Source organism: Paramisgurnus dabryanus, chromosome 4, assembly GCF_030506205.2.
Source record: "Paramisgurnus dabryanus chromosome 4, PD_genome_1.1, whole genome shotgun sequence".
Lineage (NCBI taxonomy): Eukaryota > Metazoa > Chordata > Actinopteri > Cypriniformes > Cobitidae > Paramisgurnus > Paramisgurnus dabryanus.
The window spans coordinates 23,074,530-23,146,618 of NC_133340.1; the positions used below are offsets into that span (position 1 = coordinate 23,074,530).

Below are 72,089 nucleotides of genomic sequence, written 5' to 3' on the forward strand. Positions count from 1 at the left end.
CATTTTTCTCCTTCAGCGCGAACATCTCGCCCCCGATCCATGCCCCGTGTCTTCCCCTGCCGCTTTCCGGATCTAAAAGAGCTGAGTTTCCTAGGGCAAATTTCCTTTAAAAGAGCAGAAGCGCATTGTTATAATGTCGCTTCGGCATTGTGGCTCCTGCAGAGCTCCTTTGCCAATGGAGTAGATCCACTCTGAGTGCATCACCTGCCTGGGTTCCACCCACGCTGAGACAGCGGTCATCGAGGCAGACTGTACCACTGCGAGCGTTTCCCTCTCGCTGTGCTGCAGGCTCATGTAACAGCCTTTAGAGGCACCCCTTCCTGTGCTCCCCCGCCTAAAAAGCAGTGGAGCCGTGAACCTGAAAGATGTCAAGCTCACGCCGGCTTAGCAGCTCCATCTCCTTGCGTCAAACTTTTACATTCACCCACGAGGACTTGTGGTCTTGTCCGGCAAATTTGACAACATGGTGGAGCTCACAGTGTCCGCCTCCGAGCTTGAGGAGGCGGCAGCTTTGTTCAGGCTCCGGCTCATTAGTAGCGGAGCCCGAGCCTGAACACAGCCAGCTCATCAGAGACAAGCTCCGTTCTTCCCGGAGGTCCATCAGGAGCTCACGCGTTCATGGCGTGCCCCGCATTCCACCCGTTCCCTCTGTCACCCATGTGTCGTGACTGGGATGGCACGGACGAACGCGGCTATTCAAAATTACCGCCACTCTAAGAATCTGTGGCTGGCCACCTATGCCCGTCATCGGCCAGTGGCTGGAGATCCAGGCTGAACCATCCTTCGAAGCCCTGCCGTCTTACATCCTCACTGGCAACCAAGTCTTACGCCGCCGACGGCCACACCGCTTCTGCCCTCCATACGATGGCAGTGCTTCCTAGGTGTTGCATGAATGGAAGTCACGTGACATGGTTTCCTGTTCACTACTCCCTGGCCGGCAATAAAACAATTTGAAAAACATAAGATTTTAATTCTCCATAACCAAAAAAAAAAACACAACAAGAAAAACAAAACAAACTATAAACTCCAAATATAAACTGTAAATACCCCCCCAAAAAACAAACTTTACCTTTTCACAAAAAGAACAAATTTCCTCCTCCATGCACACACACACACGGCTCGTCGTCCATAATCACATCGACGCTCGCCTTAAAACTTCACGTTTCGAAATCCATCCCCGGTATGTCAGGCTGGATTCTAAACCTAATTCAAAACGGTTACTCACTTCAATTTGCTCGCAGACTACCCAGGTTTCATGGCGTTCTCCAGACCATGGTCTCAGACGATAGCATACAGATCCTCAGAGACGAGGTGCGCTCTTTACTAGTAAAGGATGCTATAGAGACGGTCCCAGCAGCGCAAAGCGAGTCAGGCATTATTTTCTCGTTCCAAAGAAAGACGGCAGCCTCAGACAGATATTACACCTACGCATTTTGAACCGCGCTCTCGTCAGACGGCCTTTTCAAAATGTTAACAACCAAACGAATTATGGCATTAATTCAGCCATGCGACTGGTTTATATCAGTGGATCTAAAAGACGCTTATTTTCATATCCCAATAGCCCCTCGCCACAGACCGCTCCTGAGATTCGCTTTAGACGGGACAGCATACCAATACAAAGTTCTCCCCTTCGGATTATCTTTGGCACCACGCACATTTACCAAATCAATATAAAATGTTCCTTTCCAGACTTGTGAGGTAAATAGCCGTGTAATAAGCAGTATAACGCACAGGCAGCAGGTTGTTATGTAATGTAGAGGCATTCCTACTCCGCTTCGCGTCGGGTCCTGAACACACTGTCAGGGCTTATTTCCCGATAACTACCGGCTGCCTCTACATTATCCCGCTTATTACACGGCTACTTGTCACATAAGAAAAAAACCGGACATGAATATGAATTTGAAACATTTTATTGGCATATTTGTTTTAAATTAACATTTTTATCCTTCCGCGAAACTTTGCACAGATGCATAAAATCATCTACCTTATTAAGATTCTCTGCTTCATACTTGTCTGTCTCCATTTTTTCTCTTTTAGCCAGTCTTTGAGAAGTTTTAATGCCCATTCTGTATTTTTTTGTGTGTTGGCTTTGTAGCTGTCATGCTCTATTTTGTCAAGTTCAGTCTCAGTAAGCTGTCTGTGTCTTGTCGTGGTTGTCCAGTGTTTGTCACAAGATGGCGCCAAACAGTAATCTTTATTGATCTTTATTGGCGCGGAGCGATTTTACTCGTACAAGTAGTTCCGGCTATGCGTTATTACTTTGGAGCGGTTATTATTTGAAAAGAACGAACCTGCAAATGTCTCAACTGACCAATCAGAATCAAGCATTCCAGAGAGCCGTGTAATAACGCTAAATAAGGGTTTTATATATTATATGCATTTTATTCTATCTAGTTATTCTATTTGACATTATTTTTCTTAATATTATTGAAATCTTATGTTGCTGCTGTATTGTCTTTAAATGCTGATTTGAGGCTTCGATGGACTAGATTGCAAAGTTTTTATTAAAATCATGATGTTGTTGTAAAACAGTAAATGTCCACTCTCTGTTTTTGATATAATAACACCTCCTAAATCTGCTTCTTGTCAGACAAAGTTAGTCAGAGCATTGACAATGCAACTAAGATTATTCAATAAAGCATCTTTATTTTATTCAACATCACTTCATCTCCTGTCTGCTGTTTTTCTCTTCATCTATGTGTCTACCTCATGGTTGGTTTGAAGTATTAACTCTCACAACAGAGCTGATATTTGAGCACAGATTTAGTGATTTCCTGACATGACATGGAAACTATGTCTGAACTATGGGGAAAAAAATCTCCATATATTCAATTCTTCTCCTGGGGTGTGTTTCCCAAAACCATAGTTGCTAACCCCATTGCCGACCAACTATGTTGCTAACAGGTTAGTTTTCCTAAGTTTGCCACATAACCATACCAGAAAAAGCTAGACTTCATTCAACAATGTTAAGTTGTTGAAAATTAAAAACTCATTAAAGGGATTGTTCAACCAAAAATTACAATTCTGTCATCATTTTCCCACTTTTATCTTGTTACAAACCTGTATACATTTCTTTGTTCTGATGAACGCAAATGAAGATATTTTCAGGAATGTTTGAAACCAAACCATAGTTTTCTTTTTTCCATAATTAATGGGGCTCATGAAGAAATTATTTAGAAGAAATTTTGATACGAAGGTTTTTGTTGAATCACGATTTGTTCGTGAAAACATCCGTACGCACATATCACACACAAATTTGTGCATAGGCATGCTTAGTGAATGAGACCCAAACAGCCTCTTGTGCAGTCAAACCAATGAAAGCTAAGATAGACTCCTGACCTTCTAGACTGTCTGTGACAGACTTCAAACTTGCCCAGATTGACAAGGCATCTCGTCGGCAGACATCCCAACCTGATAAAAATATATACAGTACATTTTACAAACTTACCACAGATGATCTGGCAAAGACTTATAAAACAGCATCTTCCCAAATGGCTCATGTTAGCTATCAGGGCATTTGATGAAGTTCTTAAAAAGAAAAACATATTTCATTAGTATAGAAACGTAAATCTAATGTTTTGGTTGGAAATACAAAAAACTGTGGCCCAAGTACAACTTTTAAAGAAATGAAGAATGTTTTCATTTTTTTTCATGGGACACTTTTACCTTATTACTATTTAAGGGGTACAGATATGGGCATCTGGAAAGACACATGACTTCACCTCTGTGTATTTTATCACACTTCTTCAAATTGCCCAATGATCTGCCTACAATATAAAACACATAATAAGTAGGAAAAGAGCTTCACAAAAAGAAATGGTCAATTATTGGTTTCCATTACAACATGGTACCTTGGTGGTGCATTACAATGGTGGGTGGTAGCTTTAATTATGTAACTCATGGACATTACCTCAAACATGATTATTAAAGCCATAATACATAAAGATAGGAAGAAAGAAATGCTGTTATGTACACAACCACAAAGACCCATTTTGTCTGTCAATATAAAGCCTCTTTAAAACTTGCATCAACGTCCACTCTGAAGAAATATGAATTAACTTCAGGCTCCTTCTATTGAAAATAAAGGGTTTGAAACACGTACATACTGACATACAGAATAAATTAAGTGCTGTGCTGAACAATAACCATTGTATCCTAACTTTTTTAATGACAATGATAAACCAGTACTGAGAAACAAGTGTTTTTAAAACTTAGAACAACACAAAGCCACTCTCACTTCTCAACTGTAAAGTTTCTTTTGTTTCTTTTTTTACAGTCTATGGATAAAAACTGTAACATTCCAGACTGACTTGTATGAATGAAACAAATAAAAGGCTTGATGTTATTTTATTATTAATCGTATTCTTAAAATGTATATTTGAAATGTTATATTTTAGACATTGTGATGGAAAGCCCTCGCACACATGGGTACCGCCACCCTATGGCCTAAGTAAAGCAATGAACCGGGGGATATGAATTTAAGTGGGTAAATAATATATCAGTTTTAAAGATTAAAATTACTTTAATATAACTGATCCAAATAATTACAAGGCACCATAATATAACTGATTGCTTATGTTAGATTTTCCTTAATTTGGCAGCTCAGTCTTTTGCAGCTGGCCAAAGGATTAGAATGCATCTCATACGTAAAATAAGAAAACAGGACCAAATGCTTATGGGGAAAAAAGATTTAATGAAGGTTCTTATGTAGCATAGTTACATAGACTGTTTTGAACGTTTGCGCTTGATTTGCGGGAATCACGGAAGTTAAAAATCTAAACTTTGAGGGATTTTCGCATCACTAACCAATTAGGACCATGTTCTAGTAGTGACGTGATTACAGGAAGCGAGCAGAGGCAGAAATACAAGGCAAAAATGTTTGGAAAAAAGGGAGTGGAGAGGTCGGACAATCTGGTAAGTTTACTCAATTTGTGCTTTAGTTTTAAGAAAAATCCTAATAACTGAATAGACGGAATAGCTGTTTCTCAATATTACCTTTTTTTGAGTAAAAAATAAAAATCTGCATTAAAAAATGAATGACTTCCAGCCACTTTTACACTCTAGCCGGTGTCGGTGTGGACGCACAGTAATAGGGTTAACGGTGCATTTACACCACCACTGGAGAGAGCATCAAAGTGGCCGGAAGTCTTTCATTTTCAATGAGAGCCAGCGGCAAGCAATGGAGAGCGTCGAGGAGAGTTCAAATCAATTTAACTTTATGGTGATGAGCTATGATGCTTTTTTGACTCTCTTGCCAACGGTGGTGTGAATGTACAGTTAGATAAACCGCTAGTGTTAGTGCTGGGTTTGTCTCATACATCTTGAAAAGTGAAGCCACCTGCTATCTGGTTGTTGGCAGGCTGCAGTGCAAGTCCAGTGCAACCGGACTCGGCTCTAAATAAAAAAATATTCACACTTCCAATACAATTTTCCGAAAGATGGTTTTGGTCCTTTGAGGTAGTTAATATCATGCGGATACATGTTAAATTTTTTATTTTGTGATCAATTTCATTTTTGCTAGTAATTTGATGCTATAGAAATGGGGTGTGTTGTTATGATTGGCGTAAAACCATGCTGATAATCAATACCAAAAAACGTGGTTATTACACTTTTACCACAATAAAACCATGGTTTTTCGTAAGAGAAGACTGCACCTCGGTAAAGACACATGGAGTGGTGAGGTAAGGAAAAGCCTCCTAAACAAAAAACTGTACAACAGTAACACTAAAGTTTATTCGCTACTGGTATCGGTACTCGATCGACGGCCCGCCCGACTGTTTAAGTTGATTTTCAATAAAGCAGTGTTGATTTTTTCGCTCCTGGGTCCTGAGTAACTGGTGATGCTCAGGAAGCTACTTGTGTTGTTTAGTTGTGCTAAATTAACCCCCCCAAAAAATGTTTTACAGATACAAAACTGGTTTGTTTCTCCCTGCTAAAAAAACAACAGAAACCAGAAATTCTATTGGTTTTAATGGGAATTTTATTGGCTGTATTGGAAACCATTAGGAATTTCTGTATTATTGTTTTTTTCAGCAGGGTCATTAAACCCACAGCTAGATCACAACACCTGAAATATAACTTATATTGAAAGATTTGCGTGGATTATAATAGCATGTGTATCCTCTTCAAAAAAATATTAAAAACTGGATTATGTGCAATCGAAAATTTCTTTTTGTGTCCACATTTTTAGAGGCTCACCCATTATACCCCTTATGAAAATGAATAATGGTTTTATTGGTAAAAGTGTAGTAACCATGTTTTTGATGCAGTGATTACTAAATCACTGAAAATGACCCAGCAGATGTTCACTTAATGACTTAATTATATCTTCATTATCTCATTAACTTTAACACTTAACTTTTTTTATAACACCTAACTAGGTGTGGATTATAAAGCAGTGTTAGTTTAAGACTGGGTATTTTGCTATGTACACTGAAAAAAATATTTTAGTGGATTTACTTTAAAAAAGCTAGTACACTTTTTCCACTTACAAACAAATCAACCGTGATGGGAGTCATGAATGAGTTTAGTACTATGTTGATATCCATCATGCATTACAGGATGAAGCGTTATTTTGATGATTGTCACCATTGTTGAGATTCACCCATTGGTTCTTAGTGTCTTTATGTGTTTCATTAAGCCAGTAGTTGAAAACATCTGTGTATTTAGTTTTTTTTGTAAGAACGTGATTGCTACAACAGCTTTAATATCTAATTGTGACACTACAGGTCAGGGGTCTCATTTATAAAACTGCATAGAATCCATACTAAAAGTATGCCAAGCGTATGGCAAAACATATTCAGATTTATAAAACTATGGGTACGCACACCAGCAAGCAATGTTCCTTTCATAAATCACATACCACCTGCAAGTGTGCTTACATATGCATCATATGCTGCCCTTTACACGCCCATGATTAACCATAAATAGTCAATGCAAATCACCTCATGAATGCTGCCTGCATATTAATAAAGCTGGCATTCAATTGTTCTTTCATAAGCTAAATGCTCCTGGCCAAACACAAGTCATTGTCGTAATCCTCCAGCATTGCAATCATGCAGCATTTAAATATGTTTACAGCAAAATTATTGTACACCTTGCAAAATCACAGAATAAATGAGAAGTATCACTAAAATAAAATAGATGTGTTTTCTGCTGCTTTTGTGCATGTGTCTGATATATGTGTCTGATACAGTAGATTGGTCTACTCTGTAATTTCATAGCAACACTAATACAGTAGAGTTTTCTTTGCAAATGTTTTTATCAAACCATTATGACAGCCTTTTAACCTTTATAGAGTCAATGACCCAAATAAAGCAAACATTGATCACCACAATGGTTGTTTTCATAAAATAATTGTGGGTGTAAAAGTGACGTTTACTGCTATCTGGGTTACAAATGAAGGGTAAGTAAACTTTGCTTAAAATTCCAATATACATTTATTTCCAAACAATTGTCTTAGGAAGAAAATATGATGCAAGGGCAAAGCTTTTTATCTAAAAACAGAAAGGCGACAGTAGTGGTAAGATCTGTTAACCTGCATTATAAATAAATAATTAAAATTAAATAAATTGATTTAATATTACATATTTTATGGAAATGTGCTTTACTCGTTTTAGTTGCATTACATAAATGGTCAAAGAGTCCAACTAAAACAAACACTGATCACCATAATTGTGACTTTAAATGACACAAAACAACCTAGTAAGTGAATTGTATTTTCTATAGCAATATTTTTACAGAATCTTCTGAAATAGAGTTTTGAAGTCTGAAAAGACTTTAAGACATTATGATGATTTTAGTGTAGTTTGTTTTGTTTTATGGTACAGAATTTGTACCTTTTGCCTATTCTTTAAATTTAGGGCAGGCAAGGATAGTCGAATCTGCAACTATTTCCCCAAGTATACCAATCACATTACCTTAAGTAAAGTAATACTCTAAGATTAGATCATACTCACTTATAATTGTCAGAAGACTTTCCCGTGGTTGATTATTTGAGCAAAGTTCACGAAAGCAGAAGACTTCTTGTCTTTTATAAAATTTAATAATACAATTTAGTTGTTTGTGATTACAAGTTTTGCTGATTTAAAAAGAAAATAAATAAAAAATCCAAATTAGATAAAAAGTAATAAAACAAAAATACAGAGTCTAAAAAATACTAAGTCTAGAGCACACAAGATTTCAGGCTGTCAGATAACGGAGATGCTGGCAGCGGTGTCCAGATCTGAATAAGTTCTGCAGCAGCATCAATTTATAGGGACGGTCTCAAGGCCAAATTCCAGGAATCATATTCAAGGCCTCATGGCCTTTGATCCTTACATTTACTGGGAAATTCCCCAATCATCTTATATATGCGATGAAGTCTCTTTGTTGTTCTTCTCCGAGCTCTTCTGCGTTTTCTCCAATGAAGACAGGTCTTTAAATCATGCTTTAAACCATAATATATCCCTTATGCTTTGTTCTATCTAATACATGTATCATAATAAACTAGTAAATACAAAACCATATATTTGTCATTTTGTTGGAAATTTAAGAGCTGTCATGCATATATTCCCAACTCGGTGATTATAATACTTTGCATTAAAGCAACACTTGACGTATAAAATAATAAAAATATTAACATGACAAAAGGAGTATAAAATAACAAACCATAGTTTTCTATTGCTCCAAAGAATTACATATAAAATTAGGTGTATTATTCGGCTTATAAAACTTGGATAATTTGCTAAATCTTACCCAATAGTTTCAGTATGTTTTTTCTGATGATTCTGAAAACTTTCAGAATGAGCAAATCTCTCTCCTCAGATCGGGCAGACGTACGGTTTCTCTCCAGTATGAACTCTCTCATGGACTTTTAAGTGAACTTCCTGAGTAAAAGTCTTCTCACATTGAGAACATTTGTAAGGTTTATCACCTGTATGAGTTCTCTGGTGTCTCACTAAATGTGAACGTTGACTAAAACTCCTTCCACAGACATTACATTTGTAAGGTTTCTCTCCGGTGTGAATTCTTTCATGGGCTTTTAAGGAAGCTGAATGAGCAAATGTTTTCTCACACTGAGAGCATTTGTAAGGTTTTTCACCTGTATGAATTCTCTGGTGTCTCACTAAATGTTCATGTAGACTGAAACTCTTCCCACAGACATTACTGTGATGAGGTTTCTCTCCAGTGTGAATTCTCTCATGGACTCTAATAGAAATTAAATCAGAGAAGCTCTTTCCACAGATCGGGCAGACGTAAGGTTTCTCTCCAGTGTGAACTCTCTCATGGGCTTTTAAGTGACCTGCATGAGCAACCGTCTTCTCACACTGAAAGCATTTGTAAGGTTTTTCACCTGTATGAGTTCTCTGGTGTATCACTAAACTGTCATGTCGATTAAAACTCTTCCCACAAACACTACAGTGATGAGGTTTCTCTCCAGTGTGAATTCTCTCGTGGGCTTTTAAGTGACCTGCATCAGCAAACGTCTTCTCACACTGAAAGCATTTGTAAGGTTTTTCACCTGTATGAGTTCTCTGGTGTCTCACTAAACTGTCATGTCGATTAAAACTCATCCCACAAACACTACAGTGATGAGGTTTCTCTCCAGTGTGAATTCTCTCGTGGGCTTTTAAGTGACCTGCATCAGCAAACGTCTTCTCACACTGAAAGCATTTGTAAGGTTTTTCACCTGTATGAGTTCTCTGGTGTCTCACTAAACTGTCATGTCGATTAAAACTCTTCCCACAAACATTACAGTGATGAGGTTTCTCTCCAGTGTGAATTCTCTCATGGACTATCAGATGAGATTTATGACTGAAACGTTTATCACAGTGTGAACATTGAAAGGGTTTTTGTTCAGTGTGTAGTGTTTTGTGTGACTTGCACTGATACGGTCTCTCATTAGTGTGTTTCTTCAGATAATGTTCATGTTCTGTGTGTTTTCTCTTATGGCTCTCTAAATATCTCAATGTCTCTCCACCGCTGATGCAGGAAAGAGTCGAGGACGTTATTTCTCCATCCAAACACAATTCACTCTTTACATCTGAAAGAAACATGAAACAAATAAATTGACTTTTATTTATATAAAGTAGGATGAATTGAGATTCTGTATCTTTTCTATATTCACTCAGAGAGAGAAGACAGCTGTCAGTGTTGGTATTATAGCTGCTTGGGTAATTATATATTGATTAAATCAAATTGTTTCGTCTTTTACTGAATTTATACTTAAAACCACATTTTCCTTATAATAGTTTACTATGGAAAAGGGTTTACATAAAATTAACTTGTTGTGTTTCTATTCAGGGCTCATAAGATGACTTGATGAGCGTGCTTTACTTCGGTTAGTGGTTAACTGGTCAACATGAGCATCCCTACTTTAGTGTTGGTTTTGACACACTGCTGGTGGTACCCATATGAACACAGAGCCGGTGTTAATTTAATATCAGGGATTTTACTGTGTATAGCTCTGGCAATTTGGGGAAATTAGTTTTGCGATATTACAAACCTCCTGTCAACTATTGTGCACACCCCTACAATAAAGTTTTATTTTATATTAAAAAAACAAATAAAACAAATTGCTTTACACCCAAATCCCTAATAAAAAAAGCCACAAATCTCAACTAGTTTTAAAAAATAGATAGTGGTTTTTACAAAACAAATGCCACTTGGTGTCATTGTTTGCTGCATACTCTTGTGAAAAAAAATATATTATTGCATAACCATTAACACAAAGTTTTAGAAATTTGAAAAATACATTCTTGGAGCTTTCCATTGTTATGATTATTTTAGGTTTACAGTATGCTATTAAAAATAGTAAAAATGTAACAATTTTGGGGAGACATACATTTACCTGACAGAAAAAAATTATGACCATCATCATTGTCTTCATATTCATCTTCTGTTGGTTCAGTTTTTATTTCTGTAGGTTCAGTTTTGATCTTCATCATGAGGTTCCTGAAGTCGATGAGTTTGACTGAACACATCTTGAGTTTGGTCTGCAGGATCTGCTGCTGTTCTCCAGCGTTACAGACAGAATCCAGAGACTCTGTGGAGGTTTGATCAGTAGATTCCTCATCCTGTAAGCCCTGATCAGTTCCTGATTTACAGCACATCACATCCATCTCTTCATCAACACTAAAATACACAGAGACAAGACTCTGTTTACACTCAATAAAACACTCAAGAGAGAAAAAAACTGAGGATACACAAACACATCACACGCGAGCTCTTTCTTTCTTTCTTTCTTTCTTTAGTGGGTTTATCGGCGGACTAAAGAGCTGCAGAGCGCCTCCTGCTGTACTGGAGAGAGAAGACGCTCAACACTTCATTCATCTCTCATTCATTACCACACCATGAAGAAACATCAACTTTGTTGTGTAATGACTGTCACAATTCTGATTTTTACCAGTGTCAAGGAATACAGTCTCCACCTGCAATAGCGATTGGAGATTTACACATATATGCATAAGGAGGAAAGAAGAAGTTGATAAACTCAACAAGTGCTGAAGTAACAAAATAAAGACAAAACATCAAACTTTTAAAAGTATAATGATAGGACATTGTAAAGAAAATAATTATTAAAGAATGGGAACATCAGTGTGATTTAAAATGCTATGAAAAGTTTTCCCTCCACATCAAGCAATGAATAACCAGTCTTAATAAAACAATGTTACATTTGCTAAAAGAGGAAAATTAGTTTAGTAAAGGTCAAAGGACGAATGTCTAACTTAAGGAAACGTTAATCACAATAATGGTGACTTCAAATGAACCCATAACAAACACAAACTTAAGATTTAATTTGATACATTCTGTGATTACATCACGTCAGAAGGAAGATTTGTCTACTAAATCACGTGTGTGGATGCTGGAATAGTTGAGCACTTTTATTTTGTTCTGATAACTGTTTAAGTTAAACTTATCATCCCGGTTTAGAAAATAACGCTGCAAGTTATAATTTTTGTTTTTTTAACAGAGATGATGATAGAGAGGCAAACGTGAAAGATAGCAGCTTTTGGAGTCATACACCCACCAATGTTCATTTAATACTGGGGATTTCACTGCAACACTGCTTCAGTGTTAAATTTTAACACCAGTCTTTTTGCACACCCATCTGGGTGTGTATTATATATACACCAAGCAGTGTTGATTTACCACCGGGGATTTTGCTGTGTAGAGAAGACGACAACTGGGTCATTGTTCAATTGTGGTGGCAAATGAGAGGCAGAATTTTTTTAAATGCTTCTTTGTTTTCTTTTAATAAAATGTATTGTTTTGCATTTAAAATTATTTTAAATTGCTATATCAATTAAAACTGAAGCTTAATAACATTTTGTGGTGTTACCAATATTTGAAGTAAAAAGACACTTAGTAACACCACAGACACTAACACCACAGACAAATTAGCCTAAATCCAGTCTTCTAAAGTTTCCTAAAATGGAGGCTGCCATCATGATGATTTCAAGATCAGAGGACATTTAGGAAATATTAATGTATGTATTTATCAAAATAAAAATAAAATAAAATCTGCAAGTTATAAACATAACATCACAGACACACAAACACTTATAAAGTGTGACAGATGAAATTGTCAGAAATTTAGATAACTTTAAGAAAATTATTAAAAAAGAATGCACTCACCATGCACCCCTCAGATTAACCAGCACCTGCACTGACCAATGAAGTAGTACAAATATATTTCCTCCTTTACTTAAAAGGGCAACATCCATTGTCATAACACCACAGACATGAATTTGAACTACTTGTTTTCTTAAATATATAACATTATTTTAATAAAATTGTAGAAATAAAATCTATATTCACAATATAACCACTTCATTTGTGTAAAAATGTAATATTGTTGCAATTATAATCCATAATATCTCTCCATAATAGGTGTGGCAGGAACTTCAATGTTGCCAGAGTCCGTCTCAGTGTTTGATGGTTTCTATCACTCAGTTTTACTTTTACCCATTGTTTTCTTTCACTGATGAAGTCTTTTTTCATGAAGTTTTCATGACTAATGAAGTTTACATGCTAATGGTATGTGCTTCACATGTACATTTATTAATGAAAGTGTGAAACATGTGTCACTAAACGATACTGTTACGCATCCTCACGCTTTTTCTTCTTCTTCCTTTATTTCTTTACGCCATTCCAGCATCTACGGCTATATTCATGGGGAACCAGTTAATCCATACACAAGTTTTTTTCAGACAAGTTGATCCATACACTGGTTGGGGGAGTGACAATTTGGCATGTCCAATTTGCCTAACTGGGAGGAGGAAACCGGAGTACCTGGAGTAAACCCACACTGACACTGGGAGAACATGCAAACTCCACACAGAAAGGCCACCTGCCCTAGCCGGGGCTTGATCCAGGGACCTTCTTGCTGTCAGGCAACAGTACTGAGCCACTGTGCCGCCCCCTCACACTTTTGGGTATATGTAAGTGGGTATACCTGTCCACAGCTCAAATTTACTTGTAGTGAATAATTCAGAGTAATGCAGAATAAATCCAAACATAACAATTTTTTAGACAGTTAAGCAACATGATAATTCAAAAATCATTTCAACTAATATAACCCATTCATCAATCTTAAGAAATGTCAACGATACCAAATAATTCAAAGTCTAATTCAAACAATATAATGCATTGATCAATCATACAAAACACTGAATAATACAAAAGGAGAGAGTAAACGACAAATTAATTCAACATTCAATTCAAGCAATATAACACACTGATCAATCACACAAAAAACATTAATTGTAAAAATGTTACCTGGCGATGAGAACTAAATATTAGCTTTTTTGGGACCACAAATAACCGAGGTCAATGTAAAGTCATTCATAGAAATAAATTGTTTTTGTTCTAGTACATTATCTAATCAAATATTCACATTGAATATACACAACCAGTGTGTCAAGACAAACACTACAATGATTTCAGTGTACTTTGTTCTTTAGTGTGTTTCTTCTGATGATGCTGAAAACTTCCATAGTAAGAATCTCTCTCCACAAATCGAGCAGACATAAAGGTTCTCTCCTGTTTGAACTCTCTCATGGGCTTTTAATTACTTGACTGAGTAAATGTATGAGTTCTCTGGTGTCTCACTAAACTGTCATGTCGACTGAAACTCTTCCCACAAACACTTCAGTGATGAGGTTTCTCTCCAGTGTGAACTCTCTCATGGACTTTTAAGTGACCTGCCTGAGTAAAAGTCTTTCCACACTGAGAGCAGACGTAAGGTTTCTCTCCTGTATGAACTCGCTGGTGCTTTAAAACGTTAGCATGTTGCCTAAAACCCCTCCCACAGACATTACATTTGTAAGGTTTCTCTCCAGTGTGAATTCTCTCATGGGCTTTTAAGGAACCTGACTGAGCAAAAGTCTTCTCACACTGAGAACATTTGTAAGGTCTTTCACGTGTATGAGTTCTGTGGTGTGACACTAAACTGTCACGTCGACTGAAACTCATCCCACAAACACTACAGTGATGAGGTTTTTCTCCAGTATGAACTCTCTGATGGACTTTAATAGAACTTAAATCAGAGAAGCTCTTTCCACAATGAGAGCATTTGTAAGGTTTTTCACCTGTATGAGTTCTCTGGTGTTTCACTAAACTGACACGTTGACTGAAACTCTTCCCACAAACATTACAGTGATGAGGTTTCTCTCCAGTGTGAACTCTCTTATGAACATTTAAATGAGATGAATTCGAAAATCTCTTCCCACATTGAAAGCAGACGTAAGGTTTCTCTCCAGTGTGAATTCTCTCGTGGATTATCAGCTGAGATTTATGACTGAAACGTTTATCACAGTGTGAACATTGAAAGGGTTTTTGTTCAGTGTGTAGTGTTTTGTGTGACTTGCACTGATACGGTCTCTCATTAGTGTGTTTCTTCAGATGATGTTGATGTTCTGTGTGTTTTCTCTCATGGCTCTCTAAATATCTCAATGTCTCTCCATCGCGGATGCAGGAAAGAGTCGAGGACGTTATTTCTCTATCCAAACACAATTCACTCTTTACATCTGAAAGAAACATGAAACACATAAATTGACTTGTATTTACATAAAGTAGGATGAATTGAGATTCTGTATCTTTTCTATATTTACACACACACTGTAAAAAATACTCTGCTGCCTTAAAATTTTTTGTTGAATTAACTGGGATTTACAAGTCATTTCAACTTACTATTATTTATCTTGACTAGAGATAAGTTGTTATAACTACAGGTGAGTTGTTATAACTTATAATTTTAAGTTGACTTTTCTCAACTATATTTTATAAGTTGTGACAACTCATCTCTGTTGACAGCACTTGTAAATCTGAGTAGATTTAACAAAATTTTTTAAAGCAACACCAAATAGTTTTTGCTCTGTGCTCCCCCTACAGGTTAGAATCGTAATTATCAATTACCCACTGTCTTAAATACTGAGGCATAGCTGGCTCTGATTGGATTGTAGGTCTGCCGTAAAGCAAGTTTTTGTAGTATTCACTCAGACTACAGGACCGCTCTTTAGTGCGGTTTTGGCCGATAGAGGGCTGCAAAGCGAATATGAAAGTGCTGTTCACCCTGTTTAGAGTAGATGAACGACTGAAACTGTTTTGGAAGCGTTATTTTAAGGTAAAAAAAACTCTTTGGTGTTGCTTTAATGCAGCAAAGTATTTTTTACAGTGAGAAGACAGCTGTTATTGTTGGTATTATAGCTGCATGGGTAATTACATATTGATTAAATCAAATAGTTTTGTCTTGAATTTATACTTAAAACCACATTTTCCTTATAATAGTTTACTATGGAAAAAGATTAACATAAAATTTAGCTTGTTGTGTTTCTATTTAGGGCTCATAAGATGACTTGATGAGTGTGCTTTACTTCGGTTAGTGGTTAACCGGTCAATATGAGCATCCCTACTTCAGTGTTAGTTTAACTATTAACACAAAGTTTTAGAAATTTGAAAAATGCATTCTTGGAGCCTTCCATTGTTATGATTATTTTAGGTTTACAGTATGCTATTAGTGTTAGAAATATGTATTAACAACTTGATCTCATCTGTGGGCCCCTTACATTTGACAAAATTCTAACTCCGTCATTTTCTTTTTCAAAAAGGTGATGAATTTAAACTACACACTTAGAGCAACATAAACAGTTTGTGTGGGCCCGCAACAGTTGGTGTTAAAAAATAGTAAAAATGCAACAATTGTGGAGACATAAATTTACCTGACAGAAAAAAATCATGACCATCATTGTGATTGTCTTCATATTCATCAGATGTGGGTTCAGTTTTTATTTCTGTGGGTTCAGTTTTGATCTTCATCATGAGGTTCTTGCAGTCCATGAGATTGACTGAACACATATTGAGTTTGGTCTGCAGGATCTGCTGCTGTTCTCCAGCGTTACAGACAGAATCCAGAGACTCTGTGGAGGTTTGATCAGTAGATTCCTCATCCTGTAAGCCCTGATCAGTTCCTGATTTACAGCACTTAGCATCCATCATCAACACTAAAATACACAGAGACAAGACTCTGTTTACTCTCAATAAAACACTCAAGAGAGAAAAACACTGAGGATACACAAACACATCACACGCGAGCTCTTTCTTTCTTTCTTTCTTTAGTGGGTTTATCGGCGGACTAAAGAGCTGCAGAGCGCCTCCTGCTGTACTGGAGAGAGAACCCTGCTGAAAAACAATACAATTCTTTACGAAAACTCTAAGGTTCCAATTGAAATACATAAGGAATACAAATAGTTAAATAAAGGTGATTTGCAAACTTATTATTTTGCAAAGTAGTTTATCAGGGTTAGCCAAAATATTTTGACCCCATAGAAAAGTAGGGCCTTTAAATAATTTCACAAACATACCTTACAAAAACATTACCGGTGCATCTTGACACAAAACAATGACACAGATATATTTTAAGATGTCAGTTCAAGGTGTTTTGGGCTAAGACGCAGCTTTAGGTCTGAGAACTGTGCACATTAATTTTTTTATCATTCAATACCTTTGCTAATGCTGTGTTAGTAGGCAAGGCAAGTTTATTTGTATAGCACATTTCATACACAGATGTCATTCAAAGTGCTTTACGTAGAAATTATACAGTACAGTAATAAACTGTTGTTCTAAATCATGTGATGTAGAAATACCATTGAATGTAGCTGGGAAATGTAGCTACCAATAGTTTATTGTGATTGAACATGTTTTTTTAAAGATATAATTTAGAAGTAATTTTCTATCCTGATTTTGACTCTCGGAGCTTACCTAAGCACAATCTGGGTTAAACACAAACATCTGTAAATCATTTGCCCTGATAAACTGTGGCTTAAAGAGGAAAACAAAGAAGAAATGTCTTTGTCCCGAACTTTAAAGAGTGCACAAACTAAAAAATAAGATTGAGAGTTTAGAAATGTTACCTGGCGATGAAAACTACACACAGCGATCGTAGCTGGTCTCCACACCACAGACAAAATAAAAAACGATCCAGCCCCAGACACCAGATCATGTCAGAAAATATAAGTTTACTTTGTTAAAGCATCTGTCAGATATAAGGCGGATCAATCGTTGCTAGAGGAGAGCATAAACAGAGTCGTGAGACGGAGGTTTTAGATGATAAAATAGAACAGAGTTTTATTGATGGACAGCTTAGTTTCAGTTGCATATGCCTCAATGTTCAAACCTCGTCCACCCCAGGAATACAGCATGCACGGTTATATCCAAAATTGCTCAGCTGCATCATCCCTTAGACCTTGGGCTTCCATAAACATTCTCTTTATCTATCTCTGTTTACACACAGACAGAACAGCTCTGAAACTTCCCAAATGTGCAACTGAACCACCAAGAGACATATAAAATATAGAAACACAATGAATTAATGAATGAAATAATAAAATATAGAAATATAATAATGAATGAATAAAAACAATAATGAATAAATGAATTAATAAACAATACTGTAATAATAAAAATAATAATAATGAAATTGATAATGATAAAATAATATTAATCAAATACAATAATTAAATGGATAATAACTAATGATTATAAAATGACTATGATGATTATGTAAATAAATGATTAAACATAAAAAACACAATAATAAAAAGATTCTGCATGTGAGGATCTAAGGTGGGATCCTTCAACATGATATAACACTTAGATCTCATTGGTCGATTTGTTTATTTGTCAGGCGAAAGAGGGAAAATAAAAAAAAAATTACACAGTGGTAAAAGACTTCGATTTTTTGCGTCGCAAATAACCGAGCTCAAAGTAATTTATAGAAATCAATTGCTTTTGTTTTAGCATGTTATCGCGTCAAACATTCTCACAGCAAATACATGACCATAGTGTAAAGACACTTTGATGATTTCAAAGTAGTTTGTTATTTGGTATGTTTCTTCTGATGATGCTGAAGATTTCCAGAATAAGCAAATCTCTCTCCACAGATCGAGCAGACATAAGGTTTCTCACCAGTGTGAACTCTCTGATGTAACACTAAATTGACACGTTGATTAAAACTCTTCCCACAGACACTACAGTGTTGAGGTTTCTCTCCAGTGTGAAGTCTCTCATGAACTCTAAAATAAGATGGATTAGAGAAGCTCTTACCACAATGAAAGCAGACGTAAGGTTTCTCTCCAGTGTGAAGTCTCTGATGGGCTTTTAAGTTATATGACTGAGTAAAAGTCTTCTCACAGTAAGAGCATTTGTAAGGTTTTTCACCTGTATGAGTTCTCTGGTGTGAAACTAAATTATTTAGTTGATTAAAACTCTTCCCACAAACACTACAGTGATGAGGTTTCTCTCCAGTATGAACTCTCTGGTGAGCTTTTAAGTTACTTGCCTGAGCAAACGTCTTCTCACATTGAGAGCATTTGTAAGGTTTTTCACCTGTATGAGTTCTCTGGTGTGAAACTAAATTATTAAGTTGATAAAAACTCATCCCACAAACATTACAGTGATGAGGTTTCTCTCCAGTGTGAATTCTCTCATGGCGTTTCATATGAGATTTATGACGGAAACGTTTATCACAGTGTGAACATTGATAAGGTTTCTCTTCAGAGTGAATTTTCTGGTGTGATTTCAATTGACCTGATTTCCTGAAGGTTTTTCCACATTCACTGCACTGATATGGTTTCTTCAGATGTTGCTTCTGTTTTGTGTGTTGTCTCTCTAAATGTCTCTGTGAGCTCAATGTCTCTCCACCGTTGATGCAGAAATCTTTTTGTGCAGTCAGTCGCTCTTCTGATGTTGAGGACATTACTTCTCCTTCCAAACACGATTCACTCCTTACATCTGAAAGAAACATGAAACAATTAAATTCACTTTTTAAAGATAAAGTGAGATTCTGTATCATTTTCTATATTCACACAGAAACAAAGGACAACTGTCAGCGCTGTTTACTGAGTTTATACTTAAAACCACATTTTCCTTATAATAGTTTACTATGGAAAAGGCTTAACATAAAATTTAGCTTGTTGTGTTTCTAGTCACACAGCAAAATCAACTCTGCTGGGTGTACATATTGTCCCAATCATACAGAGTTAAAAAGTAACACTGAAGTTGAGTTAAAAGCTGCAATCAGTAATATTATTCTCTCTATCACCATCTGTTTTTGAAACCTAAAATTGCATTTTACATCTTACTAGTAGGGGCGGTTTCCAGGACAGGGGTTAGACTAGTCCTAGACTAAAATTAATGTAAGAGCTGTCCAAACAAACTTACAATGACATATCTTAAAATACATCAGTGCTCTTTGTTTTGCCTCAAAATGAACACCAGTAATGTGTTTAGTAAGACATGTTTGTTAAAACTAGTTATATTTTCTAATTAAACTAAGGCCTAGTCTTGGCTTAAGCTAATCCCTGTCCAGGAAGCTACCCTGTAGAATATTTTTTTAAACTTAGGTTTAGATAGTTTTGTTTCATTTAAAGTCACCATTACTGTGATCAGTGTTTGTTTTAGTTGGGCTTGAGCGTTAGCATGTCACTTTGTTCTAGTTGCTGTAATTTAGTGTGTTTAAGACATGTTTGTTATGGCTAAGAAAAGACAATCGTGTAGATCAATGGTGATGGTAATACGTAGGCTAATGTCAAAAATAATCAAAAAATCTGATTTATTAATTTAGTGTTTTCTCAATCAACAGAAGCATTAATTTCTGTTAATCATGTGATACTACAGTATAATGTCCAGAACTCATAACATTTTTATCATTCTAAAGGATTTAAAAAATATAACCGCTTTACAAATTGTACACACAATCATCAAGAATTGGAGTATGAATCGCAACAATGGTGACAAAGAAAATGGTAAAAATGTTCATTATTTATTCATGCTGCAGTCCTGGATGAGATTTGTAATTTGTTAATACCCAGCATGTATTGCAGCATGAAGCTATTCATTTTATTGTCACTTGTGATTCATACCCTGATTCTTGATGTTTGTGTGTCTACACTATTCAGTGGTTCATTTTAAGTGTCAGTGTTTCAAAATTGTTTGGAATGACAAATTGCTATGATAAAGCTGGATCACATACTATAATATCACATAATGACACTTCCAGTGATTGGGCAGTGGGCAAACATAATACATCAAATTTCTAGATAATTATATTCAGACTTCATGTTTTAGCCACCACTATAAAACTTGTATATTATTTGCTATAACAAACATGTTTTAAACACACTATGTTATAGCAGTCAGATAAAACCTAAGAGTCAAGTCCAACTAAAACAAACACTGGTCACAATAATTGTGACTTTACCATAAAAAATTTAAGTTAAACCACTTCAACTTGATTTTATAAGTTAGGTCAACTTTCACAACCCAAAACTTTTAATAAGTTTTGAGAAATTGAGAAAGTTGTTTTAAAGGGCCATATTGCATGAAAGTGCTAGCATTGTCACTTTGTAGGTGTGAGCAAAAATTAGGTCATTGAAATTTGGTTCTCCTTATGATGTTATAAGGAGATCTTATTATAATAATACCCCCCCCCCTAATCTGCACTGCCATTTAGTGCAGATAGAGAGAAAGAAATATAAAAAATAATTGACAGCACAATTGAGTTTAAATTGCATCAAACCACCATCATTGTGATCAGCGCATTTGCATTTTAGGACACACCCAAAACGACACACTTTTGCTCACACCTACAACGCTAAAGGGTGATTTATAGTCGTGCGTAAGTATGGCGTAGGCTATCCGTAGCCTGTGCGTAGCTCTGCGTAGCCTGACGTGCACCTCGCAAAAATTTTAACAGCGCGTCAGTTCTACGCGGACCGCAAGCGCTGTGATTGGTCCACCAGAACCCCTCCCGTCAGGTAAAACAAACTGCGTCATAGCTATTTCCGTTTGCGACGGTGAAAACAAAGATGAGCCAAGTTGAGGAGTGATTTAACTCAAACTGCAACAAAAGTCGCTGTTTATTTACTTCCATCATTGCTGGTCTTCTCAAATCATACACAACAAGTTGCGGTTTCTTCTTCATTTGTGGGTTAACTTGCCAAGTTTCTTCTTCTCTGACGGTCGCCCTGCTACTGTGGTTACACGCGTGGATACTGCCTACAAGCGGTTTGCGCGTGTGTTTGCACGTCGACGCGGAGGACAACGCAAAAGTATAAATGAAAACCGACGCGGAACCTACCGTAGGACCTACGCACGACTATAACGAGCCCTTAACATTTTCATGCCATGGGCCCTTTAACTTCATGCTGCACTTTTTGCAGGGTGTATGGTTGTGATTTACAAAGTTTGTAGAATGTATTTTTGGGCCAACCCATATAATCACTGTGTCTTATTTGGGCACCCGTGAAAAAACGTTCTGGCTATGTCCCTAGATATTAAGTGTTATAAATATGTATTAACAACTTGGTCTCTGTGGGTCTGTGACATTTTACAAAATTCTCACTCCGTTTTTCTCTAAAAGGTGATTAATATATGTAAACTACACTCATAGAGTTACATAAACAATGTTTGTGGGCCTGCAACAGTTGATTTAAAAATACAACAATAATTGAGGAGACATACCTGACAGAACAAAATCATGACCATCACTGTGTTTGTCTTCATATTCATCAGATGTGGGTTCAGTTTTTATTTCTGTAGGTTCAGTTTTTATCTTCATCATGAGGTTCCTGAAGTCGATGAGTTTGACTGAACACATCTTGAGTTTGGTCTGCAGGATCTGCTGCTGTTCTTCAGCGTTACAGACAGAATCCAGAGATTCTGTGGAGGTTTGATCAATAGATTCCTCATCCTGTAAGCCCTGATCAGTTCCTGATTTACAGCACATCACATCCATCTCATCATCAACACTAAAATACACAGAGACAAGACTCTGTTTACACTCAATAAAACACTCAAGAGAGAAAAACACTGAGGATACACAAACACATCACACGCGAGCTCTTTCTTTCTTTCTTTCTTTAGTGGCTTTATCGGCGGACTAAAGAGCTGCAGAGCGCCTCCTGCTGTACTGGAGAGAGAAGACGCTCAACACTTCTTATTCATTTCACAAGAAGGGACTGTTGGATGCCACCCGGGGAAGAGATGACAAAAACTTTGAGTTTACAGAATAAAACCTGCTCCTGACTAGGTTAAGTTCACCGAGTAAGTTACTTTGGAAACAGATTCTGAGTATAAGTTACCTCTCCATCAGCATTATGAAAGCCATTACCACAACATGAAGAAATCAACCTCCTTGTGTAATGAATGAGAGATGAATGAAGTGTTGAGCGTCTTCTCTCTCCAGTACAGCAGGAGGCGCTCTGCAGTTCTTTAGTCCGCCAATAAACCCACTAAAGAAAGAAAGAGCGAGCTCGCGTGTGATGTGTTTGTGTATCCTCAGTGTTTTTCTCTCTTGAGTGTTTTATTGAGTGGAAACAGAGTCTTGTCTCTGTTTATTTTAGTGTTGTTGATGATGGATGTGATGTGCTGTAAATCAGTGGGAACTGATCTGTCCATGCTGGATATTGATGATTTCATCACAGAAATCTCTCAGCTGAAGAAAGAGGTGGCGTTACTGGAGACAAAGCTGAGGTTAAGAGGAGATGAAGGACTGAAGAGAGAGGTTTGTACAGCTTAAACATCCTTTACCTGAATCAGACAACATCAAATCATTTCTAATCTTACTCTGTGTGTGTTTGTTGTTAATCTTCCAAACAGGACTCCGAGCTCAGTCTGACTTTACTCTGTTATACTGAGTCAAAGCCCACAGACGCTCAGGACACTACAGTGTGTGACAGTAATCAGGGCTTACAGGATGAGGAATCTACTGATCAAACCTCCACAGAGTCTCTGAATTCTGTCTGTAACGCTGGAGAACAGCAGCAGATCCTGCAGACCAAACTCAAGATGTGTTCAGTCAAACTCATCGACTTCAGGAACCTCATGATAAAGATTAAAACTGAACCTACAGAAATAAAAACTGAACCAACAGAAGATGAATATGAAGACAATCACAATGATGGTCATGATTTTTTTCTGTCAGGTAAATTTATGTCTCCACAATTGTTGCATTTTTACTATTTTTTAACACCAACTGTTGCGGGCCCACACAAACTGTTTATGTAGCTCTAAGTGTGTAGTTTAAATTCATCACCTTTTTGAAAAAGAAAATGACGGAGTTAGAATTTTGTCAAATGTAAGGGGCCCACAGATGAGATCAAGTTGTTAATACACAATTATAACACTAATAGCATACTGTAAACCTAAAATAATCATAACAATGGAAAGCTCCAAGAATGTATTTTTCAAATTTCTAAAACTTTGTGTTAATAGTTATGCAATAATATATTTTATTTTCACAAGAATATGCAGCAAACAATGACACCAAGTGGCATTTGTTTCGGAAAAAACACTAAAAGTGTGACACACATCTATTTTTTAAAACTAGTTGAGATTTGTGGCTTTTTTATTAGGGATTTGGGTGTGAAGCAATTTTTTTTTTTTTTTTTTTTTATATAAAATAAAACTTTATTGTAGGGGAGTGCACAATAATTGACAGGAGGTTTGTAATATCGCAAAACTAATTTCCCCAAATTGCCAGAGCTATACACAGTAAAATCCCTGATATTAAATTAACACCGGCTCTGTGTTCATATGGGTATCACCAGCAGGGTGTCAAAACCAACACTGAAGTAGGGATGGTCATATTGACCAGTTAACCACTAACCGAAGTAAAGCACGCTCATCAAGTCATCTTATGAGCCCTGAATAGAAACACAACAAGCTAAATTTTATGTTAACACTTTTCCATAGTAAACTACTATAAGGAAAAGTTTTAAGTATAAATTCAGTAAAAGACAAAACAATTTGATTTAATCAATATGTAATTACCCATGCAGCTATAATGCCAACAATGACAGCTGTCTTCTCTCTCTGTGTGAATATAGAAAAGATACTGAATCTCAATTCATCCTACTTTATATAAATAAAAGTCATTTTATGTGTTTCATGTTTCTTTCAGATGTAAAGAGTGAATTGTGTTTGGATGGAGAAATAACGTCCTCGACTCTTTCCTGCATCAGCGGTGGAAAGACGTTGAGATATTTAGAGAGCCATGAGAGAAAACACACAGAACATGAACATCATCTGAAGAAACACACTAATGAGAGACCGTATCAGTGCAAGTCACACAAAACACTACACACTGAACAAAAACCCTTTCAATGTTCACACTGTGATAAAAGTTTCAGTTATAAATCTCATCTGATAGTCCACGAGAGAATTCACACTGGAGAGAAACCTCATCACTGTAATGTTTGTGGGAAGAGTTTTAATCGACATGAGAGTTTAGTGAGACACCAGAGAACTCATACAGGTGAAAAACCTTACAAATGCTTTCAGTGTGAGAAGACGTTTGCTCATTCAAGTAACTTAAAAGCCCATGAGAGAGTTCACACTGGAGAGAAACCTTACGTCTGCTGGATCTGTGGAAAGAGCTTCTTTGATTTAAGTTCTATTAGAGTCCATGAGAGACTTCACACTAGAGAGAAACCTCATAACTGTAATGTCTGTGGGAAGAGTTTCAGTCAACGTGTCCGTTTAGTGAGACATCAGAGAACTCATACAGGTGAAAAACCTTACAAATGCTCTCATTGTGGAAAGAGCTTCTCTGATTTAAGTTCTATTAGAGTTCATGAGAGAGTTCACACTGGAGAGAAACCTCATCACTGTAGTGTTTGTGGGATGAGTTTCAGTCGACGTGACAGTTTAGTGTCACACCAGAGAATTCATACAGGTGAAAAACCTTACAAATGCTCTCAGTGTGAGAAGACGTTTACTCAGGCAGGTCACTTAAAAGCCCATGAAAGAGTTCACACTGGAGAGAAACCTTACGTCTGCTCGATCTGTGGAAAGAGCTTCTTTGATTTAAGTTCTATTAGAGTCCATGAGAGAGTTCACACAGGAGAGAAACCGTACGTCTGCCCGATCTGTGGAGAGAGATTTGCTCATTCTGGAAGTTTTCAGAATCATCAGAAAAAACATACTGAAACTTTTGGGTAAGATGCAAATTATCCAAGCTTTATAAGCCAAATAATACACCTAATTTTATATGTAATTCTTAGGAGCAATAGAAACCTATGCTTTGTTATTTTATACTCCTTTTGTTATGTTAAACTATTTTTATAATTTTATACGCCAAGTGTTGCTTTAATGCAAAGTATTATAATCACCGAGTTGGGAATATATGTGTGACAGCTCTTAAATTGCATGTTTAACAAAATGACAAATATATGATGCATACTATTTACAGGACCACGAGAAAACGGCAACATCGCAACCTGACCATACGTGTCAACCCGTTTGACTAAGGCTGGAGGCCCCACTGTCGTCGTTAATGCAGGTTCAGTGGCAAACGGGTTTGTATGGCATACTATTCACAAGACACACGAAACGCCAAAAATCGCAATCCGACCATACGTGCCAACCCGTTTGACTAAGGCCAGGCCCCACTATGGTCGTTAATGCAGGTTCAGTGGCAAACGGTTGCAAACTGCTTAATGCAATTCATTTTGAAGTGTTCATGCAGATAAGGTTTTTATTTATTTATTTGGTTGGTCTGTGTTATGACCGTGAGTGCTTTGTTCCGTAAAAATAACTATTGCGAGTTAAGTACCTTTACTAGACAAATTATGCAAATGCTTTGTTGAAGAGAAAAGTTTTAAGTCTAGATTTAAAATTATCAACTGTGTCTGATTCTCGGACAACGGTTGGTAAATCATTCCAGAGCTTAGGGGCTAAGTAGGAAAAGGATCTTCCACTTTTAGACACTTTTGGTAGTCTAGGGATAATCAATAGACCAGAATTTTGTAGTGTGCGTGATGGATTGTATTCTGATAGTAATACTCTAAGATATGAGGGTGCTAAGCCATTTAAAGCTTTGTAGGTGATTAGTGATATTTTAAATTGTATGCGATATTTAACTGGTAGCCAGTGTAAAGATGCCAGAATTGGGCTTATGTGGTCATACTTCTTAGATCGAGTAAGTACCCTTGCAGAAGCGTTTTGAACTAGCTGAAGCTTGTTTACCTGATTTGCATGGCATCCCCCGAGTAGCAAGTTACAATAGTCTATTCTAGAGGTCATAAAAGCATGAATAAGCTTCTCTGCGTCAGATGTAGACAGTATATGGCGTATTTTTGAGATATTTCTAAGATGGAAGAATGCTGTCGAACATCACACCTAAGTTCCTAACCGTGGAAGATGGCACCACAGTGCAGCCATCTATGTGCAACTTGTAATCTGACATATTATGTTTGTAGCGATTTGGTTCAATAATAAGTATCTCTGTCTTATTAGAGTTGAGCTTAAGAAAGTTATGTGCCATCCAGTCACTAACATCGCTAATGCAGTGTTAGCTTAGAAAAGGGTGTGTTTCGCTGGGATGTGAGGAGATGTAAAGCTGGGTATCATCCGCATAGCAGTGAAAACTTATGTTTCCTGATAATGTCTCCTAGGGGTAACATATATAACGAGAACAGGATAGGACCTAAAACTGATCCCTGCGGTACACTGTATTTAACCAGGGAGTGATATGACTCTTCCTCATTTACATAAACAAAGTGATAGCGATTGGTTAGATATGACCTAAACCAGGCTAGCGCCTGACCACTGATACCAACATAGTTTTCTAGTCTACTGAGTAAGATTGTGTGATCTATTGTGTCAAAGGCTGCACTAAGGTCTAGTAATATAAGGATTGAGATTTCACCACGATCGGATGTTAGGAGAAGGTCATTTGTAACTCTAAGCAGCGCTGTCTCTGTGCTATGGTGGGGCCAGAATCCTGATTGGAACTTTTCATATGTAGTATTATTTGTTAAGAATGTGCGTAATTGGCTTGCCACTACCTTTTCTAATATTTTCTAAAGAAAAGGGAGATTTGAGGTTAGTCTAAAGTTATTAAGCTCTCCCTGATCAAGCTGTGGTTTTTTAATCAGCGGTTTAATAACTGCTAGTTTGAAAGCTGTTGGAACGTATCCTATTTCAAAATCAATTCTCCATATGTTTACATGACCTTTTCTGCAGCTCTCTATATAGGTCATAACCGAAATTGCACGAGCCAACTCAATAACCATTTCTCAATATACCTGTGTCATAACTTTACTTTTTTTTCCAAGTTTGATGAATGTGTTTGTGGTTGTTTTGTGTCTGCAGGATGGACTTCTTTTTCCCGGAGGAGTGTCAAACCGTGATTTCCTCAAGTTACTTTGCTGACTGCGCCTAAAATATTCAGCACCATATGATATGTAACAGTCCTGTCATTTTACGTGTTACTGTAGTTGACTTAATGCTATGATAGCAATGCACATTTGGCAGAATATTAATAAAACATTATTAATGAAAAAGTCCTTCAGATGTCATTGCTTTTATTAATTTTTATTAATTAAAATACATTTTTTTAAATCTTGTTTCATTACAAGTATGCACACAAGTGTGCCATGTAGGCTATGGCTTTTAACAGTTTATACATTTTTTTTTCTGAATAAACAATGTTTGCATTGTAAATGTTTCAATCCTTTGTCCTCCTGCCTACAACCTTAATGTTTCATAGTCACTACATAATATAGCAGATTAAAAAGATCCTTTGTTACTTTGGGAGACAAAGAGCACGTACAAATGTTATGACTTTTATAAAGCCGTTTGTATGTTTGCGGAAAGGCTTTGCATTTGTCCCTTTACAGTCAGCAATACAAGACCACTATAGGTGTAGTAAGATATTATGCAATATCAATATATGGCACTTGTAATACACTTTCTGGACAGGGATTAGTTTAAGACCGGACTAGTTTAAATAGTCAATATAACAAATTTTAACAAACATGCCTTACTAAAATCATTAGTTGTGTGCATTTTGAGGCAAAACAAAGGGCACAAACATATATTTTAAGATATGTCAGTGCAAGTTGTTTTCAGTTTGGACAGCTCTTACATTTATTTTAGTCTAGGACTAGTCTAATCCCTGTCGGGAAACCACCCCTTTGTATACTACTATTAAACCTAAAAAGAAAACGTAGTTTGTGTGTGTCTTAAGAATTTTGATTTCTTTGATATTATAAGTGAATCAATACCTATAGAAGAACTGACTTCATTTAAGTTCAATTAAGTTAAAAACTTAAAATAAGTTTTATAAATTTACATTTTCTCAATTTAAAAGAAAATGTTAAGGTGAAAAAACGTAACATTTTTAACCGTGATGATGTTTAGACTTTTCATACTAACCAACACCATAGAATTGCACTAGCTAAAAAAAAAAACAAGCTAAGAACAAGAGTCAATTCCAGCTAAAACATACACTGATCACCATAATGGTGACTTTAACAACATCTACCTAAGGCTCTGTTTACACGTACATGGTTATTTTTAAAAACTGAGAGATTTACCTTCGTTTGTGCCCCTCGTTTACACGCAAACGGAGAACTCGCCTCTGAAACCGATTGTTTCTAAGAACTCCGGCCAGATTGGAGATCTTGAAAATCTTCGGTTGCACGGTTGCATGTAAAGTGAGACAAACGGATGTTTAAAGTGACACTATGTAATTTTTCAACCTTCATAATAAATTTTCAAGACCGTTGTGATAGGACTTTAAATAGGTTGAATGACATGTCTACCATAGCCTGACGGGGTCTGTATCACTTTTACTCGTATTTTAAAACTTAGGGTTTCTGGTAGTAACCAGAGCACAAAAAAAACTACAAAAATCGACTGCTTTACGGCATACGTCACTTCCTCCACACAATTTGTTTTTAACGTGAATTTTGCTGGAAGCTACTTAAGGAGTGTAGAGAGCAGTTTCTATTATGTGACTCTGTGGCTCAGTCTTTAGAGCCACAGACCTATGACACGGGCGACCCGGGTTCGATTCCCCTTTAAGGCAATTTTTTATATAAACTGTTGATTCATACATAAATGCGATGTTCTTTATAAATTACGGCGATTATATTGCATATAGTTCCCTGTATTCAGATGCTGTGTTCACGTATTTACCTTTCTTTTACTGTGTCTATGATATATTTACATTACAATCCAGGATGCTATAGCACTCAAACTTGCTCACAGTGTAAAACCAAACCCTATTCATTCACCAATCAGATCCGAGCATTTCTCTCTTCTCTCTTCCTCATTTGCTGCGTTCCGCTGTCACTCGCGTGACGTATTACAAAGCGGCAGACCTAAACGCATCGGTTTACTTGGATTTGGAGCGATTTTCACACAAAAAAGAGGAATAACGAGCGCCATTGCGGAAAATCCTGATGGCGAGGGGGAGAGAGAGAGGATGCAACAATATTTGTTTGGAAAAAGGCAAGGAAATACGTCTGGTCGTTTCTGAATTGGAAGGCTGCAGCCTCCGGAGGTCAAATATGCAGGCTGCACACGTCATCAAGCCTGGTTTATTAAGGTAAACTGAGCATTACATTCGCAAGTCATAAGCATACTGCAACAATTTACGATTAACTAAGTATAATAGTCAACTTTGTAATTGTTAATATTGTGAAATAAGACAGTCTTGATGACGTATACAGCTTAGAAATACGACATCCGGAGGCTGCAACCTTCAGATTGAGAAATGGCTTCTGCCACGACGAGTTCCTCATCAGAAGGTTGTAACATGACTGCGTTTCTCCCTGTTGTCTCAAAATGTTGATCGTTTAGCATTTTAAAGGTTTAGTTTTTAGTTTAGTTTTAAGGTTGGCCAGTTCCTTTCCTTTGCGACAGTGCTGCGGCGCTTGTGGGCTCTAGGGGCGCTAGAAGTGAAAAATACGTGTCTAGCACCCCCTAGTGGCCAAAAAGTTTCATGGTGTCCCTTTAAGCAGGCAACGTAACAGAGTATGCGCCAGAGCTCGCACCTACGTCAAAAGTGCGACCCATGTTTACATGTGACTGCTACTCTGAACGCTTCCAAGATCACATTTATGTTCGTGCAAACTCGTTTCGTGTGTTTGTATTTGCAAATACAGCTGCTCCATTATGTCGAGAAGCAGAGACGAGTGCTCTGAGGTCAGCAATTTTACGCGTGTTTGACTTCATGCGGCGCTGCAACGGATGATGTCAAAGTACCGCGAGAGCGATTCGAAATTAGACCTCTACGTATGATTCCTCAACTCGCTCTCGCGGTACTTTGACGTCATCGATCACCTACTGCAACAACTCCTCCCTCCAACATGAAGAACCAGTTCGCGTCACCACCAGCGCAGCCGGTGATTGGCTTACGTGGGCTTGAGCTTCTCTTGACGGCATATATGCACGGGTACGTGTAAATAAACACTTTTCTGAAAACTGACATGTGTGCACGATATTATTTTTGAAACCGGAGAGGTTGAAATGTCCGTTTATGAAAATAACCGCCCACGTGTAAACATAGCCTAAGTTGAAGCAACCCTAAAGAGTTTTTGCTCTTTGCTCCCCCTACAGGTTGGAAGCGAATTGTCCATTACCACTGTCGTAAATAATTTAGCCTACTGCAGCAAAGCTGGCTCTGATTGGATTGTAGGTCTGCCGTAAAGCAAGTTTTTGTAGTTTTCACTCAAACTACAGGACCGCGACCCGACGGTTGAAAACTTCTTTAGTGCGGTTTTGGCCGTTAGAGCGCTGCATGGCGAATGTGAAGGTGCTGTTCACCCTGTTTCGAGTGGATGAATGACTGAAACTTTTTTGGAAACGTTATTTTAAGGTAAAAAAAAACTCTTTAGTGTTGCTTTAAGAAAATAACTCAGGGGTGTGATTCTTCCGGATAAATCCGGAATTCCGGCTTTTCCGACCTGAAAATGAGGCTTTCGTGAATCATGCAAATCCAATTTTTTTGTGTGTATGTGGGGGGGGGGGGGTTGCAAGGCACCGTTATAAATGACCTCATATCACTCCGCAAGTAGTTTATTTATTTGTCACGATCGAAAGCAGAGCTCACCAAAAAGCTTGCAGTCGGATCACCGGCGTGTGGTGTTGGCTGCGAATTAAAAAAAAATCATGCGTTCGCCTACAAATAGAATGAGAGAAACACATCTTTCACTCTCAACCAAACTAACAAACTAGCCAATCATAGGTAGAATGGGGAGGGGTCTGTGATGTGTGGCTGAGATCCAGCTGCAGATGCCGCGCGGCTGCGGAAAAGTCACAACAAGTTGTCAGCAGGATGAAGATTAAGTAAATGAAGCCTAGCCTAGGTAAGACGACCTTATATATATAAAGGACTTAAATCAGTGGCGCTGGGCTTGGATAGAAGGAATAGGCAGAGACAAACAGCAAAATTAAGAGAACCTGCCAGGTGTTTGCTGCTTTGACAAAACTGTCCGTTTCAAATCAAGCTATGCCAGTAATGTAAATATCAGATTTCTCGTCGAGGTGAAATGCTGTCTCGCAATATCAATATAAAGTTGCGTTTGTGTCAAAACGTTTGCTTGCATTATTATTCTGTAATCACTTACGTTAACGCACGCATATACATGAATCAGATCCAACGTCATCCTGACGAACACACGCCTGTATTTGCTCCTCTTAATGGTTTGTGAATCTTGCGTTTACAGAATAATATAATGACAAACAAACACATTCATGGATCTGGTTTGCCCGTGTGCGTGCGTCTGTGTGTGTGAAACGCGTAGCTCAACTGTGCCAAAAGAACTATGCAAAAGACAAATGCACTTGACTGCCTTTCCAGAAAGTCACAACATTTGAATAACTTTAGTGTTACAGTATCCACTTTAAATTCAGCGTGTTGTAATCAATAATTAATCTGTATTAAATGCCCCCACTAATTATTCTATAAACATTAAACATGTTTTGACCAATGACAAATCTCATTTATCAAGTTGTGTATGTGGCTTGTGTGCCTTATTATTATTACCATATGCAACCAAAGATTTTACTAAAAGGGCACACATTTATTTACAAAAACATAAAAATCCTCATAGATCTAGTTACTTATTTTTACTCTTAAAATGCACCACACTGATATATTTACCTTTAAATGCACAAAGTGACTGATTTTGTTCAGTCTGAAACAGTGGCAAGGCTACATAATGGTCAGGGTGGCACTTGCCCACGCAGATGACGATTTGGCCACTCAGATCAATCAATTTTGAGCTCAAATTATATTTCAACTGTATTTCATTTTATAGTGTGTGTGTGTGTGTGTGTGTGTGTGTGTGCGTGTGTGTGTGTGTGTGTGTGCGTGTGTGTGTGCGTGTGCGTGTGTGTGTGCGTGTGCGTGAGTGCATGCGTATATATGTCGCCACGTCATGGTAGGTGTGCCATATATTTTCCTGCTTTTTTGTCCTTTGCCAATCACACCTATGATAACTCTACAAGTAAGATGTAAAATGCAATTTTAGGTTTCAAACAGAGATGGTGATAGAGAGGATAAAGTTACAGATTGCAGCTGTAATGGTTTAGTGTTCATTTATAACGCTCTGTAAGATTGGGACAACACATAAAGGGGCGGTTTCCCGGACCGGGATTAGCTTAATCCAGGACTAGGCTTTAGTTTAATTAGGAAATATAATTAGTTTTAACAAACATGCCTTACTAAAAACATTACCTGTGTGCATTTTTAGACAAAACAAAGGCAACTGGTGTATTTTAAGATATGTCAGTTCAAGTTGTTTTCAGTTTGGACAGCTCTTAAAAATGTTTTAGTCTAGGACTAGACTAATCCCTGTCCGGGAAACCCCAAAGAGTTTGGTTCCAAAACGCGATAAACACCATTTAAAAAAAAAATTAGTTACTGCCAAAATTAGTATTGTATCAGATCAGTATTAAAAAGTAAATTCTTCATTTAACGCAAAATCTGATATCTGGCATGTTATTGTCATTTTTTCTCCCTTATTTCCCCAAGTTATCCTTCTCTGCAAAATGCAATAAATCCTTCAACAAATAGCGTAACATTTCACACAATGTAAACAACAATTTAAAAAACAAAGAATCCTAGTTGTCCTCATCTACTATGTACTTAGTGATCAACAAACAAACAAAAACAAAATAATAATAAAAATGCCGGCTGTTGTTTGTTTTCACACACCAGCATCAAGCTTCTGTCATGGTAACACATTGACCCCAGGGGATTTTATGTAAACTTTCCATTATTTTTAGCGAACAGGACTAAAACATTTTACAGCTGATCGCTGTTAAAAAAGTTCAGGACGTCCCAGGTATAACCGCGCCGCAATGACAGTGTTCATAATATGAAAAAGGAAGTGTTTTGATTAATGCCTTAATGTTTATTTTTTAATCAGTGTATACCACTAGTCAACTAAATGAATATAACATGGAAAGATGAATGCACATTTATATATTCATTCAATAGATTTATAGCATTTTGAAAAAAAAACTTGTCATGGATTTATTACATTTTACAAAAATAATTAGTTTTTATAATAAATATTTGACATTTTTAACAGAAAATAGTGGTTTTTATTTTGCCACTTTCTTGGTATAGAAAACACGATTTTACCAAAATAGATTTATTGCATTTTGGAACCAAACTCTTCATGTACACCCAGCAGTGTTCATTTAACTATGGGGATTTTGCTGTGTACCAATTGAAGTACTTGTGACTAGTCGTCATTTAGATTGCGACGAAACAGACATGCAGAACCAATGATCGTCTTACATACCGACATGCAGTTGTGCTGCAATTTTAAATCTAAATGTGTTTACATTCAAATGCAATGTATTAGTTGCTAAATATAATTCATTTACTCACCGGGGGGCTATAGCTATTTTGGAAAATCCTTGAAACCTGAGGATAGGTACAATAGTGTATGTTACTGTGGTCATTATAAGAGCACTCGCTGGCTTCAAAACAGAGAAATGAAACTGAACAAGTCTACACTCTAAAAAACAAACGGTGCTATATAGCACCAAAACAGTTGCTTTGGATCGTAACGATAGAAGAACCATTTTTAGTGCCATATAGCACCGGTGAAGAACCAGTGAAGCACCAGTGAAGCACCAGTGAAGCACCTGTGTAGAACCATATAGTGCTATGTAGAACCATATGTGGTGCTATATGGCCCCTATATGGTTCTACACTGGTGCTTCACTGGTGCTTCACTGGTGCTTCACTGGTTCTTCACCGGTGCTATATGGCACTAAAATGGTTCTTCTATCGTTACGATCCAAAGCAATTGTTTTGGTGCTATATAGCACCGTTTGTTTTTTTAGAGTGTAAGAGCTGGTTTATATGTTGAGTTTATTGCACAGTGCTACTCTCATTCCTGTGCAAGAAGTCCATCTTAGAGGACACAAAACAAAAGTCAATATCTGATTTACTACATTTACAGTTTGAATAAAAACAAACATTAATCTGACTTAAAATACTAGTCTTCAAAATTAAAGAAAACGTTTGATTATTTTTAAGACTGCACACAGAAGGCAGCAAGGAAGTTTGAACTCAAAGCTTTTAAGATTGAACCATTTTATCTATATTTGTATTTTAGCATTTCATTAAATAATAATAGATTTATAATGTTGATATTTTCATTGTTCACTTACCCAGTAACAGGAGGAGGTGGAGCATCTTTTATTCCGCAATGGAAAAACCTTATAGTATAATTATTATAGTATTACACAATATTTGAGTCCAGAGAAACCAATGTTTTTCTTAAAGGGACATTCCACTTTTTTTTGAAAATATGCTCATTCTCCAGCTCCCCAAAAGTTTAACATTTGATTCTGACCGTTTTAGAATCCATTCAGCTGATGTCCGGGTCTGGCGGTACCACTTTTAGCATAGCTTAGCACAGTCCATTGAATCTGATCAGACCATTAGCACTGAGCTAAAAATAACCATAGAGTTTTGATATTTTTCCTATTTAAAACTTGACTCTCCTGTAGTTACATCGTGTACTAAGACAGACGAAAAATTTAAAGTTGCGATTTTTTTAGGCAGGTATGGCTAGGAACTATACTCTCATTCTGGCGTAATAATCAAGGACTTTGCTGATGTAACATGGCTGCAGCAGGCGTAGTGATATTACGCACTGCCCGAAAATACTCCACTTGATAACTTTCAATAGCTGGGGACTATTTTCAGGCACCGCATAATATCATTGCGCCTGCTGCAGCCATGGAAGGGCAGCAAAGTCCTTTTTACACCAGAATGAGAGTATAGGTCCTAGACATATCGACCTAGAATACCAAAAATGTCGTAACTCTTTGCTCAAATATTGTTTGAGAATTATATATGTATAGTTTTACAAATCTTTGAAATGAGACTTTACTCAGACTTTACCCAACTTATTATAATTCCCCTTTGATCATGAATGATGATAACTTTCACTGTACAGATAACATGAGTCTCCTATCATCAAAACTTAAACCATCTCACAGTCACTTTACTATGATTGATTTATATTGTGATCCATTATTGATTTATATTATAATATCTATTGTGGTTTGTGAAGTGTATACAGGGTTATCATGGTATCTGGAAGGTGTTTGCGGCTAGTCAGAATTTCTACTTCAAATAAAAATAAAAATTCCCTCAGATTACATGATGTATTGTTAGAGGTTTTATGGTCTCTATATACTTTCAGAAGTTAATACTGAAATCTGAACTCATGTGTCTTCAGTGTTAATTCATTCTGTTGAATGAGTTGTGACATCACTGTAGTGGCTCCATCATCCGATACTAAAACTGAAGAGATCATAATCTTCATCATCAAAATAAGTCCAAACATAAGCTGTGTCCAAATGACAGTGCATATAGTGTATAGTATATCAACTTGATAATGCAGGGTATGAATTTTAGAAGAGCAGTATCATCTCAAATTGAACACAATGTTTTTTTTTACTAACTGTAAATGTAAGTGGTTAAAATACGAGGTCAAATGAATTTAAACGCATAGCACAACACAGTATAGGGCAAATAAATGAAAATCTATTTGTACAGTTCTTTTAATGTTATTTGTTTTGTTCAACATGACTTCATTGAGTTATCAGACTAAGGTCTCCGCAGGTAAACTTTGCTCTCTTACAGCATCTGATAGCCCTGCCTCTCTTCTGTTACATAAGAAAAGCAGTGACTGTTGAGTGTATAAAGTGTCCAGCGTTGCACACTTAAATTTTCTGTTGAATAAGTGCACCATCTGGGTACTTAAAGTACACTTTCTTTTCTGGTATTTTCAGTGTGAACACAGTACTTAAAGTTTTGTTACTAGAAAATGACATAAAATAGTGCATACGTGTGTGATTTGGGACTCAACTTTAATCATTTTAATAACCAGTCCATTTAAAATCATAATAATCATTCAACAATCACTTCAGAAAATGTGCTAAAAACAACAAAGACAATTATTTACTTATGACAGTGTCTCTAGTTTAAAATGTGAATCCTCCTTTAAATCTGAGAGCAGCTTCACTCCTGAATCACTTATTTGATTATTAATAGACAGATTCAGATGTCTCAGATGCGAGTTTGATCTCAGAGCTGAAGCCAAAGCTGCACAACCTTCATCTGTGACACCACAACTATACAACCTGTAGAGAACAATAACACACACTGAACTCTCTCACTTTACTACACATCACATAAGTTCAGATTTAAAGTCTCTGAAAAAAATAAGCAAAATCACCCATCAATGGTGCTTATCAATGTTTCTTTAAATGTGTTTAAATTAATGAATGAAATCTAAAGACAGCTCAGCTTTAAATAAATGATTGTTTTGTTTGTTTATATACAAAAAGAGAGAAACTGGGAGGAAACACTGTAAAAATCAAAACTATGTTATTAAATAATATCAGTAAAGAATCACTGAAGACAAATGTGATGATATAAACCCACAAAAGTCATCTGTTAAAGATGTGATGAAACTCATTTATGAACTTACCCCAGTATCTCCAGTTTACAGTATGGATTCACTCCTGAATCTCTCAGTTTATTCAAAGACAGATCCAGATATCTCAGATGTGAGTTTGATCTCAGAGCTGAAGTCAAAGCTGCACAACCTTCATCTGTGACATCACAACTACTCAACCTGTAGAGAACAATAACACACACTGAACTCTCTCACTTCACTACACATCACATAAGTTCAGATTTAAAGTCTCTGAAAAAATAAGCAAAATCACCCATCAATGGTGCTTATCAATGTTTCTTTAAATTTGGTTAAATGAATAAATGAAATCAAAAGACAGCTCAGCTTAAAATAAATGATTGTTTTGTTTGTTTGTTTGTTTATATACAAAAAGAGAGAAACTGGGAGGAATCACTGTAAAAATCAAAACTGTGTTATTAAATAATATCAGTAAAGAATCACTGAAGACAAATGTGATGATATAAACCCACAAAAGTCATCTGTTAAAGATGTGATGAAACTCATTTATGAACTTACCTCAGTTTCTCCAGTTTACAGTTTGGATTCTTCAGTACATCAGAGATCAGCTTCACTCCTGAATCACTTAGATTATAATTCCTAGACAGATTTAGATCTCTCAGATGTGTGTTTGATCTCAGAGCTGAAGCCAAAGCTGCACAACCTTCATCTGTGACACCACAATCACTCAACCTGTAGAAAACAATAACACACACTGAACTCTCTCACTTTACTACACATCACATAAGCTCAGATTTAAAGTTTCTGAAAAAAATAAGCAAAGTCACCCATCAATGGTGCTTATCAATGTTTCTTTAAATTTGGTTAAATTAATGAATGAAATCAGAAGACAGCTCAGCTTGAAATAAATTATTGTTTTGTTTGTTTGTTTGTTTGTTTATATACAAAAAGAGAGAAACTGGGAGGAATCACTGTAAAAATCAAAACCGTGTTATTAAATAATATCAGTAAAGAATCACTGAAGACAAATCTGATGATATAAACCCTCAAAAGTCATCTGTTAAAGATGTGATGAAACTCATTTATGATCTTACTTCAGTTTCTCCAGTTTACAGTTTGGATTCTTCAGTCCATCACAGATCAGCTTCACTCCTGAATCTCTTAGTTTATTATTAGACAGATCCAGATATCTCAGATGTGATGGGTTTGATCTCAGAGCTGAAGCCAAAGCTGCACAACCTTCATCTGCAACATCACAACTACACAACCTGTAGAGAACAATAACACACACTGAACTCTCTCACTTTACTACACATCACATAAATTCAGATTTAAAGTCTCTGAAAATAAGCAAAATCACCCATCAAATGGTGCTTATCAATGTTTATTTAAAGCAACACTATGTAGTTTCAATGTAAAAATGACTTACAGCTCCCCCATGTGGTTGAAAAGCACAACAGTGCTTGGTATCAGACACTCTTCTGCAGGCAGGGGGAGGAGCGGGGCTGTGTGCTCTACCCTCCACCACCATTTTCAGAGTGTGCTTGTAGCAGCTAGGAGGCTGCTCAGGTTGCATCAACAGTACAATTTGTCCAGATAAAAGTTGTTCTATCACTGAAATAATTTTAGAGACATTATTAAAACACATAGTGTTGCTTTAAATGTGTTTAAATTAATGAATGAAATCAAAAGACAGCTCAGCTTTAAATAAATGATTGTTTTGTTTGCTTGTTTGTTTATATACAAAAAGAGAGAAACCGAGAGGAAACACTGTAAAAATCAAAACTGTGTTATTAAATAATATCAGTAAAGAATCACTGAAGACAAATGTGATGATATAAACCCACAAAAGTCATCTGTTAAAGATGTGATGAAACTTACTTCAGTTTCTCCAGCTTACAGTTTGGATTCTTCAGTCCATCAGAGAGCCGCTTCACTCCTGAATCTCTTATTTGTTTATTATCAGACAGATCCAGATATCTCAGATGTGATGGGTTTGATCTCAGAGCTGAAGCCAAAGCTGCACAACCTTCATCTGTGACATCACAACTCCTCAACCTGTAGAGAACAATAACACACACTGAACTCTCTCACTTCACTACACATCACATAAGTTCAGATTTAAAGTCTCTGAAAAAAGCAAAATCACCCATCAATGGTGCTTATCAATGTTTCTTTAAATTTGGTTAAATTAATGAATGAAATCAAAATACAGCTCTGCTTTAAATAAATGATTGCTTTGTTTGTTTGTTTGTTTATATACAAAAAGAGAGAAACTGAGAGGAAACACTGTAAAAATCAAAACTGTGTTATTAAATAATATCAGTAAAGAATCACTGAAGACAAATGTGATGATATAAACCTACAAAAGTCATCTGTTAAAGATGTGATTAAACTCATTTATGATCTTACTTCAGTTTCTCCAGTTTACAGTTTGGATTCTTCAGTCCATCAGAGAGCAGCTTTACTCCTGAATCTCTTAGATTATTATGAGACAGATCCAGATCTCTCAGACATGAAGATTTTGAAGTTAGTACTGAAGTCAGACCAGAACAGCTTTTCTCTGACAGTCCACAACCAGTAAGCCTGAGAACGACAAAATATTAGAGATACAATTTAAATCCACAAAATACAGAAAAAAACACGCACGCACGCACGCACACACACACACTTAATGATTGCACCCATTGTGACTCACTCAGCTGATCTTGATGCTTCAACCACAGGCAGCAGCTTCTGAAGAACTTCATCTGATGTCATGTGATCTTCGTGATCTTTGTTGAAGTCTCTGTTTATGTATTTCCTCAAATTAAACACATCTAACTGCTCTGAGGTCAGCAAAATGAAGACCACTGCTGACCACTGAGAAGATGAGAGTTTCTTGTTTGAAAGATTTCCAGACTGTATATACTTCTGGACTTCATTCACAAGAGACTGATCACCCAGTTCATTTAAAGAGTGAAACAGATTGATAGATTTATCTGGTTTAGGATTAAATCTTATTCTGATTTTAATGTACTCAACAGTTTTCTCTTTGCTACAGGAGATTTTCTCTTTGTGTTTCAGAAGATCCTGCAGAAGTTTCTGATTGGACTCCAGTGAGAGACCCAGAAGAAATCTGAGGAAAAGATCCAGATGTCCATTCTTACTCTGTAGAGATTTACCCACAGCTCTCTGATGCAGATGTGAAATTGTCTCACATGTGAACTTGTTTGCATATTCTGACGGTAAATATTCATTGAGTAGATCCTGCTTATATAACAGGAATGAATACAGCACATATAGAGCTGCTAGATGTTCCTGAATGCTCAGATGAACAAAGCTGTAAACTTTCCCCTGTAACAAACCAAACTCCTCTCTGAAGATCTGAGTACACAATCCTGAGTAAACTGATGCTTCTGATACATCAATGCCACAATCTCTCAGGTCTTCATCATAGAAGATCAGATTGCCTTTCACAAGCTGCTCAAACGCCAGTTTACCCAGTTTAAAGATCATGTCTTCATCTTTCACTTTCTTCTCATAGTCCTTCTGATGTTTGATGTTTGTCTGAATGATCAGGAAGTGTGTGTACATTTCAGTGAGAGTCTTGGGGATCTCTTGACTCTCTGCTTCATTCAACATTCTCTCTAGAACAGTGACTGAAATCCAGCAGAAGACTGGGATGTGACACATGATGTAGAGAATCCTGGATGACTTCAGGTGTGAGATGATTTGATCAGACAGACTCTCATCACTGATTCTCTTCCTGAAGTATTCCTCCTTCTGTGGATCACTGAAGCCTCGTACCTCTGTGACTCGATCAACACACTCAGAGGGGATGAGATCAGCTGCTGCTGGTCTGGAGGTGATCCAGATGAGAGCAGAGGGAAACAGATTCCCCTTGATGAGGTTTGTCAGCATCACGTCCACTGAGGTTGATTCACTTACATCACACAACCTCACACTGCTGTGAAAATCCAGAGACAGACGACACTCATCCAAACCATCAAAGATGAACAACACTTTATATTCATAACTGGAGATTTCCATTTCTTTTGTTTGTGGGAAGAAAAGATGAAGAAGATCTAAAAGACTGAGTGTTTTGTCCTTCATCAAATTGATTTCTCTGAAAGGAAGTGGAAATATGAGGTGGACGTCCTGATTCTCTTTCTCTTCAGCCCAGTCCAGAATGAACTTCTGTACAGAGACTGTTTTTCCAATGCCAGCGACTCCCTTTGTCAGCACACTTCTGATGTGTTTGTCTTGTTCAGGTAAAGGTTTAAAGATGTCATTACATTTGATTGGTGTCTCCTCTGTTGTTGTTTTTCTGGATTGTGTCTCAATCTGTCTCACCTCATGTTCATTACTGATCTCTCCACTTTCACTCTCTGTGATGTAGAGCTCTGTGTAGATCTCATTCAGTAGTGTTGGGTTTCTCTGCATTGATGTTCCTTCACACAAACACTGAAACTTCTTCCTCAGATTTGATCTGAATGTATTCAAGACTTCAGCACATTTAGGCTCAGGGCTGTTAAAGGAACAAAAGAGTTAAAAAGGTAACTTTACCGAGATATAAAGAGCAACATTTCATAAAGAAACAGTTGTAATAGTAAATGTGAGCTGATTGCAAATTCCTACAATTTACAATCCCCCCTGCTTTATGACATTTTAGGCCTCCAAACTACTGGACTATTAGATATATGTTACACATTTGTTTTTTCTTTATTTTTTCTTTATATATTTAATGCACTGTGTTTATCAGGTTCTTTCAATTATTTCATAGATAAATATTTCAATGCTGCTATTATCTCATCAATTGCGAGAAAATGCTTCCCCGCCAAAGACGGGTTTTTCCGCAATCCATGTTTTAGGTGTATTATGGTCGAGAAGGCTCTTGCGCATCTCCTAAATGAGTTACGGTACTTGCAGGTGTGTAATCAAAACTACAAAAACGATCGGTGCGAGAGGGAAGTATCAGAGAAAATGTAGATTGTAATATCATATAAAAATGAAGAGATATACAGTTAAACAGGCACTGGAGGTGTTAATAGACTCGGACTCCGATCACTCATGTTTTGATCATTTTGAATCTGACTGGGAACGGGACAAAGTCTGAGGGGGATGACTTTACAGACATACAAAGTTTCGCGTCTGTGTCACAAAGTTCTAGTCATGTCGTTGATAGCCCAGACACCCTTCATTCTGAACGAAGACAAAGTGCCCCGGTGTGTCAATGTGTGGATACTGATAGTTCAGAGTCAGACAGTGATACATCAGACACTTCATGGAGCAATTCAGTGCCAAGGTCTTGTTCTACCTTCCCACGTGCCAGAGTGAATAAAGTTAAGACAAAATAAGACAATGTTTAAAACTGTTTTTTTCTTGTGCGCATTTAATGTTTATATATAACATGTTTGTGTTCGTGCACGCTATGGCTGCACGCTAAATCGCATGCTCATGATTAATAGCCATCACCTGCTTTCAGATAAAGCGGCATTTACTACACAAAGCAGCAGTTCACTGACAAGCTGGACAAGTTTGCATGCATGTCTGTGAGTGCCATAGCATGCTTGTGTGCGTCCTTGCATGCATGCTTGTGTGCGTGCATGTTTGTTTATTTGTGTGTGTGTGTGTGTGTGTGCATGTCACTGTTACAGTAATTTTAATTATTCATATAATTATTTACAGGTAGAACACAGCAACAAGGCAGATGAAGGGCTTCTTTGAACCATCCGGCTGAAGCTCCTGAACCTGTTAGCCATGGGTGGCAAGAGTCAAACTGGCAGCCAAAAAACTTTTCCTTCCTCTCATCCTGGGCCTCTCAGTGATGCTGCTGCTCTTGAATCAGAAGAACCTAAAGACTTTATTGATTTGTTCATTTCTGATGTACTCATAAAATATAGAGATTTATTCACTTCAGTGATAATACAGCGAGGTCAGCCAAAGACACTGACTGATCAACTTGTGTAAAAATTCTGTGAAATGTATCAGCCTAACACAGGGTGCACGTAGGGGTTTGCGAAGGGAGACCTTGTTGTACTAAAAAAGTTGTTGTGTCCCCTTAAATTCTGGGAATTGTTACGCAGTTTATTTATTTTAGTATATGTATTCTGCTTGAAAATACACTCCATTTTTCTGTCCAAAATGTTACGTTTTTAACGAAACCCACTTGCATTCAAGTGGTGATTTCAAATGAACGCATGAAGACAGAAAATGTTTGTTTTTTTAAGCAGAGGCTTGGTTCTTTATTTTAATGTTTCTATATTCATTGCAGAAAATATTCTAAGGGCCATCAAAGTTGACCAACAACAGTCCTGATGTAATTCACTTTACTGTACCTAAAATCTGAACCTTTCTCCTGAATAGTTGGAAGATTCAATGACTGGTCACTGTTCATGGACACACAGATGGGTTCTGGTGACTCTAATATTTGAAGTTTGTTGAGACTCCTGAAAACATTCAAGAAAAAAACTTAAAAAGTGATAACTGATTGAAATATTTCAATGTCATTGTTATTCTTTCAAATGAATTTTCTTAAAACAATTTTATATTTGTGTAAACATGTCCTAGTATAATACACAACCCCCCAAAAACATTAGTTTTGGTTCCAGGACAAATGATTACTCTTTTAAATATGATTGAATAAGGTCAACATGTTTGGTGTATCATTTACCCAAAGTCAAGTTTATTGTGTTCCTGTAACTTAGGTGGATGCTCCATAGACAAGTCACTCTTCATGGACACACAGCTGGGGTCTGATCTGTCCATCTGGACTTGACTATGACAAAAAAGGATGAGAAAATGTGACGACAGATAGTATAATAATGATAGATGGCTGTATAAGAAAGAATGTCCTAACTTTTAACTAAAATCGCTGACTTTCTCTTATAATAAATTTTGTTCAATGACAAAGATAAAGCTCATAACAGGGACGATGGGTCAATGCACAACACTTCATGATTGCTCTCAGAAAACAATACAATAAGTGCGTAAACATGACCCTGTCTGTGAAAAATCAGGTTAAAGTCTCATAATATAATGTAATAAGATTACAAGCATCAAACTTTGATTTCACATTGACTTCAATCTTTGACACTTGGGGCCCTATTTTAACGATCTAAGCGCATTGTCTAAAGCGCACAGCGCAACGTCTAAATGGGCGTGTCCGAATCCACTTTTGCTAATTTAACGACGGGAAAAATGGATTTTGCGCCGAGCGCATGGTCGAAAAGGGTAGGTCCTATTGTAATGGGAGTATTTTGGGCGTAACGTGCAATAAACCAATGAGAGTCTCTGCTCTCATCCCCTTTAAAAGCTAGTTGCGCTGGCGTTATGTCTAATCCCTATTTAGATGACGGACTTTGTAAACTGAAAAAATAAGCGGAGGAAGAAGATCCCCAGTTTAAGATTAATGTTAAATAATTGTGTTGTTTTTCACTTGTATTGAAATTGTTATTTTTTTATCAAAACCTTTAAAACCCGTTTTCTTTTAGTCATGGAAGTAAAAAGCAGGCTTGTAATTGCTTTTAATGTATGGCTATCCAATATCATCAAAAAATTATTTACAAGCATGTAAGATAAGGTTTGTACTCTAAAAATACTTTATTTGTAATAAACAGGAGATAAAGAATTTACAAACGGCTCTCCTCACGTTTCAGCACTTTGGACAGCGTTTTTTTTTAGCAAAGAGTTTTTTTAAGCATTACTTAAAAATGTTTCTCATCTCACCATATCCACAGGTACAGAGTCATCATAGACAATAAATCCGTGAGGTAGCATTAAAAAAAAAACATTTAAAAACAGACGCATTTGTTTAAAGCAAAGCATTTATTTACTTACCAGGCTGCAGGTGAAGCAGCTCTTTGCGCCTTCTAACGTCTCATAATCTGTCCTCATTTATGTCCAAGAGATTCAATAATAATCTTTTACATTCAATCCTTTAATCTTTCATATTTAAAAGCATTTTTGTGCTGCTGCGCATTATGTACCTTGTGATAAGCAAACCCGCGTTGTCCTCCCGTGTTTAGGCGCATTTTACTAATGCGCTCTTTAAATAACATAAAACACATTGCGCCATTGACTTTAGACTTTAGACCAGGTTTTTGTTGGTCAATGGCGTAGTCTATTTTAGTTGCCTCAAAATAGCAACGCGCCAACAATGCGCCTGAACACACCTCGTTTTCAGACCAGAACGCCCATGGGCGCAAAAGGGGGCGCAAATGCAATTGCTATTTAACCCTCATATTATGTTCCGGGTCAATTTGACCCGTTTTGATTTTTAAGCTGTCGGATAAACCAGTTAACCTGTGATTCTATTCTTGAAATTTTGTGACTTTTTCTCATTTATGGCCATGAACATGCATGCAAAGTTTAGACATGCTGATATGTTTTGAAGTGTACCAAAACAATTTTGTAACGATTTTGAGGTTCGCGGGTCAATTTGACCCGCATTTTGTTTTGCGCCAAAGCAACTGTATAGACCTAAATTAAATATATATTTTTAGTGTTTGTTGTTATATTGGTGTTTACCTACCCTAAAATGGGGGTAAAAATGCTTCTCCTCACTATTTTGAGTACTGAAAATACTTTTACAGACACAGATGGTAAAAGTGAGCTATAATTTCTATTTACAATGTATATGAAATACTACTTAAGTTAAAGTTTTCTTCCAGAAATTTTGTCACTTTTTCTCATTTAGGGCCATGAACATGCATGCAAAGTTAGGATACACTGATGTGTTTTGAAGTGGGTTTTTTTAGCACAAATAATGATTTTTGGTACGATTTTGATGTTCGCGGGTCAATTTGACCCATATTTGTTTGTTCCAAGGCAACTGTACAGACACAAATTAAATACATTTATTGCATATATTTTGGTGTTTTACTACCCTGGAAAGGGAAAAGTGAGCTTTTCCCACTTTTTTTGTACTGATAAAGACTTCCTCAGACACAGAAAAGTAAATGTGAACTATCATTTCTATTTTCAATGTATATGAAATACTATGTAAAGCAGATGAATTCAGACCCACAGTAAATCCAGAGGTGAATACAGGTGATGCCAGCTGTGCCCCACAAAACATGACACCAAAATAAGCACCATTTGTGTAAAATGCAAGAAGTCAGAAAGCACATGCTTGATGTATGCAGATCATGTAAACAGTGATTTCTTGAATTTGTACAATGAGCCTCAAGAACAAAAGATGAGCCTATTTAGAAAAAGAAAAGCTTCATTTCATTTCAAAGCAATATTAAATAGTTCATTTAGGATGTCTTAAACATAGGTATGTTAAAAAAAACATGTTGAATTAAAATTTAAAATGTTAAATGTTGCAACAGTTTTTGTGCAACATTTGTTAAAACAAACATGTTAAAAATTGTGGTTAAATGCATTTTTTTAAAATCATACTTTTTAATTTTAAATGTTTGTAATGTGTGACAAAGACTGATACTAAAATGGTTTTGTTCATACCTAATTCCTTCTTGTTTTTCATAATGTGATATTTAAGGAATTGCATTGAATCCAATGCGGGTCAATTTGACCCGGTCCATCAAAATCGTCACAAAAATCGAACACAATACAAGGGTTAAACAACGCGGCGCTAAACGTGAAAATTAGGGTGGAAACTAGCGAAAGACACTTGCGTCGCGCATTGCGCTGCATTGCGCCGGGTGTAAGATAGAGCCCTAAATATTTAAGATATCAAGGTTATATGTGTTCACAGAAAGTTCTTTACATAATGTAGGATAATTTTATGTAGTAAACAGCAGAGTCGTATAATAATAGAGTTACGACACTCACATAGACGTCCGTTGTAAGAATGGAATGCGGAAGTAACAGCGTTTCATGTAGTGACCGGTAGTGACGCATAGTTCCAAATGCAGCACTGAAGCCCATTCATTTCAATGGCACCTGCTGGTAAATCGATGAAATTACCGTTTCTCTTTACATTTTCGGACATTTCATTAATATAGTCAACAGTGATATTTTATGAACTCTGCTGTAGGTAATGATTATCGTTAATAATAACTAGTAAAAAAAATTATTTTAATGAGTTGTGTATAATGTGTGAATAATATAGATTTAATGGTTTAATATTTTATTACTGGTGGCCATCTACTTTATACTTATCTTTTTTATATATTACGAGTAACACTAGGGGGCAACAGCGACAAGCTAAATGCCTTATAAGAAAGTCACACTGCTTCACAATGCTGCTATGCGTTTCATTGTGTTTGGTAAGTAATACGAGCGATGTATCCTCGAAAATCATGTATGATTATATTAACATTTAATGTGAATTTAAAATATGAATTTTGTGTGTTTCTGTTATGCTTCACTGTTACAAATAACCGTGTTGGCGATCTTTTTTGTGATTTTAATATAGTAAAAGTGTAGGAATTATGTTTTTAGCAGATTGATAGCCATTTATATAGCCATATTTTGATACAAAAATAAAAGATAAACTGTGTTGCTGTAGTTGGTAAATAGATAACCACAGTTATCTTTGGGTCACAATTAACTGTTTATCTTTATTAACTGATTTACTGTATTTCCATCACTCCCTAGTAAAAAAACCGTTATAAACACAGTAAGTATAGTGATCAATTCCCATTACAAGCTAATATTTACCTAAAATAGCTGAAAACCTATGCAAACAGATTGACAGCCCTGCTTGGTTTGGAACTGTAGAACGTTACATGAATCACGTGACCGCGCGGCGGCGAGATCAAAGCGTTTCGTAACTCTGTTATTATACGACTCTGGTAAACAGTTAATCACAAACAGTAAAAAAATTGTTGGGTTTTTACAGTCAGTAAGTGGACTATTTTAAATTGAAATAAAAACTTCCTCCTATTTAGTTGGTGGAAAATGACCATATCTCTTTACCAGCATTTATAATAACTTTAATTATTGATGCAATTACAACAGAAAATTTATTTCTACTGATTTCGATGGATATTGGGGATGTTTGAAGCTGTCCAAAATGAATTATATGATGTGGATGATATTCAACCTAATGATTCAATAGTGATCATGTCACGTGAGGTGAAATATGCTATAAGTAAATTGCCTCAAAATAAAGCTAGTGGACTAGATAATATTTCTGCTGAACATCTAAAATATGAAAGTAAGAGGATAGCCCCTTTACTAGCTGTCTGTTTTACTGGCCTTTTGATTCATGACGTGTTACCAGAGTCAATGTTGTTGGTTCTGTTAGTCCCAGTTATTAAGAACAAAGCTGGTATGGTAGGCAACTTAGATAATTATATAGACCCATATCTCTAGCTAGTATCCTGTCTAAAGTGTTGGAAAAAATCTTACTGGATAGGTTAAATGTGTTTATTAAATCTAAAGACAACCAGTTTGGATTTAAGGCCAGTGGCGGTTCTACACGGAGGCCAAGGGTGGCCCGTGCCTCTGTAGACATGTCCCTGGCCACCCCTGTGGCCACCCCGTGCTGACCAAATAAAAAAGTATACATTTATTTTGATTTTACACGCGAGCGCCAAAAGCGGAACTAATGCGACGCAACGTTCTACACGGGCAAATTAGAGCGGCGCACCCAGTCACTGTAGCCGCCTGCATTTGCTGCGAGTGCTGCCCGGCGAGTGTCTCAATTCGTTCCCAATCTCCTGATGTTGAGAATGTGTATGCAGGTTTGGGCACTGGTAAGGACTCTAGCTGACTTGACATTGGGACACTGTTCACTTGTTCTCCTGTGACGTAGCTGCTTAAGCGCGTTGTGATCATTCACAGCTGTTACTCATCAACAACCGGCAAAACCAACATTTCGCTAACCTTTTAAAGTTTACACATTGTAAAAAGCGCTGTAATTATGCTCTTACATATACGTGCATAAAATTGGAGGAATATAATTAAATGTTACATATACAAATGTTTATATTTTAAAATAAATATTATTTTAAATACTGATTAGATTGTGGTCCCTAACTGTCTAGCAATGTGTGTTTAAATGTAAACTAAAACAAACGTTTGTCTTTATAAAAGTTTGCATTTTATAAAGATTATTGAGTAGGCTCGCATGATTTTCGGTTGGGGGGCTTTAGAAAAGAGCCAAGCTCCCCTTTTGCACCTGCACTCATTCTTGTATTAAATAAATATTTATCTGATTGTAAAGTAAAATAAAGTTTACGGGGCAGTTTCCCGGAAAGGAATTAGACTAGTCCTAGACTAAAATTAATGTAACAGCTGTCCAAACTGAGAACAACTTGTACTGACATATCTTAAAATACATCAGTGCCCTTTGTTTTGCTTCAAAATGCACACAAGTTATGTATTTAGTAAGGCATGTTTGTTAAAACTAGTTATATTTCCTAATTAAACTAAGGCCTAGTCCTGTCTTAAACTAATTCGTTTAACCAGCCCTAAAATCTTTAAATATAATTTCTTGCCATTTTTTTATGTGCCCCTCTGGTAAAACACTGGCCCCTCCTTGGCCCCCCTAGTGAAATTTGTCTAGAACCGCCACTGTTTAAGGCTGAACATGTTACTGATCTCTGCATTTATGCATTAAAGGAAATTGTAAGTAAGTTTTGAAATAAAAACTTTTATTGTGCTTTATTGATGCATCTAAAGCCTTCGATCGGGTCAACCATGCAAAGTAATTTTTAAAAATGAGACAAAGAGGGGTGCCAGAATATATTGTGAGAATCCTGGCTTATTGGTATGCCCATCAGATGATGCAAGTCAAATGGGGCAATAAAGTCTCTGTCCCTTTTGGGGTTAGTAATGGTGTGAGACAAGGGGGGATTTTGTCCCCAATTTTATTCAATCTTTACATGGATGATCTATCAGAATGTTTGAATGCCTACAAAACTGGGTGTATGATTGGGAATACGTGTGTGAATCATATTATGTATGCAGATGATCTTGTGGTGTTTAGTCCTAGCAGTGCTGATCTTCAACAGCTTTTAAATATGTGTTGTGAGTATGGTCTTAAACATGATATTTTATATAATCCTGATAAGAGTGTGGTTATGATCTGTAGAACTAAGGAGGATAAAAGTATAACATTTCCAGACTTTAAGCTGTCTAATAAGAGTCTTACTGTATCTGTGAAAGTAAAATACCTTGGTCATTTTATCACAGAACACATGACAGATGATGAGGATATAGAAAGACAACGGCGTATGATGTATATGCAGGCGAATACACTTTTATGTAAGTTTAGTTTCTGTTTAGATGAGGTGAAGGTGTCTCTTTTTAAAGCATTTTGCACTACACTTTATACTGCTCACCTGTGGCTCAACTATAGAACAACAAGTTTACAGAAGCTGCAGGTAGCGTATAATGATGCTATGAGAATTTTACTTAAGAGACCTAGATGGCATAGTGCAAGTGAAATGTTTGTGAGTGCTAGAGTAATTACTTTTAAGCACTGTTACGAAATCTCATGTATAGATTTATCTGTCCGCTAAATGATTCTGATAATGAGATTATTGTGGGTCTATCTAATATAGGTGTGAGTACTACACGATATCATTCAAAGCTTTGGAGACATTGGTATTGTTGTATTTTGTAGCTATTTATTGTGTGGGTTGTTTATCTTGTCTTAATGTCTTAGCATTCTTTTGTTTTATCTGGACCCTGAGTCTGTAATAAAGGTTGATCATGATGATGTTTAGAACTCAAAATACAGGCTGTTATCTAAACTAAACATTTCACATTTTGGTTTTAACTTTAGTGATTGCATGACTTCAAATATTCATACCTCAGGTGTTAATGTAAATCAGTACGAGGAGGCGGAAACACCCACTGAATCGCGATGAATGTGGAAACCTGTACCAGATATACTCTAACCTACCATCTGGAATAAACAAAAATGTAAAGAGCAATAAGAATGAAACAAAATAAGATATGTACCAGTAGGAACAGCTAACAACATATGTAAAGAGATCATCAGATACGTGTCTCGCCATTACAGTGTCGGATACGTTGACGCACTTCAGCATACTCCACACTCACCTGTGTTAAAATGAGTTATCCTGTCTTGAACCACGCGTACATGTTTGCGCACGCTTTTAAAACGTTAAAATCATTTAAACGAGTATTTGTGTACTAATGTACGCTGTTCTAAAATGGCGACGCAACTTGAACACAAGTTGTTTTTCTTGTTTTTTAACTTCGATGCCTTGCACACAAGTTTACTTTCACCTGGACTTAGGCGTTCCTGGGGCGTGTTCCGAGCTTCTGATTGGTTGAAACTGGTGAACTTGCTATCTATTGATCTGATTGGCCCTATTCCTAAAGGCCACCCCCAGCTGATATACCAAATCCGAGTTGGCGTTTCTTTTTGATTTTTTAAAATCATTTAAAAGACTATGGGTGGTTTCCCTGACAGGGATTAGCTTAAAACAGGACTAGCCCTGCTAAAAAAAACAATAGACACCATTACAGAAATTCACTTTACTTTACTATGAGAAGAGTTTGCAAAGTACCTGCTGTAAATTAACAAATAAACCTAAACCTGTTAAATTAATATTTAATTAGGAGATAAGCTATCATTTTGACAAATGGCTTAAATACACTGTATACACAAAACCATATCCTCACTGCTGCGGCAGGCCATCTTTTGTCCCATATTTCAGAGTGAGAAATTTGGCAATCCTAAATATAATGTTCTGTGTGAATGCAAGTGATTCTCACATTGCTATGCAATGTTATTTAATGTGACTGGTAAAATAGCAAAGAGCAGATGATAATAAAGATGTGAGAGTTAACTCATTACTGTATTGATGAGGTGTCCTTCTGGTCAGCCCTGCTATTATTCATTTCAATTTTCAGTGTTCACGCATGATGGAAAAGCCATTTTTTCACCAGCCATTACTCTAGTTTATAGCTGGATGGTGTATACAGCTAGTCAGATTCTATAATAAGTCTTGATTTTATTTACAAATAGAAATAAAGTGCCCTCATATTATTAATGAATTGTTAGAGGTTTTTATGGTCTCTTTAAACTTTCAGGAGTTCATTCATACTAAAATCTGAACTCATTTATCTTTAGTGTTCTTTTATTGCAAAGAACGTACAGAACACAGAGTAGTAAACATACATTGTCACAACCACATAAACAAGAAGACATAACCCAATAAATAAAATACATAAAAATACAAAGGAAATTAAAGCTGCAAGCAGCGATGGAAGGGCCCTCTCACGTCGAGCATGTCTGACCAAACAAGATGATGATCTAATTAAATTTCTATGAGCAGTAAATCACAGTGTAAAACCTGACATTTCCTGCTGTCAGCAGGTGGCACTATGACTGTATGTGAATAATTCCATGTTGATGTGTTCAGGCCAGGATACTTATCAAACATGTGAAGCACGGGTCAGATTATAAGCCTGAGTTAGAACAACTTCCTGTTTTAGGCCCGAAAAGCCAAAATCTGGCAGGCCGCCACGGACAGACCCTTCAACAAAGTCAAGATCTCAGCAATTTAGCATCACAAAGGCCTTTAGATGACACAGACCAAATATGGTTTTGATCTAATGAAATCTGTAGGAGGAGTTTGTTAAAGTATGAAGCCTAGAAAGGGCATAATTTGCACCCAAATTACAGAGAAAATTCAAAATGTCCGACTTTCTGTGGGGTTTAGAGCTCGGCTCAAAAAGACTTATTGTACATTTTTGTAGGTGATGCTATAGAGGCATTTTACACCCCCATTTCTGAAGCCTATATCAAATGAAAATTTTTCTCCCAATTTGACATGTGTGCAAAGTTTCATGACTTTTCGCGCATGTTTAAGCCCTCAAAAATGTGATTCATTCCACCATACTTTGTCACGCCACCATGGACACGCCCCTTAATGAAAAGTCAAGATCTTCACTATTAATCAACATAACAGGCCTTAAGATTAGAGTGACCAAATATGTTAATATGGTTAAATCTCTAAGAGCAGTGAATCACAGCGTAAAACATCATATTTCCTGCTGCCTCTAGGTGGCGCTATAATTGTAGTTGAATATTGGCATGGAAATGTGTTCAGGCCAGGACACTTATCAAATATGTGAAGCGTGGGTCAGATTGGATATTGTAAGCCTGAGTTAGAACAACATCCTGTTTCATGGCGAAAACGCCAAAATTTGGCAGGCCACCACGGACACACCCTCAAACAAAAAGATCACTGCAATTTAACATCGCAAAGGCCTTTAGATGAGACTGACCAAATATGATGATGATCTTGTTAAAGTACAAAGCCTGGAAAAGCCCAAATTTGCACAGAAATCACAGCGAAAATTCTAAATGTCCGACTTCCTGTGGGGTTTAGAGCTTGGTTTCAATGGAGTTTTTGTAGGTCTTGAGGTGATAGATGACCCTCCCAAATTTTTCAAAGCGGGAGGGCTGTAGGTGGCGCTATCAAGTCATTTCTACACACCCACTTCTGACGCCTTTACCACATGTACATTTTTTAAAAGAATTAACTCTGCAAATCCCAATCCTTCAGTTTCACAAACCCTTAATCCCATCAACATTCCCATCTCACCCACTGTCTCACTCGGATCATTTCATTATCATAGAAATGGGTTCACACCTTTGACTCAGACACTTGGCCCAAGCATAAGCAAATGGACACCAATTTAAATTTAGCCCCTGATAAACAACCTAGAATATTAACTCCTGTTTTACATTTCTGTATTAACTTTTAGCATGGATTACAAAGCTAATACCATTTCTTAATACCAAGAATGCAAAGTTCGGACTTGCATATTCAGACTCAGGTGGACTCCGGTTCCCTTACAAAATTTAACCATGTTTTTTGTGGTAGTTGTGTAACCATGGTTTATTGGTGTATTGATTGCTATTAACAAAACCATGGTTTAACTATGGGTTTTGAAAATGTCAAGACCATGGTTATTTTGTGGTAAACATGGTTTTACTTAAGTGAATACATTTTCATAAGGTTAGTTATATTGCAAATGGAACAGCAGAGTACTTTGAGGTCATCGCTAAATATGTGCAGCCCTGGCTTGTTTTAATGTATTTTTCATAGACTGTAAAAATAGATTTTTAACAATAAAACAAACTATATAAAATGCATAAACCGTACTTGGTTTTTATTATTAAAATATGCAAAACGTGCATATGCTGATTAGCTTTAATGTATTTATTACAAAATGATATATAATAAAACACAATCATTTATTTTAACAGTATGTATAACATGAAATAAACATTGGATGTTATATGAATGTTATATGCGAACTGGATTTGGGACAGTACTTGGGCCGCTACCGATGACGTTTCACAAGAACACAAGGAGTATTAACACGAGGACGCGACCAGGGAAGGCTGTGTTCTTTCTAGTACGGTCCTTCCCTTATGAAAATTAATCATGGTGTTACTACAGGTAAAACCAAAAACCATGGTTTTGCCAATAGTAATCAATATACCAAAAACACATGGTTACTACACTTTTACCACAAAAAATTTTTATTTTTGTAATGGTTCTGACAGTTTAAGGTTAGAGTCCTCTACACCTTCCTGAGACAGTCAGGTCAGGTCAAATTCCTGTTATAAGCCTGACTTTGCTTAAATTTGTGTTCTCAATCCTGTCGGGATGGCATGTAGTACAACATTATATACACTTTAGTAATTGGATGACTGCTTGTATAATACATATCTCCTTGGAACATGTGTAATGAATGATTGAAGTGTTGAGTGTCTTTTCTCTCCAGTACAGCAGGAGGCGCTAGTGATGGCGAAGTGAAGCTTTCTTGAAGCAGTGAAGCTTTCAACCCAATTGTATCGGAAAAAGGTTCATTTCTCGAAGCTTTTCAAATCAGAGCTCAATGAGGACCTCTGCTGGTGAAAGTGCTGTTTCACAACATGTTCCACAACCAAACAACGTATTAATTTAAATATAAAAGGAAAACTTAATGGATTGACAAATGAAGGATAGATTCATAAATAAATGTTACAATATATTAAATACATGACCAAAGCATGTTCCATTTCATGCGAATGGTACTCCAAACAAAAATAACAAATTAAGGATAGAACTTGTCTCAAAAGTATAAAGTGTGAACCAATTAAAAATTATGTCATGGTTTTAAGTGGTGCAGAAAAGTCTTTTTACTACTATATATATATCTCATAAACTCACTAGTAATCGATTCCGTGTAATATACTCCAATACAACCCATGAGGGCGCGCCGCGCATTGCACAATTCTAAACCTTTGAATCAGATAACGAGGCAGTCACGTGGGTGTGTGTGAAACGAAGCTTCGGACGTCATTGGTCACGTGATTTTGCCAGAACGAATCAAGCTTCGATACAAAGCTTCAATGAAAATCGGTTCGTTTTTTTGACACCGCTTCGGAGCTTCGGTGTCACTGGTAACATCACTAGGAGGCGCTCTGCAGCTCTTTAGTCCGCCGATAAACCCACTAAAGAAAGAAAGAGCTCGCGTGTGATGTTGTGTTTGTGTATCCTCAGTGTTTTTCTCTCTTGAGTGTTTTATTGAGTGTAAACGGAGTCTTGTCTCTGTGTATTTTAGTGTTGATGATGAGATGGATGTGATGTGCTGTAAATCAGGAACTGATCAGGGCTTACAGGATGAGGAATCTACTGATCAAACCTCCACAGAGTCTCTGGATTCTGTCTGTAACGCTGGAGATGGGCAGCAGATCCTGCAGACCAAACTCAAGATGTGTTCAGTCAAACTGCAGGACTGCTCGAACTTCATGATGGACATCAAAACTGAACATACAGCAGATGAATATGAAGACCAACATAATGATGGTCATGATTTAATTCTCTCAGGTATGTCTCCTCAATTATAGTTGTATTTTTATTCATGTCATTGTTTTATAAAAGGTCGTTTTAAGTCACAAACCAAAAGACAAAAAGAGGGTCAAAAATCTTTTTTGTTTTGTTTTTCATCACTAACAAGACGTCAAATGGTTGCAATAAAGCCGGTTCTATTAACGCTACAGCGAGGTACACGTGAATGTAAAACAGTAGACTGAGCGATTGTCACGCGCATCTCGTCAGTGCCGGTTCCTTCATTAGCAGTAAATCGCCATCAGATGCTTTCAGATGGAACGGCATTTACTACACAGAGCCATAGTTCACTGTAGTGATGGGCAGTCCGGCTCTTTCCATTGATTCGGCTCTTTCGGCTCAAGCTCCGGCTCTACATTTTAGTGATGGCAGTCCGGCTCTTTTCATAGATTCGGCTCTTCTGGCTCGGCTCCCTTAGAAGAGCCGGCTCCCCTGCATGCGTCTGAAGATTCGGCTCTGCTCGTTCGCGACAAAGAATCAGCTCTTAGAGCCGGCGTTCGCGAACGACCCATCACTAGTTCACTGATAAGCGGGGAAATATTGCATTTATAATCGCGGATGAATCACATGTGATTAATCGTGCAGCCCTAGATGAGAGTTTTAAACGCACACAGACAGAAGGTAATATACATGATGAATACTACAGAAATCATACTAATGAAAGATCAAAATTGAAGGTGATAAGAGAAGTAAGAATGTGTGGAAAATTAACTATTCAATTTAATTTGATTTAGGGGAGACCGGGGCTGGTTGTCTCACAGGTTGGTTGTCACACTGCTTATTCCAGACATACTACATGGCACTGTGGTACAATTTTGATATCAATTTGTTAGCCTTTAATAGCTTACTCATTTGCACTTGACATTTTGCTGAGCAGACACAAAACATTGAGGTTAGGAGACAATTTTTTATTTTTATGGGTCATAGTAAATTTTAATGTTGGTGTTGTTTTTGTGTTGAGATCTTGTAGGATATTAGTCATTCAAAAACAAAACACTCATTAAAAAGCTAAAAGTAGTAGCTTTATTTTGAATCATCTTTTAGCGATCAAGTTAAAGCCGTGTGGCAGCTAGCTTATCATGTTTGTCAAGAAGTCAGTTGGGAATGGTTGTCACATTTGAGTATTGGACATGTAGACCTTTTAAGACTGTTGGTCTGTTTGTTTGTTTGTTTTTGTTTGCTGTTAAAATAAAATAAATAAAAAGGTTTTAACACTAAAAATTATTTCATTTTATTTCTCAACACAGTAGACAATAGGCTTTATGCCCAGCTGCACTACTTCCTGAACTTCAGCCAGCTTCTTGTTTCTTGTCTGCCATTATTGGACAAACGGATTAATCCAGGTGTGCCTGACCTCAGTAATCCCAACAACAATAATCAGACACACCTGGATTAATCAGTTTGTCCAATAATGGCAGACAGGAAACAAGGAGCTGGCTGAAGTTCATAGTGCAGCTGGGCATAAAGCCTATTCAAGTAACTGATCACCCACTTTAATCCCATTGTTTAAACATAAGGGGCATTTATAACAACTATCATAGGGGTGGATTCATATTAAAACTTATTTCCCGTTTCTATCTTAAAAAACTAAAACGTTACACATTATCTTTTCAGATCCCAATTTATCACTGAAATCCTATTGAACCACTATAGGGACAACCAACCCCATACCCTGTGACAACCAACCCCGTGATGGGGTTGGTTGTCACATTGTGTCAGAGTGGCTGAATCCCAAACCGCCTACTTCCATACTATATAGTATGTAAAAAGCGCTACTTTGCGTACTATATAGTATGGAAGTAGGTGGTTTGGGATTCAGCCAGTGTCTTTGATGGTTAATTACTTCCTGTTACAATACATTCGAAAAGTAAAACGTATACACATTTAAAGCCAAGACTCCAAAGTTTCATTTCATGTAGGAATTACTGCTGAAAGATTTTTTGAAGATGAGCAATTCATGCATGAATAAAAATTGTGACAACCAACCCCGGTCTCCCCTATATAGCGCTTTTCACAATTGTTAATTGTTTCAAAGCAGCTTTACATGAGTAGATGTAGGGGAAAACTCAGAAAATCAATAGATAATATAAGAAGTAGAATACAGCGGCTAAGAAAAAAACTTATAAGCGAGCGTAGTAATAATGTAACAGTATACAGTAAAGTGCTAAGTTAAAGCGTAACTAAACCCCTGGTCAGAGCCTGACTCCACCCACTGCAGTATTTGAAAAATGCAAGAAAAGTGGGCAGATCCCAACGGAGAAAGAGGGGATGAACTAAGTGTGTGGTGAGATCGTAACAAGGGCGTGATGAGCTTGAACCTGCTTACGTCACGAGTTCTTTTTTGGACCCAACATCCAATAGAAAAATTAAACTGCAGTAGCCACCGTTCAACCTGAAGAGGGCAGCACTTAGACGTTTTTACACCATATATTGAAGTATTGAAACACTTTATATCCAAATGTCAAAAAACTTACTAAAATCAATGAACAGCACTAATAAAACCCCATTCTTACAGATCATTAACTAAAAAAGTTGGTTTAGGATTTAGTTACTCTTGAAGCCAAAGTTGGCTGACTCTCCCGGGGATGAAAAACCCCCTAGGAGAAAACCCAGAGGGAAAAACTCGAAGGACAAAAACCCTTGGGATTAATATATATTTATATATAAACACGGTAGGGATAGGAAGCGTGTAAGCGGATTAAACTGGTTCAGCCGGTGGTCGTACCATAGTAAAATGTAGTATTGTTAAATGTATATAAAGTAATGAAAATATTAAATGTGTTTCTATTAGTGAATTTGATTACTTAAAGGCAAATATAACTTTTCTTTCTGGTTCTTGAATCTGATTGGGTAAGAGCCTTTTCTAGCCATGTAATATTCAAGTAAAATCACAGTAACCGCTTCGCTGTTTGTATCATTCTGACACCTCCTGTTTATAGGTCATTAAAATTAGTTGAGCCATACGCTCAAATATCTCTGACTGGAGAGGATGGTCATTGGACAGATGGACACACACACACACACACACACACACACACACACACACACACACACACACACACACACACACACACACAAACACAACCACTGGCACAAACGCTGTTTTCAAACACTTCACGTGTGTCTATCAGTTCCCTAGCTCAAAATCAGTCTGTCAGTCCCTTTAAATAACAATTTTTCTGCACTAAACAGTGACTTTTGCATTGATATTTTCTTGTAGAATAACAATTTAATGACAACTCATCCAATCTCATCCTCGTCGCCAATTGTTATGGTCTTTTCCAGTCCCATCTGGGGTGCCAATTGTTGTGGTTTTCTTTTTGGGTTCTTTAAGAATAAAATACTAAAGCAGTAAGTTTCATTTTCAAAAGATAGACTTTTATTATCCGGACAAAACAAGCAGAATCCATCCTGGTGAACCATCTCTGAACCAACTGAGGTCCTGAGAAGATCCTGCAAGATCAGATTGCCTCTCTCTGTACTATGGCTTTTATATATAGGGTTGGCTACCCACAAACTCCATGTAAGCTCAATACAATAAGTTTATTAGCCATTAGCCTGGGGGCTGCTCATTATATTAAGACCCTCTGTGACCCTTGACATTTAAACTATGCGGTAGACCTTTACAATGTATGCCAACACATGATTGCAATGCATATTGGTAATAGAACAACCCGAGTACATAATGGTAAACTAACTTATACACATAACCGGTTATATTCATATAGATTATACTTGATTTCTTATAAATCCTTCTTCATGACATCCGATGGTTATTCCCAGATTTAATGCATCACGGTCAGATTGTGAAAGATGTACAACTACAAAATTGTGGATTACTCACTGCATTGAATTTAATATTATAAAACGGGCAGTTCTGGTTCTTCATTCTGATTGGTTTAAACAAGTTCTAAGCCGTGATAAAATACACCGGTAACCTCACGGTTCAGACCACATTACATAAGTATCACTGCGCCACTGTTACTGCGTACTGATTTATGAAAATAAACACCACAGTCTTTAATCATATTTTTAATTTGTCTACAATTGCACAATTAATGGCGATATCCAGATAAATGTCCATAAATATTGTTGAGTCATCTCGCCGATAAAGAGAAAACGTTGTCTGAGGAGTTTATAACTCAAGTTCATACGTCCGCTATATCCACTGGGTGGCGAATCGCGATCTTATCCAACTTAAACACTGACGCATTCACTCAACAACACTGAAAACAGCGTGTTTTCATCAGGCTCTGAATCTGATCTCTTACAAAAGTTCTTCACAAAAATTGAATTAGCTTTTAGGTAAAAAATTTGAGAGGTGATAAGAGAACAAATGAAGGTAAGATGAAACGGTTGTTGTTGTTGTTGTTGCTTGAAAGTAGATGGTCTGTTCTTTCATTTTATATTTTATGTTTATTTAAAGAAGAAAATTTTTCTGTAAGGCATTACACTAAAACTGGGTGGCAACTTAAAAAAAAATTGCTTCCAAGCATATTTGATCATCACTTCAACAGTTGCACAATATAAATGGTAATGGATAAATTAGATGAATGGTGATTTATAAAATAAACACCACAGTCTTAAATCATATTTTCATTGTGTCTTTGCCTGTGTTGGTTGGGAACTGCGCTCTGTTTCAGTCACACTTGATTCTGAGGAACTACTTTGTACTCCGCTTCGCATCGTGCCTAACAACGCCCCTTAGCTGTTATAAAATGCACTGGTAACCCACTACTTCTTGGGGTTTATTGCTTTATTTTGTCGTTCATGACTTATGTTTTTAGCTGTTTATGTTACCATAATTTTTTTTTTCTTCTTTTGATGTGCAATGACCCAGGACTGACAGCTGTCATCTGTCTCTGTGTGAATATAGGAAAAGATACAGAATCTCAATTCATCTTTCTACGGCCCTATAAAATCTGTTTTATTTTTTCCCAAATTCCGTTAAAATTTTCCCAAATTCTGTTTTCTCCGTTTTAATTTTTGCAAATTCCGTTTTAATTTTTGGCAATATTTTTTTTACACTTTACTGTTATTTTAGTCATAAAAAGAGTGTGCCTTTAATGTTAATGATTAAAATGTAAATGATTTGGGGGGAAAACGGGATAACACGATTACTTAATGACTGTAAAACATGCATTTACACACGCGCGTGCACACGCACACAACTCAATTCAATTGTTTAGTGTTGTTGCAGAAGGCTACAACAAGGTGTCAAAGCAGTGGTGCCTTCAGAAGTGCCTTAAACACATCGGTCCAGCGGAACGCAATCCATATATTATACACAATCACTTGAAATGCATATAACTTTACAAACATACACAGAATAGTGATCTGACTTAGGACAGCATGAGCAGGCAGCTCTTTGCACGTGCGAGCAACGCAGCGCCATGATGCAGATGATTATATTTTAAATGCGAGGGATAGTTAGTTTGCCTCAGCTCGCTTGAAATGCATAAAACTGGACAAATACATGAGGATTTGTGTTCGGACTTCAGACAGATGCGAGAGTGCGTGCACGGGAGAGAGGTGCAGTGAGACAGATGTGGATGAGAGAACTTACAAAATAACAGTTCTCCGGTCACATAAAAGTCATGTGGGAACTGCTTAGCATCGAATTTCTAAATTTTTCGCTGACGAAAGCAGAGTCATGGAGAGCCACTTCGGTTTCAGTGTTTTGGAGGGGGTCTGAAACGACGGGAGGGGGTGTGTCGCCCAGATTTACTTCCCCTGGTCTGCATTTCCCCCAGACATACGTTTGTCTCCCACAAAAAAATTTTTTTATTAAATATGTAAAATTCCGCGTTAACACTAGATTCCGTGTTAATTTTACAATTCCGCGATTCCGTGATCGTGGAAATTATAGGGCCCTATCTTTCTTTGTGTAAATAAAAGTGCATTTCATTGTTTTATGTTTCTTTCAGATGTGAAGAATAAATTATGTTTGGATAAAGAAATAACGTCCTCGACTCTTTCCTGCATCACCGGTGGAGAGACATTGAGCTCACAGCGACATTTACAGAGAAAACACACAGAACAGAAACTCTGCACCAGATCTAAGATCAGCTTTTCTGCCTTACAAGAGAAGAAACTTCATTCAGAAGAGCACAGAGAGAAGAAGAAGAAGAAGTTTCACTGTGAGCAGTGTGGGGAGGATTTTGGGTCCTTATCTCATCTGAGATTTCACATGAGGGGACACAATGCTAAAAAACCTTTCTACTGCACTGAATGTGGCCATTACTTCAGAACCAAAAACAGTCTTGATTCTCATAAGAGAATACACACAGGAGAAAAACCATACAAGTGTCCTCACTGTGAGAAGAGATTTAGCCAAATAACTAATTTGAGGACATGTGTTTACACACACCAATGACAGTCCATATCAGTGCAGTGAATGTGGAAAAACCTTTAGGGATTCAAGTCAATTAAAATCACACCAAACACTACACACTAAAGAGAAACCCTTTCAATGTTTACACTGTGATAAACGTTTCAATCGTAAAACTACTCTTACAGCCCATCAGAGACTTCACACTGGAGAGAAACCTCATTACTGTCATGTCTGTGGGAAGAGTTTCAGTCACCGTGGAAATTTATTGTCACACCAGAGAATTCATACTGGAGAGAAACCTTACAAATGTGCTCAGTGTGAGAAGACGTTTGCTTATTCATCTCACTTTAAAGCCCATCAAAAACTTCATACTGAAGATAACCCTTATCACTGTGATGTTTGTGGAAAGAGTTTCAGTCGACATGACAATTTAGTGAGACACCAGATAAATCATACAGGTGAAAAACCTTACAAATGCTCTCAGTGTGAGAAGACGTTTGCTCAATCAGGTAACTTAAAAGTCCATGAGAGACTTCATACAGGAGAGAAACCTTACGTCTGCTTGATCTGTGAGAAGAAATTCACTCATGCCAAAAGTCTTCAAAATCATCAGAAGGAACATACTGATGAACAAATACACTGAAATCATCATAGCATCTCAAAGTCCAGACTGACTGTGTATAGGTCCTATTCTGCATGAATGTTCAACATTATAACATGCTATGAAAACAATAGCTTTTATTATTAATGATTTTTACATTGACCACATGTTCCCTTTCAATACAGTTCACTTCGCATTGTGTCAGTAGCTGACGCTATGGGGGGAAACTCCTGTTTACTCCGCGATTGAAGCCTTTTGGTTAACGTCTGTAAAAAATTACAGACAAATGGCGTTTGAGTCAGCGAAAGGAGTGGGGTTTATGCCCTTTTATAAGTCCACGTTTCCCTCTCGCTGTGCTGCAGGCTCATGTCACAGCCTTTAGAGGCACCCCTTCCTGTGCTCCCCCGCCTAAAAAGCAGTGGAGCCGTGAACCTGAAAGATGTCAAGCTCACGCCGGCTTAGCAGCTCCATCTCCTTGCGTCAAACTTTTACATTCACCCACGAGGACTTGTGGTCTTGTCCGGCAAATTTGACAACATAGTGGAGCTCACAGTGTCCGCCTCCGAGCTTGAGGAGGCGGCAGCTTTGTTCAGGCTCCGGCTCATTAGTAGCGGAGCCCGAGCCTGAACACAGCCAGCTCTTCAGAGACAAGCTCCGTTCTTCCCGGAGGTCCATCAGGAGCTCACGCGTTCATGGCGTGCCCCGCATTCCACCCGTTCCCAGAGCTCTGTCACCCATGTGTCGTGACTGGGATGGCACGGACGAACGCGGCTATTCAAAATTACCGCCACTCTAAGAATCTGTGGCTGGCCACCTATGCCCGTCATCGGCCAGTGGCTGGAGATCCAGGCTGAACCATCCTTCGAAGCCCTGCCGTCTTACATCCTCACTGGCAACCAAGTCTTACGCCGCCGACGGCCACACCGCTTCTGCCCTCCATACGATGGCAGTGCTTCCTAGGTGTTGCATGAATGGAAGTCACGTGACATGGTTTCCTGTTCACTACTCTCTGGCCGGCAATAAAACAATATGAAAAACATAAGATTTTAATTCTCCATAACCAAAAAAAAAACACAACAAGAAAAACAAAACAAACTATAAACTCCAAATATAAAACTGTAAATACCCCCCCAAAAAACAAACTTTACCTTTTCACAAAAAGAACAAATTTCCTCCTCCATGCACACACACACACGGCTCGTCGTCCATAATCACATCGACGCTCGCCTTAAAACTTCACGTTTCGAAATCCATCCCCGGTATGTCAGGCTGGATTCTAAACCTAATTCAAAACGGTTACTCACTTCAATTTGCTCGCAGACTACCCAGGTTTCATGGCCTTCTCCAGACCATGGTCTCAGACGATAGCATACAGATCCTCAGAGACGAGGTGCGCTCTTTACTAGTAAAGGATGCTATAGAGACGGTCCCAGCAGCGCAAAGCGAGTCAGGCATTATTTTCTCGTTCCAAAGAAAGACGGCAGCCTCAGTCAGATATTAGACCTACGCATTTTGAACCGCGCTCTCGTCAGACGGCCTTTTCAAAATGTTAACAACCAAACGCATTAATTCAGCCATGCGACTGGTTTATATCAGTGGATCTAAAAGACGCTTATTTTCATATCCCAATAGCCCCTCGCCACAGACCGCAGCATACCAATACAAAGTTCTCCCCTTCGGATTATCTTTGGCACCACGCACATTTACCAAATCAATATAAAATGTTCCTTTCCAGACTTGTGAGGTAAATAGTCGTGTAATAAGCAGTATAACGCACAGGCAGCAGGTTGTTATGTAATGTAGAGGCATTCCTACTCCGCTTCGCGTCGGGTCCTGATCACACTGTCAGGGCTTATTTCCCGATAACTACCGGCTGCCTCTACATTATCCCGCTTATTACACGGCTACTTGTCACATAAGAAAAAAAACCGGACATGAATATGAATTTGAAACATTTTATTGGCATATTTGTTTTAAATTAACATTTTTATCCTTCCGCGAAACTTTGCACAAATGCATAAAATCATCTACCTTATTAAGATTCTCTGCTTCATACTTGTCTGTCTCCATTTTTTCTCTTTTAGCCAGTCTTTGAGAAGTTTTAATGCCCATTCTGTATTTTTTTGTGTGTTGGCTTCGTAGCTGTCATGCTCTATTTTGTCAAGTTCAGTCTCAGTAAGCTGTCTGTGTCTTGTCGTGGTTGTCCAGTGTTTGTCACAAGATGGCGCCAAACAGTAATCTTTATTGATCTTTATTGGCACGGAGCGATTTTACTCGTACAAGTAGTTCCGGCTATGCGTTATTACTTTGGAGCGGTTATTATTTGAAAAGAACGAACCTGCAAATGTCTCAACTGACCAATCAGAATCAAGCATTCCAGAGAGCCGTGTAATAACGCTAAATAAGGGTTTTATATATTATATGCATTTTATTCTATCTAGTTTTTCTATTTGACATTATTTTTCTTAATATTATTGAAATCTTATGTTGCTGCTGTATTGTCTTTAAATGCTGATTTGAGGCTTCGATGGACTAGATTGCAAAGTTTTTATTAAAATCATGATGTTGTTGTAAAACAGTAAATGTCCACTCTCTGTTTTTGATATAATAACACCTCCTAAATCTGCTTCTAGTCAGACAAAGTTAGTCAGAGCATTGACAATGCAACTAAGATTATTCAATAAAGCATCTTTATTTTATTCAACATCACTTCATCTCCTGTCTGCTGTTTTTCTCTTCATCTATGTGTCTACCTCATGGTTGGTTTGAAGTATTAACTCTCACAACAGAGCTGATATTTGAGCACAGATTTAGTGATTTCCTGACATAACATGGAAACTATGTCTAAACTATGGGGAAAAAAATCTCCATATATTCAATTCTTCTCCTGGGGTGTGTTTCCCAAAACCATAGTTGCTAACCCCATTGCCGACCAACTATGTTGCTAACAGGTTAGTTTTCCTAAGTTTGCCACATAACCATACCAGAAAAAGCTAGACTTCATTCAACAATGTTAAGTTGTTGAAAATTAAAAACTCATTAAAGGGATTGTTCAACCAAAAATTACAATTCTGTCATCATTTTCCCACTTTTATCTTGTTACAAACCTGTATACATTTCTTTGTTCTGATGAACGCAAATGAAGATATTTTCAGGAATGTTTGAAACCAAACCATAGTTTTCTTTTTTCCATAATTAATGGGGCTCATGAAGAATTTATTTAGAAGAAATTTTGATACGAAAGTTTTTGTTGAATCACGATTTGTTTGTGAAAACATCCGTACGCACATATCACACACAAATTTGTGCATAGGCATGCTTAGTGAATGAGACCCATTGACTGGTTGCTTTACATGTGGGACAAACAGCCTCTTGTGCAGTCAAACCAATGAAAGCTAAGATAGACTCCTGACCTTCTAGACTGTCTGTGACAGACTTCAAACTTGCCCAGATTGACAAGGCATCTCGTCGGCAGACATCCCAACCTGATAAAAATATATACGGTACATTTTACAAACTTACCACAGATGATCTGGCAAAGACTTATAAAACAGCATCTTCCCAAATGGCTCATGTTAGCTATCAGGGCATTTGATGAAGTTCTTAAAAAGAAAAACATATTTCATTAGTATAGAAACGTAAATCTAATGTTTTGGTTGGAAATACAAAAAACTGTGGCCCAAGTACAACTTTTAAAGAAATTAAGAATGTTTTCATTTTTTGTCATGGGACACTTTTACCTTATTACTATTTAAGGGGTACAGATATGGGCATCTGGAAAGACACATGACTTCACACTTCTTCAAATTGCCCAATGATCTGCCTACAATATAAAACACATAATAAGTAGGAAAAGAGCTTCACAAAAAGAAATGGTCAATTATTGGTTTCCATTACAACATGGTACCTTGGTGGTGCATTACAATGGTGGGTGGTAGCTTTAATTATGTAACTCATGGACATTACCTCAAACATGATTATTAAAGCCATAATACATAAAGATAGGAAGAAAGAAATGCTGTTATGTACACAACCACAAAGACCCATTTTGTCTGTCAATATAAAGCCTCTTTAAAACTTGCATCAATGTCCACTCTGAAGAAATATGAATTAACTTCAGGCTCCTTCTATTGAAAATAAAGGAAGAAATTAAGTGCTGTGCTGAACAATAACCATTGTATCCTAACTTTTTTAATGACAATGATAAACCAGTACTGAGAAACAAGTGTTTTTAAAACTTAGAACAACACAAAGCCACTCTCACTTCTCAACTGTAAAGTTTCTTTTGTTTCTTTTTTTACAGTCTATGGATCAAACTGTAACATTCCAGACTGACTTGTATGAATGAAACAAATAAAAGGCTTGATGTTATTTTATGGCCTTAGTAAAGCAATGAACCGGGGGATATGAATTTAAGTGGGTAAATAATATATCAGTTTAAAAGATTAAAATTACTTTAATATAACTGATCCAAATAATTACAAGGCACCATAATATAACTGATTGCTTATGTTAGATTTTCCTTAATTTGGCAGCTCAGTCTTTTGCAGCTGGCCAAAGGATTAGAATGCATCTCATACGTAAAATAAGAAAACAGGACCAAATGCTTATGGGGAAAAAAGATTTAATGAAGGTTCTTATGTAGCATAGTTACATAGACTGTTTTGAACGTTTGCGCTTGATTTGCGGGAATCACAGAAGTTAAAAATCTAAACTTTGAGGGATTTTCGCATCACTAACCAATTAGGACCATGTTCTAGTAGTGACGTGATTACAGGAAGCGAGCAGAGGCAGAAATACAAGGCAAAAATGTTTGGAAAAAAGGGAGTGGAGAGGTCGGACAATCTGGTAAGTTTACTCAATTTGTGCTTTAGTTTTAAGAAAAATCCTAATAACTGAATAGACGGAATAGCCGTTTCTCAATATTACCTTTTTTTGAGTAAAAAATAAAAATCTGCATTAAAAAAGGAATGACTTCCAGCCACTTTTACACTCTAGCCGGTGTCGGTGTGGACGCACAGTAATAGGGTTAACGGTGCATTCACACCACCACTGGAGAGAGCATCAAAGTGGCCGGAAGTCTTTCATTTTCAATGAGAGCCAGCGGCAAGCAATGGAGAGCGTCGAGGAGAGTTGAAATCAATTTAACTTTATGGTGATGAGCTATGATGCTTTTTTGACTCTCTTGCCAATGGTGGTGTGAATGTACAGTTAGATAAACCGCTAGTGTTAGTGCTGGGTTTGTCTCATACATCTTGAAAAATGAAGCCACCTGCTATTTGGTTGTTGGCAGGCTGCAGTGCAAGTCCAGTGCAACCGGACTCGGCTCTAAATAAAAAAATATTCACAATTCCAATACAATTTTCCGAAAGATGGTTTTGGTCCTTTGAGGTAGTTAATATCATGCGGATACATGTTACATGTTTTATTTTGTGATCAATTTCATTTTTGCTAGTAATTTGATGCTATAGAAATGGGGTGTGTTGTTATGATTGGCGTAAAACCATGCTGATAATCAATACCAAAAAACGTGGTTATTACACTTTTATCGCAATAAAACCATGGTTTTTCGTAAGAGAAGGTTGCACCTCGGTAAAGACACATGGAGTGGTGAGGTAAGGAAAAGCCTCCTAAACAAAAAACTGTACACCAGTAACACTAAAGTTTATTCGCTACTGGTATCGGTACTCGATCAATGGCCCGCCCGACTGTTTACGTTGATTTTCAATAAAGCAGTGTTGATTTTTTCGCTCCTGGGTCCTGAGTAACTGGTGATGCTCAGGAAGCTACTGGTGTTTAGTTGTGTTAAATTAACAAAAAAAATGTTTTACAGATACAAAACTGGTTTGTTTCTCCCTGCTAAAAAAACAACAGAAACCAGAAATTCTATTGGATTTTTTGGTTTTAATGGGAATTTTATTGGCTGTATTGGAAACTATAATGGTCTCCCCAGCTAACAGAAAAAAGTTCTAAGAACGTTCCCTGAAAGTTCCCAAAAACGTTCTGCCAACGTAAAAAGTGTCCAGTTTTCTTGACGTTCTAAGAACGTTTTTGTGTTGTCTCAACGTTAGAGGAATGTTACATTTTACCATTTTTAAACGTTATGACAATGTCATGTTTTAATGTTCACACAATGTTTAAAACAACAACTGTTTATTATATTGACTTATATGATTGTTATGTAAATGATAGAGAAACATTGCATTTTATTATATTTATTATATATTTTATAAAACATTATTTCTGAATGTTCAGTAAATAAATTGCTGTAGAAAACACAATTCACTTATTAGGTTTAGATGTTGATGTTTTGTTTCATTTTAAGTCACCATTATTGTGATTAGTGTTTGTTTTAGTTGGGCTCTTTACCCTTGACTTTTGCTTGCTATTTTTTCCCTGGTTGTGTTAACTTTGTGTTGATACACAACATTTGTTATGAACATGTAAAGATAATAGTATAATTCTGTGGTGTTTGGTATAATTGTATAGATAATCACTTAATTAGTTTACTAATCAAAAGTTTATTTTCCGTCAATAATGTAAATGAGATACAGCACTTTCAGAGCAGTTTGTCATTAAGGAGTTTTAGAAACTTTGGACAAAAAATATCCGCTATTTAATTGGGATGCACAAACATCAAGAATCAGACTATGAATCTCAACCATGGTGACAATTAAATGAAAAACGTCATGCTGCAATGCATGCTGGGTATTAACAAATTACAAATCTCATTCAGGATTCCCAGCATGCACTGCAGCATGGATAAATAAGGATTTTTTAAACAATTTTCTTTGTCACCATGGTTGAGATTCATAGTCTGATTCTTGATGTTTGTGCGTCCCAATTATACAGCAGATATTTTTTGTCCAAAGTTTTGAAAGTGCTGTATCTCATTTACATTATTGACAGAAAATAAACTTTTAAGTAGTAAATTAATTAGGTATGATTTTTTACCATTATGTACCAACCACCACACCACAGAATTACACTATTAACTTAACATGTTCATAACAAATGTGGTGTATTAACAAAAAGTTCACACCACCAGGGAAAAAAACTAGCAAGCAAAAGACAACTAAAACAAACACTGATCACAATAATGTTGACTTAAAATGAAACAAAACCTCAACATCTAAACTTAAATATAATAGATATATAATATATAATAAATATATAATATATAAAAAATATAATAAAATAATATAAATAAATATAATAAAATGCAATGTTTCTCTATCATTTACATAACAATCAAAGAAGTCAATATAATAAGCAGTTGTTGTTTTAAACATTGTGTGAACATTAAAACATGACATTGTCATAACGTTTAAAAATGGTAAAATGTAACATTACTCTAACGTTGATGCAACACAAAAACGTTCTTAGAACGTCAAGAAAACTGGACACTTTTTACGTTGGCAGAACGTTTTTGGGAACGTTCTTAGAACTTTTTTCTGTTAGCTGGGTCTAAGGGTCTCTGTTGGTCTATACCAGTGGTTCCCAAATCCAGTCCTCGGGACCCCTCTCCCAGCATGTTTTAGATGTCTCCTTATATGAAACACCTGATTCCACTCATCAGGCTAGGCTAGGAATTTCTGTATTATTGTTTTTTTCAGCAGGGTAAACCGACAAAAATACAGCTAGATCACAACACCCTAAATATAACTTATATTGAAAGATTTGCGTGGATTATAATAGCATGTGTATCCTCTTTAAAAAAATATTAAAAACTGAATTATGTGCAATCGAAAATGTCTTTTTGTGTCCACATTTTTAGAGACTCACCCATTATACCCCTTATGAAAATGAATAATGGTTTTATTGTGGTAAAAGTGTAGTAACCATGTTTTTGATGCAGTGATTAATAAATCACTGAAAATGACCCAGCAGATGTTTACTTAATGACTTAATTATATCTTCATTATCTCATTAACGTTAACACTTAACTTTTTATAACACCTACCTGGGTGTGGATTATAAAGCAGTGTTAGTTAAAGGATTTTGCTTTGTACACTTTTCCACTTACAAACAAATCAACTGCGATGGGAGTCATGAATGAGTTTAGTACTATGTTGATACCCATCATGCATTACAGGATGAAGCTTTATTTTGATGATTGTCACCATTGTTGAGATTCGCCCATTGGTTCTTAGTGTCTTTATGTGTTTCATTAAGTCAGTAGTTGAAAACATCGGTGTATTTAGTTTTTTTTTTTTCGTAAGAACGTGATTGCTACAACAGCTTTAATATCTAATTGTGACACTACAGGTCAGGGGTCTCATTTATAAAACTGTGCATAGAATCCATACTAAAAGTTTACGTATGCACAAAAGCCAAGCGTATGGCAAAACATATTCAGATTTATAAAACTATGGGTACGCACACCAGCAAGCAATGTTCCTTTTATAAATCACATACCACCTACCCTTTACACGCCCATGATTAACCATAAATAGTCAATGCAAATCACCTCATGAATGCTGCCTGCATATTAATAAAGCTGGCATTCAATTGTTCTTTCATAAGCTAAATGCTCCTGGCCAAACACAAGTCATTGGCATAATCCTCCAGCATTGCAATCATGCAGCATTTAAATATGTTTACAGCAAAATTATCGTACACCTTGCAAAATCACAGAATAAATGAGAAGTATCACTAAAATAAAATAGATGTGTTTTCTGCTGCTTTTGTGCATGTGTCTGATATATGTGTCTGATACAGTAGATTGGTCTACTCTGTAATTTCATAGCAACACTAATACAGTAGAGTTTTCTTTGCAAATGTTTTTATCAAACCATTATGACAGCCTTTTAACCTTTATAGAGTCAATGACCCAAATAAAGCAAACATTGATCACCACAATTGTTGTTTTCATAAAATAATTGTGGATGTAAAAGTGACGTTTACTGCTATCTGGGTTACAAATGAAGGGTAAGTAAACTTTGCTTAAAATTCCAATATACATTTATTTCCAAACAATTGTCTTAGGAAGAAAATATGATGCAAGGGCAAAGCTTTTGATTGTTTTATCTAAAAACAGAAAGGCGACAGTAGTGGTAAGATCTGTTAACCTGAAGTGAATGAAATCTTTATCTGTCAATAAATATCTGTTTTAA

The 72,089-nt window shown here is 36.9% G+C and overlaps 4 protein-coding genes and 2 pseudogenes across 5 annotated transcripts in view; 3 read left to right on the plus strand and 3 right to left on the minus strand.

The window, feature by feature from the left end:
• Nucleotides 1-3,252, plus strand: part of LOC141282026 (uncharacterized) — a 12,184-nt gene extending 8,932 nt beyond the window's left edge. The window contains exon 2 of the mRNA XM_073814338.1: nucleotides 1-3,252. This exon is cut by the window's left edge and continues 1,377 nt beyond it. The gene's annotated coding sequence lies outside the window, so the exon portion shown is untranslated.
• Nucleotides 3,253-7,474: 4,222 nt separating this feature from the next.
• LOC141282025 (uncharacterized) lies at nucleotides 7,475-11,214 on the minus strand (annotated as a pseudogene).
• A 1,628-nt stretch (nucleotides 11,215-12,842) lies between these two features.
• Nucleotides 12,843-22,393, minus strand: LOC141279846 (uncharacterized; annotated as a pseudogene).
• Nucleotides 22,394-22,762: 369 nt separating this feature from the next.
• Nucleotides 22,763-27,987, plus strand: LOC141279838 (uncharacterized). The gene is made up of 5 exons (XM_073814337.1): nucleotides 22,763-23,044; nucleotides 23,140-23,464; nucleotides 24,443-25,478; nucleotides 25,733-25,838; nucleotides 27,637-27,987. The coding sequence occupies exons 1-4, from the start codon at nucleotides 22,892-22,894 to the stop codon at nucleotides 25,788-25,790; spliced, it is 1,572 nt and encodes a 523-aa protein (XP_073670438.1). The 5' UTR covers nucleotides 22,763-22,891; the 3' UTR covers nucleotides 25,791-25,838; nucleotides 27,637-27,987.
• Nucleotides 27,988-37,804: 9,817 nt separating this feature from the next.
• LOC141279839 (NACHT, LRR and PYD domains-containing protein 3-like) lies at nucleotides 37,805-51,403 on the minus strand. Of its 2 annotated transcripts, XM_073814328.1 has the most exons (9): nucleotides 51,219-51,403; nucleotides 50,965-51,060; nucleotides 43,906-44,010; nucleotides 43,571-43,681; nucleotides 39,949-41,760; nucleotides 39,663-39,836; nucleotides 39,132-39,308; nucleotides 38,345-38,518; nucleotides 37,805-37,982 (listed from the first exon to the last, which is right to left on the minus strand). In XM_073814328.1, the coding sequence occupies exons 3-9, from the start codon at nucleotides 43,998-44,000 to the stop codon at nucleotides 37,805-37,807; spliced, it is 2,721 nt and encodes a 906-aa protein (XP_073670429.1). In that variant the 5' UTR covers nucleotides 44,001-44,010; nucleotides 50,965-51,060; nucleotides 51,219-51,403. The 2 variants fall into 2 exon arrangements, with proteins under 2 accessions (XP_073670429.1, XP_073670430.1); XM_073814329.1 differs by lacking the exons at nucleotides 37,805-37,982; nucleotides 38,345-38,518 and adding an exon at nucleotides 38,685-38,864 and having other exon boundaries at nucleotides 51,219-51,402.
• A 4,040-nt stretch (nucleotides 51,404-55,443) lies between these two features.
• LOC135785733 (uncharacterized) lies at nucleotides 55,444-63,180 on the plus strand. Its single transcript, XM_073814340.1, has 2 exons — nucleotides 55,444-56,017; nucleotides 61,966-63,180. Exons 1-2 carry the CDS (start codon nucleotides 55,765-55,767, stop codon nucleotides 62,412-62,414), a joined length of 702 nt encoding a protein of 233 aa, XP_073670441.1. The 5' UTR covers nucleotides 55,444-55,764; the 3' UTR covers nucleotides 62,415-63,180.
• The last annotated feature ends 8,909 nt before the right edge of the window (nucleotides 63,181-72,089 follow it).

Coding starts and splice junctions, on each gene's coding strand:
- LOC141279838 (XM_073814337.1), top strand. CDS start 22,892: ATGATGGATGTGATGTGCTGTAAATCAGTGGGAACTGATCTGTCCATG. Junction 23,465..24,442: donor TCATGATTTTTTTCTGTCAG/GTAAATTTATGT, acceptor TGTTTCTTTCAG/ATGTAAAGAGTGAATTGTGT. Junction 25,479..25,732: donor AAACATACTGAAACTTTTGG/GTAAGATGCAAA, acceptor TACTATTTACAG/GACCACGAGAAAACGGCAAC.
- LOC141279839 (XM_073814328.1), bottom strand. CDS start 44,000: ATGGACAGATCAGACCCCAGCTGTGTGTCCATGAAGAGTGACTTGTCT. Junction 41,761..43,570: donor GAGAAAGGTTCAGATTTTAG/GTACAGTAAAGT, acceptor TTCCTTTAACAG/CCCTGAGCCTAAATGTGCTG. Junction 39,837..39,948: donor GAAGCATCAAGATCAGCTGA/GTGAGTCACAAT, acceptor TGTCGTTCTCAG/GCTTACTGGTTGTGGACTGT.
- LOC135785733 (XM_073814340.1), top strand. CDS start 55,765: ATGGATGTGATGTGCTGTAAATCAGGAACTGATCAGGGCTTACAGGAT. Junction 56,018..61,965: donor TCATGATTTAATTCTCTCAG/GTATGTCTCCTC, acceptor TGTTTCTTTCAG/ATGTGAAGAATAAATTATGT.